The sequence below is a fragment of the Salminus brasiliensis genome, chromosome 1, assembly GCF_030463535.1.
Source record: "Salminus brasiliensis chromosome 1, fSalBra1.hap2, whole genome shotgun sequence".
Classification (NCBI taxonomy): domain Eukaryota; kingdom Metazoa; phylum Chordata; class Actinopteri; order Characiformes; family Bryconidae; genus Salminus; species Salminus brasiliensis.
The window spans coordinates 17,296,227-17,363,643 of NC_132878.1; the positions used below are offsets into that span (position 1 = coordinate 17,296,227).

At 40.4% G+C, this 67,417-nt stretch overlaps 3 protein-coding genes across 4 annotated transcripts; all 3 read left to right on the plus strand.

Annotated features, from left to right (window-relative positions):
* The first annotated feature begins 14,674 nt into the window (after positions 1 to 14,674).
* On the plus strand, positions 14,675 to 27,438 carry stip1 (stress-induced phosphoprotein 1). The gene is made up of 14 exons (XM_072673578.1): positions 14,675 to 14,718; positions 18,049 to 18,258; positions 20,186 to 20,327; positions 21,764 to 21,905; positions 22,255 to 22,420; positions 22,829 to 22,955; positions 24,569 to 24,671; positions 24,798 to 24,918; positions 25,447 to 25,543; positions 25,729 to 25,853; positions 25,995 to 26,031; positions 26,118 to 26,221; positions 26,591 to 26,763; positions 27,149 to 27,438. The coding sequence occupies exons 1-14, from the start codon at positions 14,710 to 14,712 to the stop codon at positions 27,219 to 27,221; spliced, it is 1,629 nt and encodes a 542-aa protein (XP_072529679.1). The 5' UTR covers positions 14,675 to 14,709; the 3' UTR covers positions 27,222 to 27,438.
* Positions 27,439 to 33,132: 5,694 nt separating this feature from the next.
* Positions 33,133 to 46,950, plus strand: fermt3a (FERM domain containing kindlin 3a). 2 transcript variants are annotated; one of them, XM_072673589.1, is made up of 15 exons: positions 33,133 to 33,205; positions 36,434 to 36,558; positions 37,562 to 37,795; positions 40,186 to 40,302; positions 40,904 to 41,072; positions 41,740 to 41,842; positions 42,230 to 42,337; positions 42,782 to 42,910; positions 43,775 to 43,821; positions 43,913 to 44,037; positions 44,161 to 44,267; positions 44,837 to 45,052; positions 45,156 to 45,280; positions 46,113 to 46,254; positions 46,388 to 46,950. In XM_072673589.1, exons 2-15 carry the CDS (start codon positions 36,435 to 36,437, stop codon positions 46,565 to 46,567), a joined length of 1,926 nt encoding a protein of 641 aa, XP_072529690.1. In that variant the 5' UTR covers positions 33,133 to 33,205; position 36,434; the 3' UTR covers positions 46,568 to 46,950. The 2 variants fall into 2 exon arrangements, with proteins under 2 accessions (XP_072529690.1, XP_072529699.1); XM_072673598.1 differs by lacking the exon at positions 33,133 to 33,205 and adding an exon at positions 36,308 to 36,327.
* Positions 46,951 to 50,327: 3,377 nt separating this feature from the next.
* On the plus strand, positions 50,328 to 59,471 carry kat5b (K(lysine) acetyltransferase 5b). The gene is made up of 15 exons (XM_072673609.1): positions 50,328 to 50,349; positions 50,463 to 50,529; positions 51,289 to 51,357; positions 51,462 to 51,598; positions 51,875 to 51,943; positions 52,583 to 52,756; positions 52,866 to 52,937; positions 54,709 to 54,771; positions 55,238 to 55,486; positions 56,720 to 56,809; positions 56,978 to 57,118; positions 57,366 to 57,459; positions 57,582 to 57,741; positions 57,892 to 57,973; positions 58,606 to 59,471. The coding sequence occupies exons 1-15, from the start codon at positions 50,335 to 50,337 to the stop codon at positions 58,738 to 58,740; spliced, it is 1,617 nt and encodes a 538-aa protein (XP_072529710.1). The 5' UTR covers positions 50,328 to 50,334; the 3' UTR covers positions 58,741 to 59,471.
* The last annotated feature ends 7,946 nt before the right edge of the window (positions 59,472 to 67,417 follow it).

The following is a 67,417-nucleotide window of genomic DNA, read 5'->3' on the forward strand; positions in this document are numbered from 1 at the left end:
TCAGTCAGATTCATGTTGTTAGTCTTCTATAAAGAAATAAAGGCTTTTGAATGTAGGAAAATGTCTGCTTGAATTTGCCAAAGTTATAGCCAGTCCTAAACAGAACTACGGACTGAAATTGAAAAACCTTTTTTATTTTAATTTTAACTAATGGTAAACTAAAGTTATCAGAATGAACTGATGCTTCATTTGGCCTTTGGCTGAATCTCTAAATGTGTTTACATGTTTTTGATCATCTGACATGTTTTAGATCTCCACTGGATGAGCTGTGCCATCAGATTACATAGCTCGAGCAGCATTACTCTCAGCAAGCCCTTTAACTCCATTTGCTTTATACAGATTCGAAAAGCTAGGCCTCTTATTGTTTTCGGTTTCTCTCATTGTCCTTTTTCTGGCTCATTTGGCATAGTATGCTGTCGGAAGCAGAGATGTTCTGAGATGATGTATATTAAGCGTATACAGTCATTTTGAAAGGGATCCCCAACTTCAACTTCACTTGAAAGTCTTCATGTATGTTTAGTTAAATATCCTACATATTTGAGGTAAGTGCATTTGTCATTACAGTGTGAAAGGTTAATATTCATTAACAGAATAAGGCTAAAGGATAAAAGGATATAGTCGCAAAAACTCATTTGTGAGACTGGATGGAGTTGGTGTATGGTGTATGATAATTGGTGCTACCATGGTCATGTTGTTGGTTTTAGGCACCATATTGGATCAGAGATCGGCCAAAATCCAGCCAGTCAGATCATATTCGTGAGTTAAGGATGCCGTTTAATCGCTAGATGAAACTACGAAGCTCGGGCGTGGCTGCAGAACCCCATTAAAGCCAGTGTTGTACTGCCTCTGTGTGCTGGCTCCGTCAGTGACTTCTGACTCAAACAAACTTATTTGTAGAGTGTGTTCTGAGATGCTTTCCTGCTCGGCACAACTGTACAGAGTGCTAATCTGAGCTGCCAAAGTCTTTCAGTCAGCTTCATGGAAACTGGCATGAAAATGAATAGTTTTAATGTTGTGCTTTGATTCGTTAAAACGAACAGTTCAAAGGAACCCAAGAACCAGGATCTACCCACCATTACATAGTGGAGGAGGAGAACAAAGAGGTGGGTGGTTATGTCAAGGCATGGTGTTATGTAGAAGTTCACACACACACACACACACATTGACTCACACACACATACACCCTTTATTGATTATTCGGAGTGAGGCGGAGGTCACCAGTCATGCGTCTGACTTTTTCCCGCCCTTCTGTCTCCCTCCTTCCATTTGTCTCTGTCTCCATTCCTCCGTTACCCCACTTTTCCCCCTCTTTCCTCTCTCTCTCCCTCCATCCATCCATCCATTCACCCCTTTTCTCTCTCTTGCTACCTGCTCTTCCTCTCCCCTCGTCTGCCCATGTGTCCTTCATTTGACACTCATAAATCAATCAATCAATCCAATTTCTTTGCCTGGAGCTGCAGCCTGGAAAATAGAGAGAGAGGGGGGGGGGAGAGAGCGAAAGCATTGTGTTTAATCTCCATTCAAATCTTATTAAGATAAGGGATTGAATAATGAGGCGTTATTTCATTTGATTAGTGTTCCTCAAAGCCAGCGATTAGGTGTGGAGAAGCAGCATTAAGGCTGGGTAAAAAAGGTACAACCATAGCAGATAGTGTGCCGTCTTTGTGTGTCAGTGTGTGTATGCGTGTGTGTGTGCATGTGTGTATGAGCCTACATGATGGGCTCAGCAGCATTTTGCTGTGCTGTTCAGGGAGAGAATTAAAAAATCGAAGCGGTCGATGCTGCACCCAGTACAGGACAGAATGGCCACAAACAGGAAGCACAAGGAAATCCAAACACAGCCCTCGTCTCTCTCTCTCTCTCTCTCTCTCACACACACACACACAAACATACACATACATGCACATATATACACACTGATCTCTGGCTTTCTCTCTGTCACATGCACAAACCCATACTTCCACTCACTGGCCATCTTATTAGAAACACTACATTTGTGCATCCACCTACTGGGCGCATTATTAGAAACACCTGAATTGTACATATGCTCACTGGCCACATTATTAGAAACACCTGAATTGTACATATTTTCACTGACCACTTTATTAGAAACACTACATTTGTGCATACACCTACTGGCCACATTATTAGAAACACCTGGATTGTACATCCACTCGCTGGAATCTTTATTAGAAACACCTGACTTGTACATCCACCTACTGGCCGCTTTATTAGAAACACCTGAATTGTACATCCACCTACTGGCCACTTCATTAGAAACACTTGAATTGTACAGCTACTCACTGGCCGCCTAATTTAAATCACCTGATTTGTTAATCCCCTTCCCACTTTGTTAGAAACACCACACTTGTGCATCCACTCGCTGGCCACTTTATTAGAAACACCTAACTTGCACATCTACTGTACAGGGGATGTAGCTACAGGGACTGTAGCTCAGTGCATGGTCGAGTGCAGGCTTTGTGTGTGTATAGGGGCTAGGGATTGATCTGTTGTATGTTTACTATGCTGAAAGCCACAGAAGAGGATAGCAAGTGACTAAAAACACTTCTGAGACATGTGGAGTGGGTTTACAGAGAAATCTTTAATGCTGAGTAGCTTCTAGTTGCTGTTTTAATTCATTTTATGGCCGTATTTGGCATGGTAAGAGTGTGGCGAGAACACATTACTAAACGTAACGGCCCACGAAAATGTCCATTAATCAGCTGCAGCGCCTTCTGCCTGCTTACCGTCTAATATCACTGATATTCTCACCATCTAAAATCACTGATATATCTGTCACTGTGGATAGATAAGCAAGTAAATGATGAGCCATTTTCCAAAAGGCATAAAGATGACACATTACCCCACTATTTTACGCAAGGTTACTTTTCTACTTCCATTTTTCCAGTTTCAAAATAACAAAAATGCCCAAGACAAAAGTTTGGGCACCCTGTATAGTCAGCACATGCTAACACCACCTTTGCCCATTATCACAGCTTGTAGACAGTTTTCATAGTCAGCTAAGGCCCCATTTACACCTGGTCACTTCATGCATCCTGAGTATCAGGGTTATATCTAGATAAGGCCAGAATCAAAGTATAAACGCACCCAAGAGAGAGACCAATCCAATCTGACTAACCACAGACGCATTTGCCTAAGTCTAAATGCTTGTGGCTACAAGGATACAATCCAGATACTCTTCACATTGCGTGAAAGTATAACCGGGGTCTACGAGTCTTTCAGTTCTTGTTTGGGGGGATTTCCGCCTTTCTTCTGTGCAAAAGGCTTTGTGATTCTTGGGCCGTATTGAATGCATTGCTCTTTTGATCTCCAGCCATGGATTTTCAATGATGTACAGGTTTTTCCTTTAAACATATCTTTTTACTCATTATGGCCAAAAAACTCTAGTTTGACATTACCTGTCCACAGGGCTTGATTCCAGAATGCACCAGGTTTGTTTAGATGTTCCTTCTTCTGCTGAATTTCTGCTGAGAAATGGCTTTCTTCTGAAGACTCTTCCATTATGATCATTTTATTGCAGGTGTTGCTGCACAGTAGAACAGTGCACCACCACTCCAGAGTCTGCCTTATCTTCCGAAAGATCTTTTGGTTTGCCTTTCTAGAAATCACACAAGCAGTTCTCCCTGAACGTGTTCTTGGTCTTCCAGACCTCAACTCGACCTCCACAGCTCCTGTAAACTGCCAGTTCTTTATTACATTAAGAACTGTAGAGCCACCATGAAAAGACTTCCAGGAAAGAAACGCTTCTAGAAGTCCTTCACAACCAATTTCTCAAAGAACTCTCCGCAGGGAGCTGCACACCATGAACATATGGAGCAAAGTGCCATGCAAAAGGGTTTTGCTCACTTCTGCTCAACGAGAATGGGATTTCTGCCTCTGCTGGAGGACCCGCATGACTGTACGCCTCAACGCACCTCCTTTGGCACGCCCAAATGCAATCACTGCTTTAACTCCATTAACATCTGCTTTGCGACCCATTTCCCACACATCCAACGAGACATTCAGTGTACTGTACCACCTCTTCTACATCTATGAATCCCATCACACACCCCACAGGTATTTATAGCCCAATAATCCTTGTGCCACGCCATCTGCAGGAGCCTAAAGTTACTACAACCTCAAAGCTCATATTGCATGTAAATTTTTATGAGTGTGACGTAACACGTTTAATCCCTTGGTCCAGAGCTGTTGTAAGCTGTCCTAATGTTTGGTGTCGGTTTCCTCCAGCTGGACAGAAACCCGGCAGTGGTGTTGTGGTCAGAAGATCATCTTATCCCTTGTAGCCTCTGGTGGTAACAAGTTACGGTGATAACAGATTTCAGTGTGTAAAAAATGTACACACCTCAAGCGAGAGTAGACACGTTTACGATTACACTCTCTGTTGCCATTTCCATCAATCCCGAACATGCATGGAAACACGTGGATGGGCACAGAGCTGCTGTCACCCACATGTTATTGGGTGGTGGACTATTCTCAGCACAGCAGTGACACTCACATGGTGGTGGTAAGAGTGTGTGAGGTGCTGCTCTGAGTCTATCAGGTATAGCAGTGTTGCCAGGGGTATTGCACACCTCAGTGTCACTGCTAGGCTGCTAGGCTGTTAGGCTGAGAGTTGCCCACCGTCCATAAATAACCAGCCAAGAAGGGAAACGAGAGAAACGGACCACTGATGAAGAGCTGGAGGATGACTAACACAAACTGTGCATCAGACATCAGGAGCAGCAAAGGTGATGGAATAAGTGGAAACTGAATACTTACAAACACCAGGTCTCTCTCATATCTCACTCTGTCTCACACATACACACACACACACACCTCTCTCTCTTTCTCTCTTCTCCTCTACCACCCTTTTGCACACGTATACACAGACACACAAAAAACATGGAAGCTCACACACTTCTCTGCTTTCTGAAACCTATCAGACTTTTTCACATATAGCATTGACCCTTCAGTCCCCAGTGTACGAGTCAGTCTCTCTCTCTCTCTCTCTCTCTCTCTCTCTCTCTCTCATACACACACACACACACACACACACATGCACACATACACACACACACACACTTCTATGATTTACTGTTGACTCTTTCCCGGGTGCACACGGGCCATTCATTACACGAGCCACTGGCTTAATCCTCACACACTCCCCACACGGCCAGTGCTGTCCACTGATCGATGCAGCCGGAATAAATCAATCGATGGCCCCTGCAACACCAATGCTCTCTCTCTCTCTCTCTCTCTCTCTCTCTCTCTCTCTCTCTCTCTCTCTTTCTTCCCTTTTCTCTCTTCCCTTCTTGTCCACTGTAATCCCCCCTTTTCTCTTTCACCCTTTCTTCATCCTCTTTCTCTCTCTCTCCATATCATTCTTCTACCCCCTCCCTCTGTGTCTCTCTCTCTTCATATCCTACTTTTATCCCCCCTTTTTCGTTATCCTCTCGCTTGCTGTCAATCCCTATTTTTTCTTTCTTTTTCTATCTCTCTATTCTCTCTCTCCCTTCATACTCCTCTTTTACTCTTTTACTTTTGTAGCTGATTTCTCCTGTTTTCCTTTTGCTTATCCCTCCTTTTTTATTCCTTCATGACAACGCTTTTCTGCTCTCTTCATCTCCTTTTCAATTTTCATTTCTTCCTACCTTCCTTTCCATTCGTTCAGCCTTCCATACATTTTTGCTTTTATAATCCCTCTCTCAGCACTATACGTCCTCTCTTTCCCCCGTCTTTCCTCGTTTATCGCTCGCCTGCTCCACCCCTCTCCCCTACACTCATCTTTGTGTTGGTCTCTCTCTCTCTCCCTTTTTGGCACGGCCTCCCTCATTTTTCTCTTCGTGCTGTCGCTTCTTCTGCAGGCAATCTAGCTGTGCACTGGGCTGTGAAAGACACACACACACATCAGGGTGAATACACACTCGAATGCAAATGCACACACATCTTCTGTGAGTGCAGACCCCATACACAGACTGTCTGACTATCTCTCTCTCTCTCTCTCTCTCTCTGTCTCTCTCTCTCACACACACATATATATATATATATATATATACATATGTATGTGTGTGTGTGTGTGTGTGTGTGTATACTTTCTGTTCAAGTCAGCTTTATTGGCATGTTAAGTACAATAAGCATTAGACCAACTATAGCAACTACATTTACACACAGACATACAGTGTGTATGATAGATCAGTGGTGTAACAGTGTGAAGTGTATGATGGATCAGTGGTGTAACAGTGTGAAGTGTATGATGGATCAGTGGTGTAAGAGTGTGGAGTGTGTGATGGGTCAGTGGTGTAACAGTGTGGAGAGTATGATGGATCAGTGGTGTAACAGTGTGGAGAGTATCGTGGGTCAGTGGTTTAACAGTGTGGAGCGTATGATGGATCAGTGGTGTAACAGTGTGGAGTGTATGATGGATCAGTGGTGTAACAGTGTGGAGTGTATGATGGATCAATGGTGTAACAGTGTGGAGTGTATGATGGATCAGTGGTGTAACAGTGTGGAGTGTATGATGGATCAGTGGTGTAACAGTGTGGAGTGTATGATGGATCAGTGGTGTAACAGTGTGAAGTGTATGATGGATCAGTGGTGTAACAGTGTGGAGAGTATTGTGGGTCAGTGGTGTAACAGTGTAGAGAGTATTGTGGGTCAGTGGTGTAACAGTGTGAAGTGTATGATGGATCAGTGGTGTAACAGTGTGAAGTGTATGATGGATCAGTGGTGTAACAGTGTGGAGAGTATTGTGGGTCAGTGGTGTAACAGTGTAGAGAGTATTGTGGGTCGGTGGTGTAACAGTGTGGAAAGTGTTTCTCTCTGTTAAAACAGTGTGCAGTGTGTTACCCACTGTTTCACAGGTGGTGGTATGACATTTCTCTCTCTCTCTCTCTCTCTCTCTCTCATACACACACACACATACACACACTTTCTCTCTCTCTTACTCTTTACTCTCAGTCACACACATAGTCACACAGAGACATATACTCTGTCTCACTCTGTCTCTCGTGGAACAGCAGCTATTTTTTGCAGATGAATAAAGATTCTACTGCTCTGATGGAGAAATATGGGTTGCTACTGTCTCTTTCTCCTCTGTTAGGGCTCCACATTTATCCTCTCTACAGCAGCTATTATGCAAACCACAGCAGAGCAGCACACACACACACACCTGAATCATCCACAACACCCACTTTGTGACAAACAGCGGCTGCTCTTTGAGCTCAGTGGGTATTAGCAGTCTCAGCCTAGATGAAGTGTGTGAAACTGCAGAAACCTGTCACTCAGCATTACAACCATTCATTAACACACACCAGCAGCCCGGCAATGCTCTACGAACCCTGTCTATACACTTTCTGTCTATTAGTTCCACCTTTAACTACAGCAACACCACTGGATCTGATATGCTCATGCTAACACCACACACACACACACACTTCTGTGGCAGTGTAACTGCTGTGCTGAGAATGGTACACCATCCAAATAGTGACTGGTCAACACCAGACCTGTTGAAGCATGGGGTAGAGGGTGGCTTCAATGACCACTGATGAGACTCAGACTAATCCCAGACATAATACTTTGTTTAGGATTTTTTTTCCCAGACTAGTTATTTTTTAATTCCCATCGAGTAGCTTGGACTCTCCTAACTTTACTAGACATAGAGTTCAACACGGCTTGACCCGCACCAAAATAAGGAATAGACAGAAAAGAATGATTGCGATTCAGTTTATGCAGAATGCCCCAACTTGAGAAAAAGTGGGTAGACATGAGAGCATAAAGAGTGGTCTGAAATGGTACAAATGATCAAAATGAAATGATAAAAAATTGCATAAAACAGACACAATGTTTGTACATCAGGTTGAAGTGTTTTAGGCTGCTCCCATGTCTGTGTCACCTTCTGGCTCTCCCCCTTTAATTAGGCTGTTACAGTCAGACCTGCCAGATACCTGTTAGAAGGCTGACCGCTTAGCTTCCCTCTTCCTGCATCAGACCAGCCGCCACCCACCAGTCCGACCACCAGGCTCCCCCACCACCATGCCAGACCAGCTGCACACCCTCCTGCTACATGACTAATTGACCTTGTTAAAATCTACATGAATACTTATCTGCCACTAGTAATATTACCATCATTAACTATCATTACTCTTAATACTCCTACCATCACTGCCATGACTATATTAAGTTATACTACACCATGATTGTCATATAGACAATTTAAATTATACTACAGTACAACAGTATAGATGGTTTGGTAACTTTTATCAATAATTTATAAATAGTTCTGACCAGAGGAGGATGGGTCCCCCTTGTGAGTCTTGGTTCCTCCCAAGGTTTCTTCCTCCAGCTCTGAGGGAGGTTTTCCTTGCCACTGTGGTCTTTGACTTGCTCACCGAGGGTCTTAGGTTTCCTTATCTTCTTATGTTATTGATTTCTTTTCTTTTTACTGATTATTGATTCTGTAAAGCTGCTTTGTGTCAAGTGCTATACAAATAAATTTGATTGAAGAACTGTAGGACAGGAGCACATCAGGTATTTTCTGAGTTCAGATACTGTGAGACCGCTGTTTAGTTAGATAACGAACCTCAAGAGTAAGAGGGCATCATAAATATGAAGGAAGATCAGAGATCTAACACAGTTAGAACTAGCCAGTGTTCACAGTCTCTGTGATTGTAGTGGGCTGGTTTACACAAATCCCAGGGCTTATTTAGTTCCCAGTCCAGCCAGGTGTACGACTTAATGTAACAGGCAAGCTAATGGTAACAGCTTTCTGTTTAGCAATAGGTCACCTTTTCATGTTTCCATAGAAACGTGATCTGAATTTTGACTGCCTAGTAGAATCTCCCAAACATTTCTTAAGATTCATCCTTAACACTGTTTCTAACCGCCGAATGGAGGCTGAAAACGGATGCTTTTTGAACCGATTCGACTGTATCACTGTACATTTTTTCCTTCAGATGAATGAATGATGGGATGTTCAGAATGGTCACACTGATGATGTCATGATGGGCAGCTCTCCCACACACCAGCAGCCTTTCTCTCCGTTGCTCTCCAGTACTGTCTGTGCAAGGGGGAGCTTTTGGACCATCCATCTTCTGGGCAAAAGTTTTGGCATCCAACATTTTGGTCAGAAGTGTGAGGACACAGATCTATTAGCCAAACGTGTTTGCATTCCACCATTTAGCCAAATGTTTGTGGACTCATTTATACAGAAGTATAAGCATAAAGCATAGAAACACCTTAGCAGCCACTGTAGCAACAACCTAGGAACACCTTTCCAACCACCTAGCAACCACTTAGCAAAATTATAGTAACCAATAGCAAGCAACCCATTAGCATGGTACCAACCAAAAAACCTTAGCAGCCAACACATATATTATAGCAACACCATAGCAACCACCTAGCAACACGTTAGCAATCAACGCCTATACTGTAACAACACCTTAGCAACCACTTAGCAACCAACACCAATATTACAGCAACACTGCTAAGTTGCAAACAGACTGACAATGTCTGGTTCTTTTAGTTATTATTAATCATGTTAACAATAATGTTATTGTTGCTGTTATTAGTTCCATTCCATTGATAAAGTCAACATTTTAGAGTTACAATTAATTCTGAGCATGGCCTCAGTCCTCTGTTCCCTCAATACTGTGTTTCCTCACTTACTGTGTTTGTTCCTGTCATCCCTCACGCCACTACTTTCTCGTTCCCTTACTTTCTCGATCACTCATTCCTTCATAGACTGATTTTCTTGCTCCTTCATCCCCACTTTTCTCCTTTCTTTCTTTATTGCTGTCATACTTTGGTGACCTAAACAAATGAGCCAATTTGCTTATACACAGTATCTCAAAGAACATTGGGTAATAGGTCACTTCAGAGCCCACAAAGATGTGGTCGTGGCCCAAAGCCACAGTAAGGGTGCATAGAAGGTGCTTGTGAGTACCCCTTTGACCTGCAAGATTAGAAAAGGGACATCCTACAGTCTTTGCTAGCTTAGCTTGTTTCCTTCGTCCTATTTGATCCTACTATTCCTACATTTTCAAACCTAATCTCTTTCTTTTTTAGAAGTCTGATAAATGAGTTTGGGCTTGACAAATGCCAGGAAACATTATCTGCCTGACTGCTTTGTGCCAACTGTAAAGTTTGGTGGAGGAGGGATTATGCTATGAGGTTGTTTTCCAGGGGTTGGCCGATAGACCCCTTAGTTCCAGGGATTAATGCTTCAGCACACCAAGACATTTTGGACAATTGTATGATTTCAACTGTGGAAACAGTTTGCGGAAGGCCCTTTTCTGTTCTAGCATGACTGTGCCCCAGTGCACAAAGCCACAAAGGTGACCTTAACCCCATCCCAAAAACCTTTGAGATGAACTAGAACAGAGATTGTGAGCCAGGCCTTCTTGTTCAACGTCAGTTTCTGACCTCACAAATGCTTTTCTGGATGATTGGGCAAATATTCTCACTGATACACTCCAAAATGTCTTGTAGAAAGCCTTCCTTGAAGAGTGGAAGCTGATATAGCTGCAAAGGTGCTACCAACTCCATATTAAAGTCTATGGATTTCGAATGGAAGGTCATAAAAGCTCCTGTGGGTGTAATATATATGTGTCCCAATACCATGTTGGTGTGTTTTTTCCTCCTTTCTGCTCTTTTGAATACATGGATTATTATTGCCTGTCGTAATTGACTGTATGCTGCAGATGAGCCAGATAGAGATTAGGCTGAAAAACACTGCAGTGTTCCTTTAGCCGAAGCACAGGGATGTAGTTGACCAACTGCATGAGGATTTAAGGCCTGCAGGTGATAACTGTGCGTTGATAATTAATAATGTAGGTTGTAAGTGATTACAAAAGCAGAAAACAATGCTTTGTTTAAATTCTGTTTACTTGCAGAAGATTTTTTTAATCCATGAAATGGCTGAGGCATGACAAGCCATGAATATATACAGCCATACAGCTATACATTACATGCTACAAGCACTGCAGAGGTATACATCATAATGAAAGATATCAAGCCTTCTCTCTCTCTCTCTCCCTCTCTCTCTCTCACTCACTTACACACACACACACACACACACACACACACATTGTAACATCATTGAGGCAGACTAACATTGCCACCTGGTGTTTGTTAAAGGTAATAACGTGTTTATGTGCAAGTGGAAAAGATACATTATTATTCAATAAATTATTATTCATTAATCATTGAATCATTAATTAATAAATCAATGAATTCCTCTAATTTTTGGATAATTCATTAGGAGATATGTGTGTCAGTTAGTAGCTGTTTTATGCGTGCCTTTATTACAGTTAATTACAGTTAATTAAGTCCAATTCTTAAACATTACGTCCAAATATTTGTGGACACCCCTTCTAATGAATGCATTCAGCTACTTTAAGTTGTACCCATCCCATTGCTGACACACATGTGCAAGTGCACACACACATACACACAGCCTGTCTAGTCCCAGTAGAGAAGTACTGCCAATACAATAGGACTATCTGGAGCAGATAAAACTCGACCCAGTTTATGGTAATGTCAGGTGTGAGCTACAGGGGTATAAAGCCCCCCAGCATTGAGCTATGGAGCAGTGGATCTGTGCTCCCTGGAATGATGGTGCTCCATCCAAAACTTTTGGAATAAGCTGGAGAGTTGGGGATGAGGTAGTCCTAGTTCTTTACACAGTGCTGTACAAACACAGCCACAGCACACAGGGAGCTTCATCTCAAGCATGGGATAGAGAGACAGACTGAGTGACAGAGAGAGAATGAGGGAGACAGATAGACAGAGAAGGAGAGAGACAGATAGACAGAGAATGAAAGAGACAGCTAGCCAGAGAATGAGAGAGAGAGAATGAAAGAGAGAGAGGAGTATTGATTGCTGCCTCTTTAAGAGGAGGCTATTGCTGCTGCTGCTGCTGCTGTTGGGTGAAGAGCTTTTGAATGAGAGCTGCTCCTCAGACTAACAGCTGCAGTGGTGTGTGTCTGTGTGAGTGTGTGTGTGTGTATCAGGGTCTGGCTCAGAAACTCATCAGTGACGCCACAGATACTGAAGCAGCCTGTCGATGTGGCTGGAGCAGGGATTGTGAAAGTCTAGAAGATAAAACACACACACACTGCTGCTAAAATAAGACACCAATGTTGCCTCCTGGCATATAAATTTAAGACAGCTTATTGTGTCGTCCACACAAAGCATGAAATACTTTAACATTAACGTTTGTACGCAGTTTCTTTATTTACTACACATCCAGAAGACACCTACTCATCCAGCGTTTCTTCTGAATCCTCTCAAGGCCGTTAACCTGAAGTTTGTTCCCTTTGCTGCACTGACACCTTCTACTCCTCAGTAAAGATTTCACACTAGATGCTGCATTCACGTTGCAATCACCCCACATGCTGTGAGGATTTGATTGCATTCAAAAGCTCTAGTGAAGTCAGGAACTCATGTTGGATGATTAGGCCTGCATCCTAAATACTACTACAGCTTATCCAAAAGGTATTGATAAGAGCTCAGACACTAGAGTACACAGCTCAATTGCTCCACTGCCCAGTGCGGGGGGCTTTACATCCCTCTATCTGATGCTGAGCATACCAGTCTGTTGGCGGCGCTATATATAATTTGTTTGTGCATGTTTGAATGCCAGTCCAGGTTATAGTTGCCTTTAGAAACTGTATCATCTACAACCTTAACCCTGTACAGGCTGTGAAGAAATTACTGAACCCACCTACTTGGTTATTGTACTGTGTTTTTATTATTAGCAGCAAATGTGATGACTACTACTATTACAACTACCACTACTACTGTCACTACTACTACTATTACTAATGTTACTACTAATAATACTACTACTTCTACTACTACTATTACAACTACCGCTGCTGCCATCCCTGCTACTACTACTATCACAACTACCACTACTACTGTCACTACTACTATTATTACTAATGTTACTAATAATAATACTACTACTTCTACTAGTACTACTACCACTACTACTATTACAACTGTCACTACTACTACTATTACTAATGTTACTACTAATAATACTACTACTTCTACTAACACTACTACCACTACTACTGTTACAACTACTACTACTGTCACTACTATTACTAATGTTACTACTAATAATACTACTACTTCTACTAGTATTACTACTACTACCACTACTACTATTACAACTACCTCTATTACTGTCACTACTATTACTACTAATACTTCTGTTAGTATTACTACATCTATTACAACTATTACTACTATTTCTAGTGTTACTACTAATACTGCTACTTCTACTAGCATGACTACTACTACCACCACTACTATTATAACTACTATCACTATCACTACTAAAAATACTACTACAGCTACAACTAATAATACTACTACTTTTAATATTATTACTAATACTTCTATTACTACTAATACTAAAAGGTATTGAACGGAGCTCCGACACTCTAGAGTGTCTAAAGTGTCTAGATGGCTCAACTTAATCCACAGCCCAGTGCTTGGGGCTTTACCTGTCTATCTGATGCTTGATGCTTGGGACCTGGTAGCAGGGTGGCCTCATGTGTGGCCACTCTAGAGCATCCCAGTCTGTTAGTGTGTGAGTGTGTATATGAATGCCAGTCCAAATAATAGTTGCCTTTAGAAATTGTATCATCTATAATCTTAAACCTGAACCTGCTGTAAAGAACTGACTGCACCTACCTACTGTTATTGTACTCAGTGTGTTTTTAATCGCAGAGAGGATGAGGAGGAGTTTCTTTCTACAAGCAATTCGGTCTCTCAACCAGGACCGTAACTAGAATTACCCAACACACACATCGCATCACACACAGCGCAATTCATCTCTACATTATGGTTAATTCTTTTTTTTCTTTATTATGTAAATATAAAATATAGTCTAAATATATTTATGTAAATATATATTTGAGGTATAGTCGACTGCTTTGCTTTATCCTTACTTTTTAAATATTCTATCTTATCTATATCTTTTTCATGTGAGCGGGCAGCTGTCAAGGCATTTCATTGCTAGATGGACTGTGTATGACTTCGACTATGACTATGTGACAAATAAACTTTGATTTGAGAAAGTACTGGTACATTCTGTGTGTCTCCAGAGATCATCAACACCACAGCAGTTATTTACGCATGGTCCTCGAAAATGAACTCTCCAGAACTACCTAGAATACTTCTGTCGCTTATTCCTCCACGTTTCTCCCTTCACCTTCAGCGCACTGTCCTCTGATTGCTCCAATCCAATCCGTGCTTGGAGAAGCAGCCAATCAGCGAACAGAGCGCATCTGAAGCGATGAGAAAAGTCACCATACGCGAGCGCGGCACCTCGCTTTCCCATATAGAGCGGGTTGCCAAATGTTTGCGCACAAATAGGGGAACCGTAGATGGCAAAGAAACTTCTGGAGCTTTCTGTGTACATTAACCGAGCGTAAAATAAACTGCTAATTATTCCAAATAAATGTAATTATGCTTCTCATAATGAAATTCTGATCGACAATGTTAATAAAGCGTGTCAGATTTGTCGTGTGTTTATATATATATGAGCTATCGAAACAGACCTGCAAGCTATGCGAATAACGGGTGGTTATTTTTACAACCTGGCAACCCAGCTTTTAGGGTATAGTCATATTGTGCGGTGGGCGGCGCGTCTCCGCTGTCGTCTCACAGTAGTTTCTGGAACCTCATGGTTACACCATGGAGAAAGTAAGTACCACTTAACCCTGAGAATTAACCCTGTTTTACTGAGAAACGAAAACATTAAGGGGGCTCAGCTTAACAGAACACACTTACTACAATCTCCTACTGTTAGCTGAAAGGAAAATTGAGTCGTGGGATGATTGGGCTAGCCAGTAAACCCCCACCTAAGTTCGTTAGCTGGTACGCTAATATTAGCTAGCTAGCTAGCTGCTGTATGACAGGCGCTGCAGTGGTGCTCATTGTTAGCCGCGGTGCTACATTGGACAGATTAGCCGGTCAAATACAAGCCAGTTTGTTGAGTTATTCCGCTGTGGTGTGTTTGAGGGTGGTGTAGTTTATTCGTATAGCACCGCTGGACGGCTGGCCTGGCTGTCTAGCTCGTAAAAACAGCCGTAGCTAAGCACGTATAAGTAGCTAGCTTAGCTAGCTTAGCTGGGAGGCTTTGCAGAGCTGACACTGTAGCTGCATATAGACTGCGACAGTGTAAACGTGGGCTTTCCAGCTCAGGTACATAAGGTTGTAATATCATACAGCGCAAATTGACCTGCTCACGAAACACTTAACTAGAGGTAATCTCTTTAACGTATGTGCCAGAAGTTGGTCTGAAGTCATGAAGCTTCAGCAGTGTAATTAGCTCGCTAGCTCGCTAGCTAGCTTCTCCACCTTCCTCTCCTCCACTGGGTTGGTTTCTGTCTGCAGATGTCAAGTAGCTCACAAACCGTGACAGGCTACGAGTTGACAGTGGACTGATCACTGGTGATTTTTTTACCTAGCTAGCTTGCTTTTTTAGTTCTAGGATATATTCTTTTATTTTTATAGCTAATAGATATTATGGAGTTCTTCAACTTTGTCCATGCTCAGTACAGGTGCAAGGCATCGAAATGCAGTTAACATCTACTAGACTTGTTAATAGTAGCATTATGCAAAAAAAACAGAACAACGTGCAAGAGCAAAATCTAACTAAATATGTCTGTGTGTATATGTATATAGGCTTATATGCATGTCCAAATGTTTGTGGACACCACTTCTAATGAATGCATTCAGCTACTTCACGTTGTGGCCATTGCTGACCCAAATGTGCGAACGTACACACCAACATTTGTCCTGTTCCTGTAGGGAAGTATTGCCAGTAGTGCTGGAACAGACGGACATAACCTATTTGCACCATACCTAATGTCAGGCGTGGGTTAGATGGGTATCGAGCCCCCCAGCATTGAGCTGTGGAGCAGCGGAACTGTGTTCTCTGGACTGATGGTGCTCCATCCAATACTTTTGAGGTGGGGTAGGGTGGGTGGTGATTGTAACTTTTACATAGTAATATTTGGAGGTAACAACCAAAGGTAGTCGTTCTCATATGTTGTAAAGGCTATAGATGTCCACCTCCAGGCTGTAGATCAGCTGCTGAGACTGCTGTCAGTGATCGTCTGTCAGTGACAGGTGTGGTGCTGCAGCTGACCCTGAAAAGGAGTCTCTTTCTGAGTGTTTCTTCTGAAATCACAGGTATTAATAGGGAGTTTGTCATTCCTTTGCTGTAGTAGCGGCCTCGGTTATTCTGGGAAGAAATTTTACAGTAGATATTGAACATTGCTGTGAGGATTGGATTGCCACAATTAGTGAGGTCAGATACTCCTAGAACAGTTCCCCCTTAGAAAATGTGTATTCTACTATCTCCATCCTGTGCCTGATGTCAAGTTCTGTGCAGGTGTGCTGCTCTTTTTTTTTTGTGTGTGTGTGTGTGTGTGTGTACGTTTTGGTGGTACTTCATTATCTAATCACTGTTGTGCTACGTGAGTTGTTCTCGATTATTCGTAGGTAGCTCATCTCCGTTACATAACAATGAATGACTATACACTTTCTTTTCAAATCAAGAGTTTTAAAAGTATATTCTGCATTTGTTTGTGAAGGCTTTCTGCTAGATTTCTACTAGCAACAAGAACATGATTATTGCCACACACACTTCCACTTCTACACAGCTCAGTGCTGGGGGACTTTATACCCCTTTAGCCCACACCTGGCATGAGGCATGATGCCAGTAGGTTCATGTTTATCTGCTCCAGAGAGTCCTTTTCTACTGGCAGTACCTCTCTACGTGGACTAGACAAGTTTAAGCTTAAAGTAGCTGAATACATTCATTAGAAGGGGTGTCCACAGATATTTGGACATGTAGTGTAAGTACCTGGAAGGACTTCGAGTTCAGATATGTGTTGAGAAGAGTCCTAATATATCAAACTTAACCTTCCCCCTGTGTGTAAACTCATAAGGCATGTTTAGAGATTGGTGAAGAGTAGTGGGTAACAATGATGAGTACTTGGGTTCAGTTCCCTGATTGCACAGACGCACCACGCGACACCAATAAGTAAGTCATTGGGCAAGGCTCCTATCCAGATGTGGCTTATGTAAAGGGTTAAGGTAAAGTGGCTGAAATGCAAATGATTACTGAATCTTTTGAGGAGCACAGCTCTGGACTGTAAGCACTGTAAGGTCTACAGGCAGGTACTTCTGTGGCTGGCCTGTTTAAATTGCAGTGCAAGAGAATCTCCGCATCTTCCATTTGCTTCATGTTGTCTTTTACATGGGGTCCTGGTAGAGTGCGGGATAATCTATTTATTTATTGTGTGTACTTCATATACACTCTGTCTTTACACCAAAAAAATCTCCAAGAGCAGTACATTTGGCTGCTCACATTAGTAAATGTTTAGTAAATTCTTTTACTAATGTCTATAAAATTCAGCACCAATAAAGCAAGTTAATGCCATACACCAAAATCATTAATGTGAATAAATAAAGTTAATAAAGTCTTTATTTTTCTAACGTCAAATTTTGTTCAAAATATTGTGGGGAAATGTATATCGTGGGTTAAGAATTAGATTCATTTGAATCGTGGGTTGAGTAGATTGTTACATCTCTTCCTAAACTTTACAGATGTGGGACATTGAACTATGTAAAGAGTTACTGACCACAGAGTTGGACGGCACTAAAATCTGAGATACTCTGCTAGTAATTACATTACAGCACATCCCCAACTAGTCATGATACTGGATATTTTGATATTGGAGTATCATTATTTGAAACTGTTTTTGATATCATGGGGAGGGTACTCTCTAGTAACTGACCAAATTAAGGGTGAGGTTAGCCTAGGAGCATCAGAAATGTTTCTTGGTCCATCAACAACAGCTGTTTTAAAACAGCTATCAAGGAGAACCAAATACAATGATAGATGTTAATAGTTAACTACTATTAGTTATTTTAAATTGCATTAATGAATTCCTACCTTGTCTGTTCTAGTGTTTCATTTGATCATGCAAATTTGACCCATTATTATCTTCCCCCTCCCAGGTATCTCAGCTGAAAGACCAGGGCAATAAGGCGCTGAGCGCTGGAAACATTGATGAAGCAGTGCGCTGCTACACGGAAGCCGTGGCGTTAGACCCCTCCAACCATGTCCTCTTCAGCAACCGCTCTGCTGCTTACGCCAAAAAGGGTGACTATGATAACGCCCTGAAGGATGCCTGCCAGACCATTAAGATCAAGCCAGACTGGGGCAAGGTGAGTAATGGTATTACTGCTTTTTGGAGAGCAGTCTTTTTTTGGCTGGGTCAGCCATATGCTGAAATATTAATCTTAAGTGCTTCGTTTGTGAGCTTTTATAGCTAGGTTTCTGAATGGTCAGTTGCCTTTATGGCTTGCTTAACGTTTTAAGGGGGACTTAAAATTCAGAACAGTTAACAATTTGGAGATTCACAGCAGTCTTTGTCACGGTGTAGAATAGAGGATGTGAATATGCACAGTCCAGGACATTAATAAATAATGCACTTTCTGAGACAATAAATAGAACATTTATTTACTGATTACACTATTACATCCACAGGTATGTCTTTGACTGGTACAATTTCACACAGCTTTTCATTTACCAGACTAAGCAGATATATCATTTACACACACTCATTAATAACATGTGGCTTTTTTTTTTGCATATTTTATTTGTGTTTCAGTGAGGGATGCACTTTTTTCCCCTGTGAAGTAGGGTTGGGCAATTAATAGAAAATGAATGAAAACCAACATTTAGAACCTTCGTCTGAATTAATCTCAAACAACGAACCAGTTGAGCAACTCAAGCAGCTTATACTAAAGAAAAATGTCAGTGTCCATCGCTCATTAAAATAATTTAGTTTTAATCATAGTCAAAGGCAAATGTTCAATTAATCATGGTATTGATTTGAGGTCATATACCTATTGGAGGATGGAAGGAGCAGAAAAAAATAAGGGTAAAAAATGTTGACCAAAAATGGTGTATTTTTTTTTTTAGGGATGTTGGATAAGCAAATTGTAGTCACTGTAAATGCGTACAATAATTAATATTCTGAACGGATACAGCATTCAAGAACATGACTGTGGGTTGTTAAGGTTTTTTTGTTGTGTAGCCACAAGTTTTGAAATGCTGAAAAAGCTCAAGGTGCAGTATGTTTAAAAAAACAACAACAAACAAACAACAGTACAAACAGTCAACAGAACAGTACCTGCACCCTGTGGTAAACGATGTTGACCTCTTTTGTCCTGTGTTGATGATATTTATAGTGTCGAACTATGATTTTTGCTACATGTGAGCAACGCTGCTGCACACTGAACTGATGTGAACACTGGAAGACTCCACTAAATTCCCCAAACAAACCAGCAGACTCTGTCTGACTGGCAGTAGAGTACACTTTAATATTTTGACTAGTTAATGATCTTGCAATTCAGAGGGTGCAGTGGCATTTGGAAGAAAAACACACACAGGACCTATCAGGTTTTGGAAGGTTTTTGTTTTCAGAGATGGACACAACTTCAGCACATGACTTGACGTCAGTGTTTAGCTAGACTTCACAGTGGCAGCAGAGAAGAATACTCTCCTGTTCAGACAATGTAATTTTCTCTTCTGATTAGATCCGGCCAGCCAGTCAGTGTTTGACAAATGTTTAGTGCAAATCGTGGCATCGGCTTCAAAACGAACGACTCCCAAAACACATTGAGAAGTCCAGAATACAGTAGCAATAAAAACCATGATTTATTTAACATGTAGTCCCCATGTGCTCACTGAGAATGGATGCTTTTAACACAACCAGGAACTCAGAACTAGGGCTGGGTGATATAATAAATATATTATATCCCAATATTTAAGTCATTTTCATGATGCACAATATTGATTGCGATATACATGATCACACACAATGCATTGGTAGCAACAGATTTTTAAAAACTACTACTCAAATACTCTCCCATACTGAGTACACTGATTTTCCCTCAAAATGTGCTGTACTTCATCCAATTAAACCAGAGCAATTACACTGTTTGTAATGAAATGTGCAGTAGGTCGGTGTTCAAGTACTGACAATATCCTCGATATGCTTAGAAAAACTGAAAAATGTTTTGTACCACAGTAAAATATTGTCATATTGCCCAGTCCTACTCAGAATTAATTTTGTATTCATTTCAGGGTTACTCTCGAAAAGCTGCAGCCTTGGAGTTTCTGGGGAAATTTGAGGATGCCAAAGCAACCTATCATGAGGGTCTCAGACATGAGCCAACCAACCAGCAACTGAAGGAGGGGCTTCAAAACATTGAGGCACGGCTAGCGGGTATGCACTCTTTGTAGCAAGTTTATACCAGGGTGATAATCCAAATAATCAAAATGATCAATTCTGTAGTTTGGAATATCTAAGCACCTAAGAATGCTAATTAAATGTCTGTTAATTACCACATAAGTCCAGAGATTTGTTCTCCATCACTTTACCAAATTTCCCTTCAGCAGCTGGTTTAAATGACTTAAATCTGATCTTGCTGGAAGTTTTAATGAAGCGGCAGCAGCAACTCTACAATAAGAAAAGCAATAAAAAGACTATAAAAGAAAATAGTCTGTCACGATCCATAAAAGACTTTCCATGTATCTCTGTTTGGACACAGACAAAATGCGCTAATAGTATCTGACTCTTTGTGCCCTGATTTCATGTTAAAAAGTGCAGCAGTATGCTGATTTAAAGAGGAATAGTTGTATATTTGGTACATGCAGTTGATATCTACAGTACGCTCCAAAAACACTATGTTTTTTGTTTTCAAAATGTAATGAAAGTCAGTGTGTATAAAGATAGTAGAAATATGTAATATGCAGTTATGAAAAAAAAAACGCCCCAATTGTTGTTTTATGATCTGCCCATTCTTGTTTGTTAAAATTGGTTCCTTCCATGCCCTCAAGCATTCAAACATGTTGAGCATTTCCCTTGCTTCTGTGTCCTGCTAGTATTTGCTGGTTTCCCAGATGCTGTGATAACAATTTAGAGATGTGGTTAAATAAAAAAAAAAATAAAATAAAAAAAAGTAATACTATAATATTCAACATGTTATTGTGGACAAAACATTTTAAAATGCCATCACACCATTCCAGTAAAAAAAAAAACGTTTCATCTTCTTTTCATATATAGATGGGTATACATATATAAACCTATCTAACTACACTGTCACATTGTGGTCCCATGCTTTATTTGACCTTAATACAGTTGTTTAATACAATGCGTTTACAACTTACTGTAAAGGGCACCCTTCTGTCCTTTTATATTTAGTGTTCTATCTAAATTAAGGCTTGGCCACCTGTAGGAGAAGCCAAAGACATGCTTTTGGCTCATTTTGTTCTCATTTCTTCATTCTTTAATGAAGCAAAAGGAATCCAATTTAATCCAAAAAAAAAAAAAAAAAAAAAGCAGAAATGTCATGATTCTGAGTAAAGGAACAGTGGGATCTGTAGACTGCAGTGCTTTTTGAGTATTAATACAGTATTTTATATATCCCCCCCCCGTAAATATTATGTATGTTATATGCACACACACACAATATTATTTATTATAATCTTTTTCTTTTCTCTATGAAGAGTCTGACTGTGCTTTGTGCATGTGTTTGTAATGCTGCAGAAGGTTAACGCTCCTGGTCTGAAATGGGCTTGATTATGAATGACTTCATATGCACAACAAAGCCTGTTTGCTTCCCTCACTAAATGTTTACTTTTTATGCTTTCCTACTCTAGAGAAGAAGATGATGAACCCATTTGCGATGCCCAACTTGTATGAGAAATTGGAGGCAGACTCTCGGACACGGGCACTGCTGGCTGACCCCAGCTACAGAGAGCTGCTGGAGCAGCTGCGCACCAAGCCATCTGAACTCGGCACGTAAGTGCTGTCCATTTCGAAGCCTTTCTCTCTAGCTGTGCAGGCTAGGCAAAAAAGAGACAACCCTTTCTATCTGTCCTTTCACTCCCATCTCATTTTGTGTCTCTTGTGCTCCTTGCTGTCTGCCTGCCTGTCTGCCTGTCAAACCCGCAAGCCTATGCTTTAGTACTACTCTACTTATGTGCTGTGTCTTTCCTTTCTACACCTCCAGACTGAAAGACCCTCTGGCTTCCTATTTATCTATTCCATTCCCACCCAAACCTTTTATTCTTCTCCAGCACTTCATCCCCTTTTCCCCCTCTCCTGTCTCTGTGTTTGACAAAATCACTTTGTCTCTCGTTCTGTGTAGGAGGTTGCAGGACCCACGGGTGATGACTACTCTCTCAGTGTTACTGGGGCTGGACCTCGCTGCCATGGAGGAAGATGAAGAGCCAACTCCACCCCCTCCCCCTAAACCCAAAGAGACAGCTCCGCCCCCTCCCAAAGAGGAAGACTTGCCAGAGAACAAGAGATTGGTACAGACTCTACTCTAAATATTTGAAAAATTAGAAAATTTTAATGATTGAATATTGAATGAATGTCAAAGTTGCTCAAACGTTATGCCACAAACGTTTTTACCTTCTTCAGCAAGCAGTACAGACTGAACATTCCTCATGAATAAATTAGCATGCTAATCTGTGACAGACTTTGTTCCTTGGATATTAAATGGTATAGTTTTTGGTAAAATCCTGATGTTACATGCTTATATACTCATTTCTAAAACAAATTAGGAGGAATTAGGTTTTTTGTGATACTGAGCCTTTAATTAAAATGAATCAAATCATTTTTAATGCAGGTATTTCACATTAAATCTCAATTTGCTAAACTGCCTCATTTGTTGTATATATGATACATGGCTGACCGAGCTCTTGTTTCGCTTGCAGGCGTTAAAGGAGAAGGAGCTTGGTAATGCAGCGTACAAAAAGAAGGACTTTGCCACTGCCCTCAAACACTATGAGGAGGCATGCAAGCATGACCCCACCAACATGACCTATCTGTCTAATCAGGCTGGTATGCACACACACCTTTTACACTCAAACTAAGGGTTTAACGGTACACAAAAGCCGAGGTTTGGACCTCAAGGTTCAGCACGAGTACAGTACAGCAGAGGGGTTGACAGCTTAAGGTTTCTGGGTGGCACGAGCATGTGAAGTTAACATATTTACCGTAATCATGTATTTTCCATGCAGCTGTGTGCATCACACCATGGTCCCTGTATCGTGATGGTTTAGTACAATTTGTTCCATTTTACCCCTACCTGATAATGTCTTTTGCCTTCTCTTCCTTGAATACATACGCACGCGCACACCATATGTTTCGGAAGCTGTTTAAGTGTCGCAGAAGTCTTTCCCTCAGCCCCCTCAAGCTGCTTGTTATTGCAGTTCCACGGTCAGACAAACTGCCTGTTTTTCCATCACAGCAGGGGAAGCATAAATATTTCATTATGTAACCTTCCTAATTGAAGTGTTTAACCAAATGTCTGAGTTCTATGCAGTACACTGCTTTCAAACAACAGCTTGTGTTGTGTACATTTATTTGATTATGTATTAGTAATAGAAAGCACCTTGCAGCTTTTTGATACCTGGCACTAATTAGCAGTGTGTACACCCAGCTTTAGTGAGATCTTAGGGCCTTGTTTAGCCCATGGAAGCATATGGTGCTTTCAACTTGCAAACATTAATTTTGTTTACCATTTTCTGGGGGGTGGGGGGTTTAGGGTTAGGGTTGGGGTGGGGGGTTTAGGGTTGGGGTGGGGTGGGGAGGGCGTCTTTATGTCCTTGCATGCACTCTCATTTGGCTCTGCCTACTGTCATGAGGGCTGAGTGGTTCTAGCCACAAATCTATTCATTCAGTTTTAATACTTAGTAATTTCTATATGCAATTTTGTAACTTAAGGATCTATTGTGGTGTCCAACTGTACTAATGTACAGAAATAGGTACCAAGATGGTATATCAAATCTATTTTTGAGAATACTAGCCTTTAACAGGTTCTTAAATTCCATACTTTGCATTAAGAAAACCAGGAATACAAATATATAGAACATTGCTGCCATACCTGTGGCTGTTTTTGCCCCGTTTCCTCTTGTTAGACATTGTCCTTAAACATGCCACAAGACTTTAATTTTCATTTATCAATGTGGAAGCTACCTTTTAAAACTAACTTCTCCAGAACTAACTGTGCCGTGCTGTTACGAGTGAATAGCTATGCTTCTCTTATCACAACTTGTAGCAAGTAAAAGATGCACAGCAATGCCTAATGAACTAAAGTAGCAGTTGGTCAAGTTTAGCTAATATCATCATTATCAGGCTATTACCCAGGCCTAAAAACACATCCAGTATCACTGTCCAGTTTGCCATAATCCTGTAACACTTCATCCTGTAACACTTAGGTTTGCAGTTTAGCTACATTCAGACTTTTCACAAGTTCTTTGTAAACTGGTCTAACAAAGAGCGATGCTTTTACTGAAGTTTAGAGCCGTAAACATGATTGTTACTGAGCTCAGTGTCTTTTACAGCAAAAGGCTATGCATTTTAATGAAGTGTGTCCTTGAAGTCTACGAGGCCTTTGTGATTACTTGGTTTAATGAATGATGTCTGACATGGTGTGTTTTTGTCATTTTTAGCTGTGTTCTTTGAGAAGGGAGAGTTTGACAAGTGTAGAGAGTTTTGCGAGAAAGCCATTGAGGTGGGCCGTGAGAATCGTGAGGACTACAGGCAAATTGCCAAGTAAGTGTGTGTGTTTTAATGTTTTAATGAAAGTGTATATACAGGTGTTCCTCTCCTACCTGATAGCCACAGTTTGTGGGAGCACAATGGGAACTGTGGTTTAATTTATTCTTTTCTGTCTCTCAGAGCCTACGCCAGGATCGGCAACTCCTACTTCAAGCAGGAGAGCTATAAGGAAGCCATTCAGTTCTTTAACAAAAGTCTGACAGAGCACCGCACTCCTGAGGTGCTGAAGAAGTGCCAGCAGGTAGGCTTTTTTGTGGAGGAGTTTGCGGAGGCGACATCCAGCTCATTACGTTTTAAAAAGAACTTATCAAGAACCTTTGATGAAATTACCACTTGTGCACATAATAGATGTAATTAATTATTAATAAAAGTCAATTATTTAATAATTATAGCTATAATCATTTTATCAGCTTTATCTGCTATATAGTCACAAAATATTACATATAAAAAAAATACTATCTGAAGTGCTTCATAACACAATAACATAAACAATAAACAAACACTAAATTAAGTTGTCATGGCAATGCAGAATTAACCCATTTTTAGACTTTTATGCTCACTGCACTTTGTATATATAAGGTGTTTATTATAGGCTATATCAGATCAATCAAAAATATATCTGTCCTGTTACTTCTGTTTTTGATGCAACATATGAATGCTATGGTTTATATGGGACCAGTATTGGGAATCACTGTACTAGACCTAGAAACTTGAGGTTTCTCCAGTCATGCAGTACAAGATCTGATGAATGTGTGTTGCCCCCTTACAGGCAGAGAAGATTGTCAAGGAGCAGGAAAAAATGGCCTATATCAACCCAGACCTGGCACTGGAGGAGAAAAACAAAGGCAATGAGGCCTTCCAGAAAGGTAAGGGTGATAAGACAGGGTCTTTCCAGTCTCATACGCCACCACTCCAGTTCCACATCAAGCAGTTTGAAATTGTGAAACAATGCCTTTCTTTATACTGTGTGTGTGTGTGTGTGTGTGTGTGTGTGTGTGTGTGTGTGTGTGTGTGTGTGTGTGTGTGTGTGTGTGTGTGTGTGTGTGTATAGGTGACTACCCTCTGGCTATGAAGCACTACACAGAGGCCATAAAGAGGAACCCTAACGATGCCAAGCTCTTTAGCAACAGAGCGGCCTGCTACACCAAACTACTGGAGTTTCAACTGGCTCTTAAGGTACTGAGAATCACAGTCATGCTCAGCTCTTTCTCCACCACTGAATCACGCACAGCACTGCCCTCCGTTAGCTTTTCAGATATGCTTTTGCACATATTCAAGGGAATGTTGTTGTTTTGTTTTTTTTAATGTCTTTTATAGGACTGTGAGGAGTGCATCAAACTAGACCCCGCATTCAGTAAGTACTCAGCAGTGTTTTGGTGCTCTTAAGGCTGTTTAATCTGTCAAGGTCCCTTTACTTACCTTTCAATGATTCATATGTAGTTAAAGGATACACTCGCAAGGCAGCAGCACTGGAGGCAATGAAGGACTTCTCAAAAGCCATGGATGTCTACCAGAAAGCTCTGGAGCTGGATTCCAACTCCAAGGTACAGATTAGAGAAGAACAGTATTGTCAAACCTTCATGCTTCTGTAATTTCACAGATTTATTGGGCTGGGTAACTGTAACGGAGGTACCTTTTATATGCTTTTCTGGGTTATTAAAGTCCATGTGTGGTCAGTTTCATGTTATCATTATACAATATGTTTTGGATTAGATCATGAGTATCAGCAGTGCTTCTAGAACAGATTTTAGACCTGTAGTAGAGAGCAACAGCCAGCGTATAACTAACTGCATTAAGTGCACAGTAATGAGTAGCTGATTTAATGGTAGTTATGCCATGATCTTCGTTTATTAATTTGTATTAAAGTTATTAATTCCAAAATGTTCTCACCCCCAATGTCTGCGTGTTTACAGGAGGCCACAGAGGGTATGCAGCGCTGCATGGTGAGTCAGGCAGTGCGGAACGACAGCCCTGAGGATGTGAAACGGAGGGCCATGGCTGATCCAGAGGTGCAACAGATCATGACCGACCCTGCCATGCGCATGATCCTGGAGCAGATGCAGAAAGACCCGCAGGCCCTCAGCGAGTAAGACACACACACACACACACACACACACACTCCTCTGGCTCATGTTTGTATTTTAATTTTTTCACTCAGTATTTTAATTTTTTTTTTTTTTTAAGCTCTCTGACGAGGCAAAAGTCTGGCTTATTGAACTAATTGAACATTTACTTTCTGGACTAGCTTAGTCATTCAGCTGACAGCTGAATTGGTTTCATTTCATATATCATTCCCAAAGGTTACTAAAACAAGCACCTGCCCACAGCCCTGATTTGTGGCTTTAGTAGTCGACTTGCCTGTGTAACGCCTAGTACATAGGAATGTACATGAAAATGCATATGCTGAGTTTCTGTGGTCAAGTGCTTCGGTGTACTAAGCTGTGTACCTCCTGTCTTCTCCCTCTCCACAGTCACCTGAAGAACCCAGTAATTGCTCAGAAGATTCAGAAACTGATAGATGTTGGCCTCATAGCTATCCGGTAATCACAGGGAGGGCAGAGGAGAACCAGGGCTACCACCATCCAGATCAACACCGCCACAAGACCAGAGGGAAGATGATGCCATTCCAAACAAACTCTAGCTCACTGAAATGTACACCCATCTCTGTACTCCCCATCTTTATGTGATAGGGTTTTTGTTTTTTATTTCAATGTAAGGCCTTAATTAGACATTCATTAAACATGTTATATTAAACATGTAACCTGCAATACTAGGTTTTATTCTTAGAATACTCCAGCATCGATGATTCATGACTCGTGAAGCATTTCCGTTTCGGTTGAGAACCTGTGGACGATCAAGTTTGTTACAGTGTTGTATCACAAATATAAGCACTGGAGAGAGGCTCGATAGCGTAGTACCAGATTTGATACCCAGCCAGCCTCGGTTTTGACCCTCTGACTCTCTCAGTTCACATCTCACTCAGTATTGCGTGTTGCAGAGGCACTCCCAGATGCGTTATGAATTACTCAACTATTTCGAAGCGCTTGTTGCTATCTTTTAATGTGTGACATCCGATCTGATTTCTGAGTTTGGTTGCCTGTGGGGGATCGGTAGTGTTCCATAAAGCTGGTTGCCACTTTTTTCACAGAATTTCAGGGCTTCAGTCTATCAGACATCTCAGGGTAAGAGTGCGTATCTGCGGTCAGTTCCTTGCTGTCAGTCTAATCATATTCATGTGGAAATGACCAAGATGTGGAGTCGGGATCAGGTACAGACTCGCTGTGGAATTGAACAGAGGAAGTCTGATTGCTTTCACCCTTCGTGCTCAGCTGAGAAACTCTTGACTCATAGCAAATCCACCAGCTCCAGCTCCAGCTCCAGCCTATCTGCAGGCATTCAATTCCCAGAGGGAAATAACTCGAAGAATAATTCTGATATGGTCAAGCACCATTAAGCTGGACACAGATGCTAAGAGATCTAAAGATGAAAAGTGATCCTAGATCAGCACTCTTAATTTGAGAAGTCAGATGTGTGTGTATGTGACTCCCCCCAAAGTCCTTCATACAATGTTATACAGTTCTTATTGAAAACTGTCTGTTTCAGCATTGCAGTGTACAAGTGGTTATCTAAATGCTTAACATGGGGGTGGGTGGCTTGTGTGGCTTAATGTGCTAAAACAGTGATTATAGAACACCAAATGTCCTCTCTGTCTCAGTGGTAATGTACCCTGTCTACTGCCAAGAGAACACAGCTGTAATCTAAAAAAACATGGGAATGGAATCTTTGCAAAATGCGCAGTTTAATAATGCAATTTCTGCATAACTAAACCAGTAGGAAATAAACATGTACGGTATTTAGAGTGTTCTAGTGAAACCCACAGTCAGAACTGTTCAGTGTTTTTATGTCTGAAGACATAATACCTCCAGACAAACCTGTACAAAATGTCATTAGTATTTGAGGCACTTCTTTACAATAGGTTTTGCCTTAATATGCTTTTGTATATTGCATGGTAAGCTAAAGTGCTTCCTAAGTGTAAACACACCCAATCTGCATTAACAGACATCTGCTCTTTTTTTAAACCACTTCAGGAGGTGATCTGAGATATATTTGAGCCACATGTTATAGCAGTATAAACACATCTCTCTCCAAGACCCATTCGACAACTACACTACCTCCCAGTGCAACCAAAGCCACCAGTAATAATTGCAGTGCAGTGAGGGAATTTGCACATTCTTCTTCACACAGCTTGTCACAGATTTCAGTCTGACTAAACGGAGATGCATTTGACTGTCAAGTGTGGTTAAAATCTTAGCATGATATAATCCAGACATTAGTCACAAGAAGTGACCAGGTGTGAATAAGGTCTTGGTGGCTGAATTGAGCTTTAACTGTTTCCAGTTGTATATTTGTTGTCATTGTCATCCTTTACAATCAAATTTACATTTTTTTTTAAATTTTATTTTATAAATTTACATTTCATTTTTATTACATTTTTTTTTTAAGACTCGATAGTCATGTGACCAAAAGCCATTGATGTTTTACTAATATCATTTGATCAGCTTGACACAGTTCTTTAGATTTGTGCTCAGACAAGGTCAGAACATGGAACGTTTGCCGATGTTACATTATTGGACAAGCAATAATGTAACATTCAAACACATTATAAACAAAGCAGTCTAATATAGATTGACTCGGAAACTGGGAATACTAGCTCTGTTCTCAAAAGCAGTTAAGTAAGAAGAAAACGTTTAAGGTGTTACAAGGTCGTTTGGGTACATTAAGCAATGCCAAGCCTTCTCCATGTTAAGCATTTCGGAAGACCCCTACAAAGCACTCTATACTGGCCTTCACTGCTGGAAGGGCATCTTCAAGAATTCAAAAATGTGGCATTGGTTTACAGGATGCCTTCGAGTAGCACAGACTGGGGGCCAGCCTTCAATTACCGCTGATTCCAAGAGTTCCCAGTGTCTTGAAGACAGGCTCACCGCCTGTGCGACTTGAAAGCTCCCCTCGCCTGTCTGTCTCGTTTTTTGTCTTCAGTACGAAGAGCAGGATGAGACTTTAGCCATGTGAATGTCTTTGGCTGCTGTCATGCTCCATGTCTTTTCACTTCAATAAACTCTTTGACTGACATCCATGCCAGGGCATCAAGATTGCGTCCAGTCGAGTTGCTCCTCACAATCGCGGTTTGCTCTGAGATGCCAGGCCAAAAATAACTGCCCCTCAACTTGTTGCCTGGGGTCACTTCTTCAAATAGGCCATGGGCTCCTGCATTATAGAAGAAGCTTACTGTAAATAGTTTTAGGATGTGGCAGATAGGAAACCCATCAAAAAAGTCTGTTCTATTACAGAGCTGCTTGGACATGGAGTCAATGAGAGCTGAAAATAAAGATGACCTGAAATGGACGAGCAGTTGCAGTGTTACCAGTTGTGGAAGAGACAGGGCTTAAACTGGAGACCTGTTAACAAAATGTATCACTGACTTCCACTTAACATCAAGGGTTATTCCTTCAACTGTAAAGTTGCTATTTTGGAGATGCAATCGTTGCTGTCCAATGAAAAACCATCGCCATTTTTGCGTTTTTAGTTTTCTCCATGGTTTAAAGCCTCTAGCTCCTCTGTACACAGTGTAAATGATATCAATAGCCCAATAGAAATGCTCTAAATAACTGAATTAACATTTATTTTACATTAACAATTATATATATTTATATGTGTGTGTATTTCTAATTAACATTGCTTAAATTCTGGCACATTAACAAATCCAGTTACACTGTATTAAAATAAGTCATTTTGTTTCATGTATATTAAAATAACAGCAGTAATAACATTAAGCCTCATTCCCCTTCATTTATTTAATTAATAAAACAAAAAAAAAGTCATTTAGATTTTTCACTATCATAAATCCTCAAAAACTAAATAAAGTATGAGATAGAGCTGGGCAATATGACAATATTTTATTGTATCATATCTAAGCATATGCAGGAGACTATTAGTGCCTTATAAACACTGATCAGCTGCAGGGCTCATTACTAACAGTGTAATTAAACTGGTTTCATTGGATACTGATGTTCTTAGTCTGCAATCACATATATTGTCTTTGAATATTGTGATATAGTATTTTTACCATATCGCCCAGCCCTAGTATGAGATCATGATTGTCATTCAAGGCTGAGCGAGGGACGAGCAGGAGTCCCCATTGCCTCTTCGCTCCTGTTCCCTATGGGCTGCTTGCACTCCTCTTATGAAATACTTGCCAGTGGAATTCTCACACACACCTGAGATGCTGGTGCACCTATAAAAACACACCAGTGAAACTCTCACACAGCCCTACTAAAACACTCGCCCACCTGTACAAGGTTCGTGCACTTCAGTTCTCTGCTGAGCAGAACCAGCGTAAGGCTAATGCTAATGTACATGAGCATAAAAAATGAATAAAAGGAAAGCGTCATGTGTAAATGTGCATGTGAAAGTGCAAGCAGGCCCGGAGGTCCTGCCTTTGCAATAAGCACACTGAGTGCAAGCAATCTCAGTGCGTGGGCTCCCTTGCTGTCTCGCTCTATTTTGGGGCATCTCTCCCCCTCTCTCTCTCTTTCTTTCTCTCGTTCTCCCAATTCTAACCCATTGTTTCATTGTTTCTCTCTCTCTCTAATTCTCTCTCCCCCATTTCTTTCTCTCTCTCTCTCTCTCTCTCTCTCCCTCTCTCTCTCTCTCTCTCTAATTCTCTCTCTCCCCATTTCTTTCTTTCTCTCTCTCTCTAATTCTCTCTCTCACCCATTTCTTTCTTTCTCTCTCTCCCTCTCTCTCTCCCTCCCTCTCTCTCTCTCTCTCTCTCTCTCTCTCTCTCTCTCTCTAATTCTCTCTCTCCCCATTTCTTTCTTTCTCTCACTCTCTCTAATTCTCTTTCTCACCCATTTCTTTCTTTCTCTCTCTCTCTCTCTCTCTCTCTCTAATTCTCTCTCTCTGCCACTTCTCTCTCTCTCTCTCTCTCTCTCTCTCTCTCTCTGTAATTCTCTCTCTCCCCCATTTCTTTCTTTTTCTTTTTTTATTCTTTCCTTTTTTCTTCCTTCCTTTCTCTAATTCTCTCTCTCTCTCTCTCTCTCTCTCTCTCTCTCTCTCTCTCTCTCTCATCATCATCATCATCATCATCTCTCAGATTCAGGTGCGAGGCTGCTGTCTTAAAGCAACATTATGTAGCAATTTTACCTTAAAATAGCAGGACTGAAACACTGCTACTGCACGGTGGAACTGGTGGAGCTGCAAATGACCTCTTGTGAGAACTGTGTAACCCATATTTGTGTAAGATCAGCCAAACACAACAGTTCTCTCATAATGCTGCTCTAAAGACTCAATACTTCAGGTTTAACACAACAGCAGACGAGTAGTGCCAGCAGTCATCCCACCTCTCCTTGAAGCTGCAGGAGTCTGAAAATGATAGATAATCTCCCGGGAAATTGAGAGGGAGAGAAAGAGGGAGAGAGAAACAGGTGTAGCGAGAAGGTAACAGTAAGTCCTCATTGGTCTGTTTTTGTGTGAAGTAGACCTAGCAGTTGTCTCTGTGGGCAGGATCTACAGTCGACTCTTTCTTTATCAATGTCCATCAGTTCAGTTTAGTGTCCTGCAGCTCCATGCTTCAAAACAGAGAATATTAAAAGACACTTCAGACTCTGCTACTCTTTTGCAGTAAAAAAAACAACAAAAAAAAAACCCCCAGGAAGAATATATAATATAATACAACATAAAATAACACTTGATACAATACAATATATATTGTATAATATAATATAATTACATTTAATATAATATAATATAATACAACATAAAATAACACAATATGATATAATATAACATAACATAAACATAATATGACATTTTATAATAATGTATATTGGACAAATGACTGCAGACACACCATGCACTGTGCTTTGTTTTGTAGTTACTTACACTCTCCAGCAGAGGTCACTGTGTCCTTTGCTCATTGCAATATTGCAGTCGTTCATTTCATCCTATTCACTGCAGGGTTTGACAGCAGCTCACCCAGTACCTGCTTCATCCCCCTGTTAGGTTACATTATTTCCAGGTAAATCCCACCAGTAAATCAGTGGGTAACAGAGTAACAGCAGTGCGAGTACGGTTTTGACCCTCATTAATAGTGTTGTCCACCATGATGACATTTTTGTCAGTTCTCTTGCTGTGTGTGGAGAACAGTCAATCCTGAGCCCCTAGTCCATTTTATTTGTTTATTTGTTTGTTTGTTTTTAAAGCTGATCACAAACGCAAAACAGGATGCCTCTCAGCAAGAGGAAAAGAAACCTGTTGTGTGCACAGTCAAAGGGCTTAAGAAACAAGCCTAGAAAAGAGGAACAGTCGCTTCACAGGCCGAGCGAAACTTCAAGGGGGTGAGACAGAGAGAGAGAGAGACTAGAGGAAGTGAGCAGAGTCACAAGCTGTGGAAGAGAGAGAGAGACAGAGTGGCACAGACTCAGGGCGTAGTCTGTTAAACTTGATTCTTGACTACCACAGACAAGGTAAGAAAGAGAAAAAAGAGAGTGCTGAAAGGGAGGGAGAGGCTGTTGTGTGTGTTTGTGTGTGTGTGTGTGTGTGTGTGTGTGTGTGTGTGTGTGTTGCTTATAGTTGTGAGGAGCGGGAAACTAGTTAGGGTAAGGCCTCGACCTCAACCTCATGGACAAGGCCTGCTCTCTCGGTTGACTCCTGTAGCTGAGCTGGTAGATCCGAGGGCAGAGGATGACGCTGGTGTAAAAGCCTTGTATGCAGTCTTGATTTTGGTGGTAACAGTAATGTAATTTAGTGTAATTTAGACTTTTTTTGTGAAGACTAGCCAAAGATTTTTGGGTAACATGCCTCTCGGATGACGTCTGAGATGCTTGCGGCTGAATGATTCAATAAGCTTAACCCCTCATGTATCATTACTGTACGTGTGAAAACTGTTCTGACAGATAGGGGTGGGCGATAAGAGCGAAATGCAGTATCACGGTGCATTGCTCTTTGTGTATCACGATACTGCATTTCAGTCTTATTGCCCACCCTGATCTGTTGGTACAGTTTTTTGGTGGTACTACATTTTGGATACACACACTGTATGGACAAAACTATTGGGACACATGCTCCTTCACTATTTCCTCTGAAATCAATGAATGATGAACTGTCTCTACTGTCCAGGGAATGCTTTCTAAAAGATGTTGGAGCATTGCTGTGAGGATTTGATATTTGACTGCATTCAGCGACCAGAGCTTGCATTAGTGAGGTCTGGATGTTGAATGATCACCAATCCACCTCATCCCCAACTCCTTCTTTACTCATCCCAAAAGTACTTGCACTGCTCCACAGCAGCTGAAGGGGTGGGGGCAATGCTAGCCTATACCTGGCATTAGGCATGGTGCCAATAGGTTCATGTTTATCTGCTACATAGGGTCCTAATCTAATGGCATTACTTCTCTAAAGGGAATAGACAAGCTGTGCGTGTGCATTTGCACAGCTGTATGAGTGCAACATACATTCATTATCACAAATATTTGGACAAATTATTTTTACAATGTTGGAGCTGTTGCGATACCAGAATTTTGATTTTGATGGAGATACCTTGTAACAGCATTATTATATATATATATATTATTTTATTATATATTAGCACATTTCTCAATCCCAACATCATTTTATGCAGTTTGCAATACAGCATAAGCAGGTAGGGTGTGAAGAAAGGGGAGAAGTGGAGGACTGTAGCTACATGAGTAGGTAAGGATTTCCAAAGTTTAGGGACTACAGTAGGGGACAGTGAGTGAGTAGCCTACTGTCCAAACACCTGAGGACACGAAGGTGGCTGTATGGATGGAGGAGCTTCAGAAGATATCTGAGGGTCAGACCATGACGGACTTTGAAGGGAGTGAGCAGTGTATTATATTTACTATATTTACTGAGAGATGATGTTATCGGTAGCGATCATGACAAAATGCAGTTTGCGCTAAGATTTCTAGCTACTACTAAAGGCCAGACTCACTCATCTGTCATTAGTAAAGTTGGACTAATTAATGCTTATTTTATTATGACAAATATACAACATCTCGATGCCAGATGGTGTCATAGCCATCCATGGGTGGATAGTCTGGCCTTCCTCTACATTTACATTTATGACATTTGACCAGTGCTCTTATCCAGAGCGACTTACACTTGAGTCATGTTACCCAGCTAGGTGAATAGTGGAAGGACCCTAGTTTACCACAGTAAGAACAGTGTTATTACCCACTACACTACACCAGCCCTCCTCCCTTATCACCCTCCCTCATGTGAGGCTAGCCAGTGTGAGTGTGGGTTAGCTGATGTAACAGAATTGACTGTTAGTGCTCTCCTCCAAGCGTGTTGAGCTGTCCAATGACATTGCACTAGTGATATTTTAAAAAGAAACAGCTGGCTAGCCTCACATGGAGGAGGAAGCATGTACTAGCCCTTACCCTCCTAACACTGCTAGCATTGTGTGTTAGGGGGGTCCTGGCAAGTGGGTGGCAATAGTGGTGTGGATAGAGATTTTGGCCCCATGAAAAAATATTACATCGGACACAACAACTCTCCCCACCCCTCATATGGCACCCATGGGTGGGTAGTGACAGTGAAATATAGATCCAGTAGGTGATTTGGATAGATATTTTTCCAGATATATATTTGTACACAATTACTTTTATTAGAACTGTGTTTAATCACTGAGTTATGTCTACAAATCACAAAATACGCATAAATATATACATTAATATATACAATATATACATATATACATAAATATTGCTTACTACCTCCCTCGTGACTGTAATAGAGCTAGCCAGGCTAAAGTACAGCCTCCACACTACGGGGTTAGTTTTAACTCAGGGTTACGATTAAACCTTCCAAAGAGACAATGAGTGACATCCAAATTGAGAATTGTTAGGTGTTTGTTAGTGTTTATGCATATGATTCATCAGAAATGTACCACAGATGTCATGGAAATAGAATATATTTACTGGTATTAGCTCCTCTCCTTTGCGTTCAAGACTTTGTCTTGCTCAAAATATGGTAGGCTGTGGTAGACCTACGCTCCCCTTTGGTGGTGTATACTATTTGAAGGCATATGAGTCTAAACAGTAAGCATTCTCTTTAACTGGTGTAGAACATTTGCTTTGGTGTGCCTCACATTCACACTTTTCACACATTCATCTCCTTTACATTGAGCCATGCAGATTCTTTAGCAAAGCAAAATGGATTTTAATGGCATCACTCTTAAGAATCTTACGTTTTGGCATCTTTATTTTGAAGACTTTGGCTAGAACACAGTGTCAGCCTGGTGTCAGTGATTCTGCTCTCTCTCGTGCAATTGGTCAGTGTTCCTTAATGTTCTTAGTGTTCTAAGCAGGAGTTAGGACGCCTCTAAGCTGACACAGGCCCAAAATGTAATAATTGAGTCTTTTGCAGAATTGTGGGGCCCAGTGTAATACCTTTACTTGGGGTCCAAAATCCCTGGCAGCTTCCTTGGTTCTTAGTATCCATTAAAGGAAAGTCAAATTGTCCCACTGTTAAAGAAAATCACACTGCCCACCTCTACTAACTAACACACTATAGGACAGTGACTCTATATAATATACACTATAGGACAGTGTTGTGAATGCAGGTGAGTGACCCGACATCACCAATAACTATGTCAAATCTAAACTTCTGAAAGTAAAAGTATCCTCTGCCCTTGCTTCTGTGTGTGTGTGTGTGTGTGTGTGTTTCAGCATGGCAGTGTGGGACCTCTCCGTCAGCGTAGAGGAACTGGGAGCAGAGGCTCCGCCTCTCAAAATCAGCGTCACCTCTGACCTCCACATTGGAGGCGTGATTCTCAAAGTCGTGGAAAAAACACGTAAGAGCTCAGCTAAATTTAGAACTGCATGCACATAGAACAGATGATTATACTGTCTACATATTAATACATTTGTTTCTGTTTCTTGTTTGACAGTTGGAAAATTATAGTTTAATTAATTAATTATTATTAATGTATGTGTTGTTGTTGTTGTTATTATTATTATTATTATCATTATCAATGGGTTACCTTTTCCAAAGATATTAAACAATCCTAGATTAAACAGCCTAGAGTTATTAGTGTTTTGCTATACACCTCACAGGGCTCTATGAGCGATGCCATTGCAGAACTACTTTTCCATTCTAGAAAGAAGCATTTTTGTAAAGACGTGTGTGTGTGTGTGTGTTTGTGTGTGTATAGAACCTTGTAAATGAAGTGGACGTAAAAGACATTTGTGTTGTTGCCAATTGTCCCCCACTAGTTTGGACAGTGCTCAATGACTTTTTTTTATGAAATAGCATGTAAGTTCTGTGGGTTATGATTAATGGAACTTATTTTATTAGAAGGCTGCTCCTGCCAAACAAATCTGAGCCGAACCAATGAGTGTATATAATTAACAAATATAATACTGGAAATCACACCAAATCTTGATCTTACAATGAAAAATTGTGAGTGTATTATAAGTGCATCATTACAGACCTCTCAACTACTTCCAAACTAGTATGTAGGTGATGTATAGTGTTGCGGATTAACAGTGCAAATATTGTAAATATAGATAGATAGATAGATAGATAGATCACTTTATTTATCCCACGGGGAAAGTCCGTTTTTACAGCAGCAAAATCAAACAAGAGAGCAGCATAATAAAGGCACTTAATTATATATGTGTTTGATATTACAAAATAGTTCATTCTTAGAAGTTCAGAATTACAGTCATTTCTACCATTTTGCTATTTAACTATTTAAGTGTAATAAGTAATGAAGTAATTATTCATTGAGTTGTTATAGCCAGTTGTTACAGCCTGTGACTGCAAACTCCAGATGTACTGTGTCTATGCTGCAGAGATTAAGAAGGACTGGTCTGACCATGCTCTGTGGTGGGAGCAGAAGCAGCAGTGGCTGCTGAAGCCGTCGTGGACGCTGGATAAATGTGGAATCCATGCGGACGCTCGTCTCTACCTCACCCCCCAGCATAAGCCTCTGCGCCTAGGCTTGCCCAACGGGGTCGCCATCAAGCTCCGCGTGTGTTTCTCCAGCCCCATGTTCCGTACCGTCATGGGCATCTGCAAGCTCCTTGGTGAGTACAGTCATGTAGAGCTAGTGTTTGTCTCATGACCCACCAAACATTTTGTGTGGTAACATACTGTAATAAAATAATGAAACCTGCAGAGGCCTACACTGTTACACACTTAGCGGGACTGTGGAATAAAACCAATAATACAAATAATAATTAATGTCACACTAATCAGTCCTGTATTTAATTTTAAACACATTCATAATTAGCTTTCATTTTGTTTTTTTTTGTTCTGTACTCACATCCGAAGATGTTCTAAGGATATAGTCAAAAAGTATATAGTATATTTGAGTATAGTAGTAAAATGCAAAGACCTTGTATTTACAAACTTTATAGGCAAACTTTACAGAAGAAAAAAAAAAAGCTTTCTTAACTTTTCATGAAACTCAAAGATTTGATTTATTAAGTCATTTTGAAGTGTTTCTATTTGTCCATTCATCATGAACAACAAACTTTAAATTATATAAAAAAATCTAATAAAATCAATCCATAAAACATTGATTTTAAGTGAATAATCACAAAAATGGAGATGCAAGCGATAATATGCACTTGTTCCAAAAAATCAGAGAAGCTGTGAGCTCGGCGACCGCTTGCTGCAGTTGTAACGATGGCAAAATTATACATATTTTATACATTTTGACTATGATTATAACCCAGGAGTGCTTAGCAGGCATGGAGGGGTTACCACTTCTGATCTAAAACACGCTGCATTAAACTCTGCACATTGATACAGCTTCTTTACAACCCAGTCCTTCCAGGACTCCAGGACAGACCTTCCCTGCTGAAACATCCAGCTCAAGTCCAGCTTTTGCTGGTAGTCGCAAAAAAGGTCAAGGTGGTTAAAAAACCTGATCATCCAAACGAAAACATACCCTATGCTGGTAAGGTAGCTTGTTAACTAGCTGTTGACCAGCATAGTGTATGTTGCATGTGATTTTCGTCCTGCTCATCCTGCTGGTCGAACAATATATGGCGATCAAGATCTAAGCTGGTCAACCAACTTAACCAATATGACCAGCCTAAGCTGACCAGGCTGTCTTGTTCAGCAGGGTAGACCTTCTTGCTGTTGTCTCTGTTCAAGACTTGCATCCAATTATTTGAAGCCTGATTTAGAATTTTATAATAAATATAGCATGGACAATCAGACATTCATCTGTAGGAATGTTCTAGTTGTAATCAAGCATCTGACTTACATCTAATGCTGCCTTCTCAGGCTGTATTCTGAAGAAGATATCCAGTCATATCTGAATCATGCTTGTAGAAAATGCTGTCTAAAAAGGTTCCTCTTTTTTGGCTATTTTTGGAAGACATCATAGATGTGTCCGTTGCTATTTTACATTTCCCTTAACCTTGTGTGCCAATACTGGCATTAAGAGAACAAAAAGACAGAAAGCACCACATCAGCACAGTGGAGGAAAACAAAAACGTTATTTGTCATAATTTTGCAAAAAATATATATTTTTGACAAGAGATAGAACAATATAGCAGTTAGAGCCTCTTTCCATTAAGTGCTATTAATTTTTCATTCATTTATGTGAATAAATACCACATTCTACTTATAAAAAAGAGAACCATCCAATTTTTAAGCCACATTTTATTGGATGAAAAATGCTAACAGCTAACACTAAATCAGCTAACTGCTAACAGTTAGCAAGGAACTTTTGGTCTCTTGGTAAGATTGTGACTTAGGACTGCATATGAAGTAATTTCAAACCTTCATACCTTCATCACTACATTGGCTTCTAATGCACTGCTAAGACTTATTATCAGGGTTAGCAGGGCATCCTCAATAGAAGATGATTCTGGGCCAAATGTGAGCCTGTCAGGGCAAGTATCATGTAACTTTCATTAGACCCACATACTGCCGTGGAATGATGGTGATGACTTTGTCCAAATGGGTGCTGGAACACAGGCACAAGTGGCTGTAATCGAAAATGCTGTACAAATATTTCACATGTGGGCCAAGTGTCAAATGAAAATGTAGCAGGGTCACCAAGGCATAAAGGGGCCAAATATGGCCCAGTGAGACACATACGAGTCAGTTATGGAAACAGCAAGGGTAATGTGGGCCAAAACTTGCCCAGCTGTAGCAGCAACATTTCAAGTTTGTCATGGCATTTGAAGATTGGCCCAGCTGTAGCCACAACCATTCATAGGAAGTCTTCACCGTCATTCAGTAGCAGTGTAATAAGTGAGCTGGATGTAAGTATACGTGGGCCAGCACTGGGCTGTGGTTCATTTGCTATCTGGGATCAAAGCAGCTGAGAATGGACACAGCCGTTATCATGATCTTGCTTTAAAAGAAGATGTGTAATACATAGGGCTGATAGTGGAGTTTTTTGATTTCACGTTGGGGACTTCTCTTGATTACTCACTTTCTCTCTCTCTCTCAGATCTTCGTCACCCAGAAGAGCTGTCACTTCTCAGGCCAGTGGAAGAGAAGAAGAAAAAGAAGCAGAAGGATGATGAGGAGGAGGTGTATGACATTACTTGTGCACCACTACCAACAGGTACGTTGTTTTCTGTAAAGGTCGAGTTGTTTTCCACTGAGTAAGGTCCACCACCATTCCACAACCACTCACCTTTGTTCTGGAACTGTACCCAGACACCCACTCTTATTAATGAATTCTACTACTTCAACTACGGTGCACCCACTTCCAAAACACCGTCAGTGTAACCTCAGTAAAAAAGCATTGCCAACGGAAGGTGACGGTGAATTCACCATTCTCAGCACCGACTCTCATCATGTGAGGGGTATAAAGCCCCAGCACTGGGCTGTGGACCACTTGAGTGATTGAGCTCCATCCAAAACTTGACATTAATAGCCTGCATAGTTAACAGCATGGTGGTGAACATACATGCATTCACAATACAGGATATTAGAAACCCCCACCTCTGCTGCTTGCCTCTGTAGGTGCACTGCTTGTGTCATCATGTTCTAGGTGTTCACTTACGATCAGTTTATGACCACAGGTCCGCTTTTGGCTGGATATATTTGGCTTTGCATCTGCTCTAAACCTAGCACTGACACTGACATGTGTTCTGACTCCAGTAATGCTGCTGAGTAATTCATGCCACGACTTTACATTACTGTATGATTTGTGACTCCAGGTTCCATCATCAAGCTGGCCAATGGCATGCCTGCATTCTTCGCTGAGTCTCCCGAGATGGAGGCTGTGTACAAAATGCTGTCAGTTAGCCAGCCAGCCCCGCCCCCGGAGACCATCGCTAAAATGTACAGACCGATCAGCAAGGTGGACAAAGCACAACTGAACAGCAGGTTGGCAAAAACAGAAAAGACTCAGGACAATTAGTTTCACCACTACTTTCTAGAGTAGACTAAAAGTGCTGGTGTATGAATTTACTACTATGAAATGGGCATATCTTTGCCTCATGAATGAAGCATTTTACATGATGTTTTACTGTATAATTGATCATTGCTTTTGGCAACTGCTTTTGTGGAAAATGATGCTCATATGATTTAAGGAAATTAAGTACATCAGTGGTTCCATTTGTTATAGTAGTACAATTTGATATATATAAAATTACTTTTTTATACAGTTAGTTCACCGATTTGTGTAATATGAAAGCAATTAGACAGATCTCGATTTAACATAATTAATGCCAATAGTGCTCAAAAGCCTTACTTTGAGGAACAGAAGAATCACATATCTAACACCAAAGGGTGAGATTCATTTAATGCACTGATAGATTTACATTACAGATTACAGATGACATTTTGACAAAAAGAGGAAATAGCATCATGCTAAAACATAAACTAGGACTACCCGTCTGTATCTGTCAGTAACCCTGCCCCCCCGCTATCCTGCCAAACACACTACTTGAATCAGTAAAATCAGGAATTCAGCCCGTTTTAAACCTTAGCCTTGTTGTAAACATGTTGTTAGTGAACACGTTGTGCACTTATCCTGTTCCTGTGTCCTCAGGTGGCTCGACTCCTCTCGTTCTCTTCTGCAGCAGGGAGTGAAAGAAAATGATAAACTCATTTTGCGCTTCAAATACTACAGCTTCCACGACCTCGCGCCTCAGGTAATTTGACAAGTGATTAAAGGGCCCATTTAATGCAGAGCTAATATAGTATGAAGAGCATAAGAGTATAAAGCCCTCCAGCATTGAGCTGTGGAGTAGTGGAATTCTCTGGACAGATGGCACGCTATACAATACCTATGGGATGAGTTGGGGAGCATCCTGACCTCCAGCAATGCTTCAAATGCCTTACCTGGACAGTGGAACCTGGACAGTTCCTATAACAGAAGCAGGACAAACTTTCTTTAATATCCTTGATTTCAGAAGAATAATGAATGAGCAGGTGTCCCAATACTTTTATCCTTAGAAAATCTTTTGTCTTTAAACCATTTATGCTCTCCTCGGGCTGTCTGTATAGCTCTTAATCCTGTCCTGTTTCTGTGTGTGCAGTATGATGCTGTGCGTTTGACCCAGTTGTACGAGCAGGCCAAATGGGCCATCCTGCTGGAGGAGATTGACTGCACAGAAGAAGAGATGATGCTCTTTGCTGCCCTCCAGGTAAACACAGCAGTGTACAAAAGATCTGCCAGTAGTGTGTATGTTCCTGCTTTTGAAGAACTTGGTCTTCTGCATGACACCCAAACAGCTCACTCTAGAATGTGTCCTGTGGTATGTGATGCCTTTACTTTAGCAGATGATCAATACGTCCCACCAGTAAGGAGCCCAGATAACCTTCTTTCATTGACTACTGTCAGTAGATACTCCTAACTGCTAACCGGGAGCCCTCTTCGAGCCTTGCCATTTCTGAGATGCTCTGACCCAGTTGTCTGGCCAGTGTCTAACATATACCCTAGACCTTGACAGGAAGATCATCTACTTCATTAACTTCATCTGTGATCATAATGTTTTGGCTCATTGGTGTAGTATATCTTCAGAATGCCTACAGGATGTGTGCATTGAATCTCACTTGCAATTATTCTCTAATTACCAAACGTCTTTAAGTACCACATAGGGAAAGTTTCCACGACCGAGCAACTGGTGGCTTCCTGTCCAGCCATGGATGACCTGGACTCTGCCTTACAGTGTCTGGAGGTCAAGATGGAGGGGGAGACCAGTGCAGATGAGATGCTGGTGAGTATAGACAACAACAAGGAATTTACGCAGTGGTGGACAATAACTAAGAATGTGTATTTCAATAGTTTTTTCAGTGATTTGCCTTATTGTTTGAAAAATATTTCATAAACATTTTGAACCAATTCAGCTGAAAATGTTCTAACTTCTAATGCTCTAATGCGCTGCCACTACGGCCCTGGGATTTGTTAGTTTGAATCCCGAGCAATGCTGCTTTGCCATCAGCAGTCAGAGTCTGAGAGAGCACAGTTGACCGTGCTCGCTACAGCTGAGTAGAGGGCACTCTCTCCCCTCACCACCCTTGAAATGACGTTGGCTGGCACAGGGATCTGTTAGCTAATGGTGGCTGGCTTTGCATGTATTGGAGAACACGTGTTAAGTCCTTACTCTCTTCGTGTTGGGAGCATTGCTAGTGCTAGGGGGAGCTACGAACGGGTGGTTTAATTGGCAGCACCGGTGTTCATTTTGTTACACCTTTATTATAGTTTTAGACAAAAGTGCTTTTTTGAACCCCTTACAAGCCTATGACAAGAAAGTGTTATTATAAACGTCTTCTACCAAAGAAAAGCCCCACCAGTCTGTACAGAAGTCTCTGTAAATTACAGATGGACACACTTGGCCATATGACATATTTAGTCTTTTTTTAATCTGAGAAGTAATAAGCTCTGAATTCTCTGAAGCTAATCAAACATACAGCACAGTATTTTCATCAAGGTAAAACGCACGCATTTGCCCCCCCTTTAGTATAAGCAGGGGTGTGCATGCAACACCTGCACCATTATTCAGGCGCCTATGTACAGGAGTCTGGGACAGAAGTGGGACGATCTGAGCTTTTCTGTTGTGTAATGTTCATGTTTGTCGCAGGAAACAATGACCGCGCCAGAGCTGCATGACTATCTGAAGATTTTCAGGTAAGATACAGGAGAATAACCACACAAAGGCAAAAGTACACATATGATGCAGGGAACTTGAGTCTGTGATACAATGTTCATATCTCCACAGGCCGAAAAAACAAACGCTGAAGAAATATAAGCAGTTCTGGTTCACCTTCAAGGACACGTCCATTTCCTACTATAAGAGTAAAGAAGAAAGCTGCAAGGAGCCTATACAGCAGATGAACCTCAAAGGTAGTTATGTGAACGTTAATGTAGGTATTGCAAAACAGAGCACACAAACATCCCCACACACACACATTTACCACACAGTCACATTTATGTGTCTGGACTTACTGTATGTGCACGTGCCCACAGGCTGTGAGGTGGCTCCTGATGTGAGTGTGGCTGCCCAGAAATATTGTATCAGGCTGCTGATTCCTGAGCCTGAGGGCATGAACGAGGTGTATCTGCGCTGTGACAATGTGAGTGCCATTTAGAAATTCCATGTTTTATGTATTTAAATATTGTGCCACTACTTGCCAAGACCAAAGGGGTGTTTGCTAGTACTCACTGGATAGACCAACACACAGCGCCATGGGAAAGTCCAAGAAGCTCAGTGCAGACCTGAGAAGGATGATTGCAGATTTACACAACTCAGTAATGTCTCTTGGAGCTGTTGTTGGGAGGTGTAGCCACTTAGCTGCTTCCAAGTTCTTGAAAAAGACCCAAACTGTCCCCCTCAACTGAAAAAAATTGGATGGTCAGAACAACCATAGAACCAACAAGGCACAGGTCTGCCATGACCTGGAAGCTGCTGGAACCCCAATACCACGGTCTACAGTTGTGCTTCACTCTCCTCAACTTTTTCTAAAATTATCTGTTGTTTTTTTCTTGTTTTTACTCCCAAGCTTTGCTGGATTCTCACGTGCAGTTGCTTTGAGTGGTTCTTCTAAATATGTGCCATTTAATGGAACCCAGTTAAGGACATTTTGCTCTCAAGATGCAATGCATGAATGTATAAACCCTTTTTTTCTTCTGTATCTCTGTGCAGGAGCAGCAGTATAGTAAATGGATGGCTGCGTGCCGCTTGGCCTCTAAGGGAAAGACTTTGGCTGATTCCTCTTTCTCCAGCGAGGTCCAGAGTATTCAGTCCTTCCTGGCCATGCAGAGGACCACGCCAGGCAATAAGGCAGTCCAAAACGATGAGAGCATCAACACACATAGCCTTGTCTCTCCCCGCTACCAGAAGAAGTACAAGCCCAAACAGGTAGCACCAAAACTCAGCTGTTGTTCTGAGTCAGCTGCTCCTCCAGTTGGACATTTTAAATAAGACGTTAAATCATTTGGTTTTTAATTTTTTTCTCTCCTAGCTGACCCCTCGCATTCTAGAGGCCTATCAGAATGTGGCGCAGCTTTCGCTAACAGATGCTATCCTGAAGTTCCTCCAGATATGGCAAGCTCTGCCCGACTTTGGCCTTTCCTATTTTGTGGTCAGGTAAGCCCACTACACAGCTGATGATGTCCACACTTGTGTTTTTTCCACCATCCTGAATCTTCCATTAGGGCTGTAGTCAAGACCACCCTTATCAAGGCCAAGGCAAGTCCAAGACTATGTCGAGACCAAGTCATCGAGCCAAGTCCAAACGAGAGCAAGACACCAAGCCTTAACTATTTGATAATCAAGAGATCTTCATCTTATTCAGTCCATTACTTGGCGTAATCATTTATGTGTGCTAATTATTCCCCCAACAGATTCACTAACATGATTGAACTCTTAGTGATAATTTACAATTTCATAGGTCATTACACAATTACATACATTTGTTTTGATGTCACCTAAAAACTAAACAAAACAAAATTACATTTGACCCATTTATTTAACCCAACCCTTGAGACAAGTTCAAGTACAAATACTATCAAGACCAACACAAGTCAGAGGAAACAGAAATGGGAAAGTCCACAAAGCTCAGTGCAGATATGAGAAGAATGATCCTAGATTTCCTAGAAGTCAGGAATGTCTCTTCTAGCCATTGCTGAACTGTAGATTCCAAGATCATCTTGACAATTGTGCAAGTTACTGGGAGGTCGAGAAAAAACATTACAGAGACCAGGAGAAGTCCAAGTATAAATACTAATGAGACCAAGACAAGTCAGAGAAAACAGAAAAGGCAACTTCAGACCAAATCAGAGTTTTTCCATACTAGCTAATTAAGCTAAAGCTGTGATTTCTTTGATAACTTCTGAACAAAGATTAGTAATGTAAGGGTTTCGACCTCTGGGAATGTAATATGTACTACCTCCTATTGTCTCTCTCTCCTTGTGACCAGGTTTAAAGGGTGCCGTAAGGATGAGGTGCTAGGCATTGCCAATAACCGCTTAATTCGCATCGACCTGAGTGTAGAAGATGTTGTGAAGACATGGAGATACAACACGATGAGGCAGTGGAACGTCAACTGGGACATTAAACAGGTGTGCCGATCATGCCTGGCTGTACATCAGTCTTTTGATCAGAGCAAGTGGAAGCTTGCTTCATCAGAAAACTAGTCTTTCTCTTTAGGTTATTCTTTTTGGACCTTTGGCAGACTTCTGCTTTGCTTTCCAGGTTGCCATTGAGTTCAACGGAAACATCAACATCGCCTTCAGCTGCGTGACAGCGGACTGTAAGATTGTGCACGAGTACATCGGCGGCTACATCTTTATGTCCACCCGGAGCCGCGAGCAAAACGACACACTGAATGAGGAGCTCTTCCACAAACTGACAGGAGGCCACGAGGCTCTCTGAGAAAAGTTCTGTATGAGAGAGAATGGTGAGAGACTAGAAAAACATCAGCCAGACAGCTTTCCTGTCCTGAAAAAGATCCCAGTGTGCCCGCCGGAGGAGTTGATGATCCTGAATCTCATAGAGACAATCCACAATTAAGAAATTTTGTTAATAACAGCTGAGGAAAAACACAGTTCAAGAGGAACAGCACATATACTGTGCCCAAAAGGTTGATCATTTTTGGGCGGCCCCAAAATAATAATCAAACACTATTGATTATCCTTTGGATAGTCTTTTGTGGAGTAATCTTTGGTGTTTAGTGTTTCAGCTGTGTTGTTACTTTTAGGCCGCAAACATGGAAGTGTTGTTAGCTTGCAAACATGAATAAAACCCGTAAAGCACTGGGATAAGGGCCAGTGTAAAGCTGCCCTGTGTTTGTCTCTGTGTCGTAAGATAGACATCTCTGCCGTTCAGCAAGTTCTCATCTAAACTAAAGATCTGTCCCAGATTTACAATGAACAGCATGGTAATCCCAATAATATTATACACCAATGGGCCAAAACATTATAAATGAAGTAAATAACTGTAGGTCTGGAGCATACAGTATGCTAGACGGTTAGTGAACTGCCAGTTTGGATCTGGGAGAAATGGGCAGCATAAAGACATGCGCGATTTCAATAAGGGCCGAATCTTTATTGCCAGATAACTGGTTTGGAGCATCTCAGAAATGGCAGGACTTGCATGGTGCTCTCAGTCAGCAGTGGTGAGTACCTTCCGACAGTAGTCAGAGAAGGGACAAACCACAAACATGTGGTATGGTGTTGGACGCCCATCTTGCACATTCTCATCCGATCCAAACCGAAGGAAGGGCTAGTCACTGAAATGTGTCTACTGTTGAATGTGCCTGCAGTGAAGTGTTGGAACTGGATCATGGAGCAGTGGTAGAAGCTCAGTAGGCAGTGGTTGTAATGGTTTGTCTCTTTGGTATATATGATATTACAATAATAATGGTGTGTGTGAGGCACCTCAAACATTAATAAGTCATGCAAGGAGTCCAAGCAAGTGATGACAATTGGTTATTATCAGTCTTGTAAAAGCTTCAGCACAGTTGCAGTGTTGATCAGCCTGCAACCCGCTTAGAAGCTACAACAGTAAACGGAATATCTTGTGGTTCTGCACAGGAAAACCACAATTTTCAGCAGTATATCCAGGTGCAAAGAAATTGACTGCGCCCTCATGTGTGCATTTTATGCATAGCCATCATAGCTATATTTCACAATGCGAACAATTCAGTGCCCATTCCGAATGAATCCAACCAATGCCAGTTCTGAATGAATCCGACCAGCGTCTACTAGGAATGAATCCAGCCAATACCCGCTGTGAACCAGCAAACCGTTCCAAACAAAACAGATGCCATCCATCTGACATCAAGAACCCCTTATGTCCTTTAAGCTGTAGGCTTGGATCGACTGCTCCTGTTTTTGAAAGACTGGTGGTACATATGTAGTTTATATTAAAAATGTGTGAAACAGTTTACCTCTGAGCAACACTGTACTGCCAAATTTTCAATTCCATCCAGTCAGATATGAAAATATACTTCTAAAATGACTGAAAACCTCCTATACTGTGCCTAATATACTGTAGCTAACCAATATGATTCTGATTACCAACTATGACTGCTAGCTTTTTTTACTTTTTACATAATGTGAATCTGACAGTTGGTTCTTTACATTGTGTCCAGATTAAACAATGAATGGACCAAGAGAAAATACCTAAATACCTAGAATCTGTTCACATTGTCTTCCACCGTAAAGTTAAAGCGTGTCCCTTCTTCTGTACAGTTGTCTTTTTGGACATACAATGGTTTCTATGTCACGGCGATGATGTTGTAACAACCACCTCCGTTGTATCTGGCTTAGCAAACTCGGTTAGATTTCTCTGCTTTAGACAACATTACATCTACCTTCGCTTAAACAAGATAAATAATAGCAGATCATCTTCTATAATCACCTATTTAGTAATAAAATGAAGCTACACTATATAGACAAAAGTATTGGGACACATTATACCTACAGGAGCTTTTATGACATTCCACTCTAAATTGGTCCCCCTTTGCAGCTCTAACAGCAGGTTTGAAGCTCTGCGGTTATTGAGTCAGCAGAGCGCTGGTCACTATGCACTTCAGTGCATGCACCTTTATGTGGTCTGATGCTTTGTGGCTGAGTTGCTTTTCTTCTTCAAAGCTTTCACTTTTCAACAATATCATTAACAGCTATAATATCTAGGAGGGAAACAGCTTCACCAACAAACTCGCTGCATTGGTGGAGATCTATTACAGTACCATGGTAGACTTCACTGAGCTCGTTAGAGACTACTAAACATACTTGCACTAATGTTGTAAAGGCAAACTGCATTATCAGGTGCTTGATTTTACACCTGTGGAAACAGGAATGCATGAAACACCTGAATTCAGTGATTAAGAGGTGTGTCTAAATACTTTTGCCCATCTAGTAAATTTAGTAAACCATCATAAAATAGCAGGAGGGAAGGTGTAACTGTTTTCACAAAGATGGTGTTTGAAAGGGGTTTGTATTTTCAGCAGATCACAGTACAGGAAGCTATGATTTGCTGAAAATACAACTGTGGCAAGACATCCGATCTGCTACTGACTACAAGAAGACAAATCATCTAGCCTTCATCAATGATGCTGCCCTCTCAGATGCTCTTAACAACTTCTATGCTTGTTTAGACGCATCCTATACAAAGGCAACAGTGAGGATCTCGCCTGCTCTTGGTGAGCAGGTGCTGTCTGTACTGTCCCCCACCCCATTTGCCCAGTGTCTCATCACTGCCGTCCTATGCATATTGTGTATTATACAGCAGACTTTACTGCATAAATTAAACCACCCAGAGCTCTTGGGGTCGGTTTCAATGAGTTAAAATCTGCATACATAGCGCTGTGTAGTCCAGGATTGGACTGAATATCATTGTTGTTGCATATTTGCATTTTGTTCACTTTTACGGCATGCTGTGAATCTGTCAGTTGGGTCTTTCCATTGTGTGCAGATTTCATGATGAACAGTTCCACAAATCCTTGGAATAAAATCTGTTGATATTATCTTCCATTGCAAAGTTAAAGCTTGTTCCTTGTCCTGTACAGTTGCCCTTTTGGGGCCTTTTTCTTCCACACTCTCACTTTTCACTACTAATTTTCTTTCACTTTTACTAAGTTCTGTTTAATAAAATGTTGATATTCAATTTTAATAGTTGGTACTTTGGAAGCTGCAAAGGCATCCAGCAGTCTTTTAAAAAATATGGCTGTTGGTTCCTGGATTTTAGCCTTAAAATTAAAAAAAAAAAAAAAAAAAAAAAAACAACCAGTGGTATTTCTTTACTTACCAGTTTAGACAGACAGATAGTCAAATTTTGGCCTTTTTTGCTAATTGGACTTAATTAATTAATACCTTAAAGAATTAATGTAGAAAAATAATATTTATTGATTAAAAACTTTCTCTCGGTTTAATATAACGCAGCTCGTGACTGAGGGGACAATTTATTAAATGAAAAGAACGGACTGAGGGGAAAAATAACAATTTATAAAAACCGAGGGAACGTTTTATGTCCCTACATATTATTTTCCCACTTTGACACTTTATGGGCTGCGTAAATTCGTAGTTTCTGAACAGCTTCAAATCCCTTTAACAGATCGCTCCATCTTCCACCTCTCCTCGACATCCCCAATCTCGCGGCCCGCAGTCTTCTCGCGAGAGCGTGCACTGAAGACCAAAATGGCGGACACGTCGGTGAGTGGTTCATAGACGCTCGAGTTGTATTTTCCCCTAAAATAACGTTTACGTTACAAATACATGATCACACTGAGTCTGGATAAATGCCCTAATACCTTATATATCCACAGGTTGAAATCGTGGAGGGCTGCCGTCTTCCCGTTCTTCGGAAAAATCAAGAAAACGAGGACGAGTGGCGTAAGTGCTCTCCGCTAGCAGCCGCTGCTAACGCGCTGTCATGGCGGAGCAGCATGTAAACAAAGAGCGGCTCCATCACCCGTTCAGCTGTAAACCTGAAAATAACGCAGATAATCGCACTACTGCTCGTATGAGGCAGTGTATATTGTACACGGAGTAGAATAGTTTTTTCCATTAGGGCTGTCATGCAGTGTGAATGTTCTTTTCATTTCCCAAAACTGATGGAAAGGTGTCCTGAGGGTGTTTACAAAACAGGACCTCCCATAAAACTGGATGCTTTCAGCCAAACATGTGGACTGTCTAGTAATATCGGCCTTTATCCTTTATTCTCCCATTGAACAGGCCTAATTTTAAAAATATGGGATTCCTTTATGGAATATTTCCTTGAGTGTTTACAAAACAGGATGAATGTGTTGGACCCATGGTGAGGGTTATCCAATTAGACAATACCTTCAGGGCCTAAATGTAAAATTCATGCATTAAAGTCATTTAGAGTAATCAAATGTGAAATTAGGGGAAATATATTGTCTCAAAATATTCATTAAAGAAGACCTTTTAGACATATAAAGCAATTTTTCAGGTGACAGACAACGTTATAATAACAGTTTTTGAAACCCCTTTTTACAGGGGAAAAACTGCCCATGCTGATCTTACAGTTGCTGTTGGAGTAGCTCCTCTTCAACCATATTACTTGATTATGAGGCTCATGCAACTACTTTACATTTGTCAGCAGTTTCTGGTATTTCTTATCTCCTCTAGCGCTGGCTGAAATTCTCAGTGTCAAAGATACACTTGGGAGGAAGCTCTACTATGTTCACTACATTGACTGTAAGTACATTTTAGCATGTAACTGCTTGGCTTGTGTATTGGTTTCTCATAGTTATTAGTTTATTAAACTGGTAAGGTGACCTACATTACTCATGTGTTTGTAGTCAACAAGCGTCTGGATGAATGGGTCACTCCAGACCGGCTGGACATGAAAAAGCTCCAGTTTCCAAAGAAGGAGGCAAAGACGCCCACAAAAAATGGACTGCCTGGGTCTCGGCCCAGTTCACCAGATAGAGACGTGGTAAGAGAGTCAGTTACCTTGTTGCCTACATTCCATATTCTGAAGTCCCAATTATTTGGGGTCAGTTTTGGGACTAAAGTACAAAATGTGTGACTATAAAACAGTGATAAAACAAAATTCATATTTTTTGTGATCCCAGAAAATTGTTAGATTTTTTTTCTTTTTCAGTTGAAACTAAAAATAAATTAAAAGCTTGCCAGACAAACTATTACCATACACAGGTGTTAATGATTTGTACCCTTTAACTCTCTTCTCTTCCTTTCTGTTCAAATTCAGAGGAAGAGTCTAGATCTCAACGTTCAATCTGCTTCAGCTCCTTCCAGAGGCAAAACCCTCCCCACACCGGTACAGATAACCCTTGCCCATTCCACACAAAAAAAAACACCATTTTGAGTCACTGCAAGAAAGTTGTATGAATGGGCTTACAATAACATGCTGCTTAAAAGGCCCTAATTGGATCCTCTCTGACACTTGCCATAAAGTGGGAGGGATATACTTAAAGCAACTTTTGCCTCATTTCTATTTTCTCTCTTTGATAATACTGTTGCACCAGTAAATTGCTGGTGTTTATAAGCCCTAGATGATGACAAGCTTTAAATGTTGGTTTGAGCAAGTAGAGCTGCCATTGATTGAAGATGTTGCTTTACAATGAAGATTAAGAAGGGTAAGAAAACTTGAACATGCTTTTCAGTGAGTGAACATGAATGGGCCATAGATCCATAATGACATAATAAAAAAGTAATTATATACATTGATTTCCATTGAAAGTTAAGAAGTTCTTTCCCTTTGAAGTTGTCTTTTTGAAGATAAAAGGTTTTTTGCATGACATTGCATGCATACATACACGTGTGTGTGTGTGTATGTGTACTGCAGCAAATGAGTGAAGGATCATATATTGAAGAGGTAACAGGACATGTTTGGATATTTTCTGTTTGGTTCCTTTTGGAAAAAGTAGCTTTGGTCTTCTTTCTGTTTGGCTTACAGAAGAGAAAAGCAGAGTCTGTCTCCTTGGCATCTCAAGTTTCTCCGGCAACATCAGTGCCTTCGCTCCCCAGCTCAGCAGAGGCCACGCAGGCGTCTGTGTACCCAGCAGCTCGAGAAACTTTCACCACCAAATCCAGAGAAGAGGAACAGATCACCTCCATCACTACAGTGACAGTCTGTTTAAACTCTCTTTCTCTCTCTTACACAGGCCCTTCATTTGATCATGGTTTAGTTGCCTATATAGATTGTGAGATGCTTATGTTTGTTTTCGCTCCTCTGGCAGAATGGAACAGCTCGCCGCGTTCTCCCACCGTCTCAGCCTGGCAGGAAGAGAAAGACTTGTGGCACAGATGAGGTAAGAACTCATCAGATCAGAGTCAGATGCTTGTCACTTGTCGTCCGGTACATTATCACACCATGTTAAATTCCCCACCTTAAGGACCGGTTCACCAGATTTACTCAATTTTGTACACCACTATAGCTGATCAGTCAAGACTTATTGAGGTTTGCTTCTTTAGTTTTGGAGCTATAAGATTGGTGTAGCTAAAATGAAATAGATGCCTGTGTTTCCCAAAGTCATTTCAGTCACAGTTTTTATACTTTAGACTCCTTTAATAAAAGCTCTTTGCTGATCAGCTATGTTTGCGGTTAGCATTTTTGCACAAATATTCAAAAAAGTTTTGAGAATTGGTTGATCAGTGAATCATTCCTTTAAGTTACATTTCAGACCACACATTCAGACTCCATATTCATTTGATTCGAAATCATTTCACATTTGGGCTGTATGCTTTGAGTATCAGCCCATTATAAGGAATGCCCCATTCATTATTATTATTTTTTAATTATTGCATATCTGAGTCCTGAACTGATTTGTAATTTTATAGATACTTCAGCTGTACACGTGTGAGTGTTTGATTTCAGTTTACTGTGAGTACTTTAAAGTCCATCCAGTGTAGGTCATATATGCTATGCTGCCGGTTTCTTTAAATTGCTACAGTGAAGTCATTTAATGAAACAGTGTGCATGGAATGTATTGTTGTAAACAGTATTGTTTTGGTTTTAATATATAATGAAAATGATCCCTGGTAACATTCCATTCCATTAAATAGTGTTTCTTTGAAATAATAAGAGAAGAGCACATAACAGTACAGTCTTTTCAAAATAAGACATTTCAGGGCATGTCAGATTACTTTAACATGCCACAAGTGAAGATTTTTACCAATACTACATAGAAAAAAAAAACTATAGTGTGTTACAATTATATTATACCCAGTTGCTCTCTACTTCAGTCTTTCTATGAAAGTGATATACACCAATGTTATTCAGAGCTTGAGGCAGTGAGGCACATTTTCAGAAGTTCGCAAATGGTTTCAATATCTGCACTTTAAAACTCTTTTAAAAGAGGAAAATGAAGCCAGCCAGAGTTCTGACCATGGTTAGGCTCCTTTCATCAAAAATGCTTAAATTAGTTATTTTCTATGTGAAAAGCAGAGAAAAGAAGTAGATAACCTGGCGGCTTGAAATGCAAAATGATGACACTATAAAAAGTCAATTATGTATAAGTAGTATAGAAAAACAAAGGATGTCAACCACCATGTACACTTACCAAACATGTGCTTTTACTGCAGCGTTAGGTAACTGGCAGCCAATTCAAAAGTAAAGAATCAGTCACCATTAACACAAATAAATGGGAATTGGATTGAGCCTAAAGTACATACGTTTGAATCTGATTGGGACATTCCAACTCCTTACACAAGAACACCCATCATCCCTCTGACCATAATCAGTGTTTACATTATCTGTATAATCTGTAGAGAATTTAGTTGGGATTAGTATACTAGCGGTGGCATTGCTGGAGAGCCTCACACACGCCTACTAAAAGTGCTGTTAACATTTTCCTCTAACACCTGAGAATAGGTACTTCTGCCTAGGACTCCTAACTCAAACTGTACATATCTACACAGGCTTATTAATGAACAGGAAAACAGAGTAAAGAGCAAGCCTGACTTTACCAAACTCTCACCTTGTTTTTAAAAATTCAAATCTGTTATGCTGTAACTTTTCTTGCTCCCCTCTCAAGTCAAAATGTCCCAAAGCTTTTGCAACCCCTTGTGTTTTTCTGATAGATGATAAAGGTATTCCAGTATAACAGCCCTCGCACCGCCAGTGGCTGTCTGCCGCCAGGAGAGGTCCGTTTCATTTCTTTACCTGTTTGCTGTGTCTTTCCGAGGATAGAGAGCAGTGGCCACTTAGTGGTATTAGGACAGAAAGGGATGCCTGACTGTAGTTCAGCATCTGCTCTGAGCTATTCTAAATCTTTTAGATCATGTAGTAAAATGTGACAGATCCGCTAACATTATTGGACAGAGTGTCTTTTTTTGTGTTTCGCAGTTAAAACATTCATCGTTTTAGGATTATTGTGTCGGACCACATATGTTAAACTAGTAAATGAACCGATTATTGGGCAGGGATGGCAGGAAAGCTTAGTCAATTTATTTTACTTCTAGATTAATTTTTTCACACATTTAGCAATTGGAATGAAATCTTAAACCTCTCAGCACCATTTAACACACTGGATGTGGAGGTACTTTTTTTCTTGTTAATGTGTGATTTGAGGTCTCTCTTTGGTGATTGGTCCTCTCCCCCTGGCCTTAGGACTCACAGGACAGCTCAGACGGAATCCCCACAGCACCCCGCATGACCGGCAGCTTGGTGTCAGACCGCAGCCACGACGACATCGTCACTCGCATGAAGAACATCGACTGTATAGAGCTGGGCCGCCACCGCCTCAAGCCCTGGTACTTCTCACCATACCCACAGGAGCTAACCAGCCTGCCCATCCTCTACCTCTGCGAGTTCTGCCTCAAGTACCTCAAGAGCCTCAAGTGTCTGCAGAGGCACCTGGTGAGAGAAACATCCTGTATTCCACATAGTTCATATGATTGCAGGGCTTTGTGCACGGAGCATGGCTTAGCCAGTTGACTTTAAGGGTTCACAATGCTTTAAAAAAAAAAGGGAGAATCTCATTTTAGACCAGAAGCGGAAACCACATGGCTGCTTGCGATATGCTTCTGCGTTAAAGCCACAGGCACTCAAAACACAATTTTACACTTTGAGTCTATTTTTGTTGGAATGTACAAAATTCATGCTATACAGTGCAGGCTAAATGAATAACCACAACAGAACTGCATTCTCATAGCATTATAGCAGCAATAGTTATAGAGGCTTCACAAACTGTCTTTCAAACATTTAACAGCTGTACATGTGGAAATATAAAGCATTTTGGGTAAGACTATAGTCATACCTTACTTTTGGCTGGTGCTTTATACACGGATGGTTAATTGGATTTTCATTCCATCCTAGTTTAAAGTACACTGATGCTTTAAACCAATTAAAACTAATTTGGTGGCCTATATATTGTACAATAGAGGATTGTGTATGTGATGCTGAACTGATGGATCCATTTTAATAATGTTACTGTATTTGTAACCCTGTAGACATGTTTTTTTTGTTGCATGGGCAGATTCATGTACATGGAAAAAATTGGTATCAGCTCACAGTTTCCCAGATCAATGCATCCCTACTTTGTAGAATATTCTTTAGCCTCTGCACTCATAAATCTAGTGATGCGCTGCTACCCTACGCTAGACTCAACTGTTCTGCAATCAGATACCAACCAGTGTTGACCCGTCCATATCTGGTCCTGTTCCTAGGGTAGATTTAGTTTCTAGAGTAATATATTTGGGAAGGAATACGCAGACCTATAATGCAGAGCCCTGTGTATTTACAAGAACCTGGCAGTGTGATGCATGTCACAGTACAGGGGTTTACAATTCAGTATATTGTGATCCTGTAAGCAAGGCAGTGTTGCAAGTGATAATTCTGTTTAATTTTTTTTTACATTTTAGGAGTATAACCACACCACCATGTGCATATATGCATAGCCTGTACTATCTATTTTAATTTCTGTGTATTGAAGCAACAGAACAGTAGTGCCTTAATTGGGCACTGGTAATGAATAAGTAATCTGTATCAACAGATACCTTGAATTCAAATATCAGATTGTGATCAGTGATATTACTATGCTATTATAACTACTCACAGTGTAAAGTCTCTGTGTATCTCTATTGTGAACAGACAAAGTGCAACCTCCGGCATCCTCCAGGAAATGAAATCTACCGCAAAGGGACCATCTCCTTCTTTGAAATTGACGGCCGAAAAAACAAGGTGATTATATTTCATTTGCTGCGTTGTTCTAGTATCAGCCCATGCTGATGTATGTGGCATACGGGCTGCATAAAAGTTTCTGTCAGTGAACTTTAAGTATTTTTGACCCAAATCTGTCATAAGTAGACATTTACCACATGTTACTTACCCTTGTTTTTTGCTTTGCAGACATACTCCCAGAACTTGTGTTTATTGGCAAAATGCTTCCTGGACCATAAAACCCTGTACTATGACACAGACCCTTTCCTCTTCTATGTTATGACTGAGTACGACTGCAAAGGCTTTCACATAGTCGGCTACTTCTCTAAGGTAAAGATAGACGCTCTTAAAAGACCCCGGTCTTCCTCCATATGTCACATTCTGAATAGCTGATTTGAGTCTGGAAACTTTTGTTGGAATTATGTTCAGAATTATCTGGATTAAAAAATTAAGAGACTGGTTGACCTATAAGATTTGCTGCAGTCTTTGTCCACGAGCTTGGTACGCTGTACAATTGTCAGTCCTGTTTTGACTCAGTCTTGACCATGCTTTTATGTTGTGTGTTACTCTTTTAAAGGAAAAAGAGTCAACAGAAGATTATAACGTGGCCTGTATTCTGACATTACCGCCATATCAGAGGAGAGGATATGGCAAACTGCTAATTGAGTTCAGTAAGTATCTCATCTGGAAATCTGGAAGATCTGTTTGTCCAATTTTTTTGTTTTATTTACTGCACAGTATGCAAGTGTCTGTTATGTGTCCAGCACATGTATTTTGCCTGGTATTCTCTCAGGTTATGAGTTGTCTAAAGTTGAGGGCAAGACGGGTACCCCGGAAAAGCCTCTGTCAGATCTGGGCCTGCTGTCTTATCGCTCCTACTGGTCTCAAACTATTCTGGAAATCCTCATGGACCTCAAATCAGACAACGGAGAACGACCGCAAATCACCATCAAGTATGCCCTCTCTTTAATACACTAGAATGAAATACTGTTTAAAATGTATTCTGTGTTTTAGGCTACCAAAGCTAGAATATTCTACCCTTGCAAAACAGACTTGGAATTGTATGAAGACTACTAATACAGCATTGTCTGTGTTGTTTGCAGTGAAATTAGTGAGATAACCAGTGTAAAAAAAGAGGACGTTATATCAACCTTACAGTACCTCAACCTCATCAACTACTACAAGGTAATTATTACTGCTCAGTATTTCATATAAACTCAAGGTCACCTTACGAATGGGTATTTTCTTTCCTGATAAATAAATGCCATTGCATTTTCTGAATGTTCAGGAAGTTGCATATATGGCCAAACCAGAAGGCAAAACCAACCAGTACCTCTAGCCTTGCACTATTCCAGCACACCAGATGGGGGCTCAGGGGAATCATAAGACTAGTTTTGTCAGTCTTTGTCAGTGGATAACAGGGTGGAAAAAAAAATCTGCACTATGTATGTACAGCTCTCTTAAGAGAAACAATATTCCCACACATTTCCCCTCGCCATGCTTGATGGAGCCTCTTCTCACTTTTTTAAAAATATTAATAATAAAATTATATTTTGTGTAGCTATGATAATTAAGCAGACTTTTTAGTAATTTGTGGGGCGAGTTATTACATTTGCACTCACTTTAGTACTGTTCTGTTGTTCATAAACAGATAAATAAACACTGGGAAAAAATTCATTAGCAGCATTGATGTGCTGGTTGTATAAAACTATTCCTTGAGCTGCTCAAATATTTTATTTGGCCCCTCATCTGCCACTTGCCTTCATGTTGGAAATGTAAGAGATAATATAGGCATGTTTCTTTAATCTCTTCCTCAGGGCCAATATATCCTCACTCTCTCTGAGGACATTGTAGACGGCCATGAACGTGCCATGCAGAAGCGACACCTACGTATCGACCCCAAATGTCTGCATTTCACCCCAAAAGACTGGAGCAAAAGGGGCAAGTGGTAGAGAACATGACGCAATGCACTGATGGACACTTAGCTTGGAGAGCTGCTGAAAACCTGGACAACCAAGTCGGAGTGGCGATGGATAGAGCCTTGACTAGAAGACTAAAGAAAAGGGTGGGGGGTGGGGGTGGGGGTGGGAAGCAGTATTTTCCCATTTTTCTTTAGGGATGATGCTCATGTTTGTCACCAGCAGTCATAATCCCATTTGTCTTCATGTTCCCCCTTTTTACTTAAAGATCAGTGGAATAAATGTTTATCATACTTCGTCTTCAAAGTTGCTTCTGCAAAGGTGCTTCAGTTCATCTTCAGTTTTTTTTTTTTTTTTGTCTTTCTTTCCTCGTTGCTCCTTTCGTTCATCCATTTCCAAGTCTTAACAAATTTGGTTAATTAATAGTTTATAAGTTATAGTTTTAAGGATCACTTCTTTTGCTGTCACAATGTGAAAGTGTCAAATCAAGTGGCTCTCAGCTGCAGTGTCTGGTCATCCAAGGCGTTTTCTACCAGCACAGCATCCTGTGGATCCTACGCACAAGCTAACTTGAGCTCTAATCATTAGTAACTGTACATAATGTACATTGTTTTCACCTTTGTTTTAGTTTGTGAAGTTTTTAACTGCATCTCTTGTGTGTGGATATTCAAAATGTTCATAAGCCATGTTGAACTGTTGCAAGAATGTAAATTGAGATGCCTGTACAGCTGTCAGTCATAAAAAAAAGAATGTTAACCATCTAACACTGGTGTCGGATCTTTTCTTTTAAGCAGAAACGATTGAACTTTCATTAATATGCTGTATGTCCAAAAGTTTGTAGACACCTTTGCCCAACATTTTCTCAAATCAAGGATAGTGCCCCTTTTCCGTTTTTGCTGAAGTAACATCCTTTTTTCCTTTGGGAAGGCTTTACACCAGATGTTGGGACATTGCTGTGAGGATTTGCTTTTTTGTTTTTTTTTAGTCCAGGTACCGATGTGGGGTGATGGAATAGTTCTGCATTACAAAAGCCACTCCAAGTCATCCCAGAGGTACTGAATGCAGCTCCATTTGTCTAGAAATGACTTATTTCCCTGATTGCATTATTTTCTAAAGCAGTGTGTCTGGAGAGTCACTAGAATGTATACATTATAGCAAAATGCATTTATAGATAGAGCACAACTTTGTGAGATGAGTAGCTGCTTCCATAGTGTGTAAGACTCATCAGTATCTTCTCTATCATTTGTCTGGAGAAAGCAGTTTTCACCTTCTTACTATCTAATGCAATACTAAACAGGTATACTGACACTGACAAAGCTCAGAGCCTGGTTGCTTGTATGGATTGCTGTAAAACATTCCTTAAAGCTGACAATGTTGCAGAAAGCCTTCACTATTACAGATCAGAGGGAAACAGTCATATAACCTTAGATTTTCCGTTAAGCTTTCCTTAAAAATGGTTAAGTGTATAAAAACTTCCTTCCTAACCACTAAAACCTCTTAGTCTTTCTAAAATAAGATGTGACATCTGTTAGCCGCATCTCATCTCCTTACATTAATACGTATCCCACTAAAGTGAATCCCAAAAACTTTACACATTTTGCACAAGGTCTTGTCTACTGGTGGTGCCGTTTTGCCGAGTGCACACAACCCAGCCTGCCACTTGAAGAAGAACTGAGCAAACAGCAGAGCCCCTGCATTCTGCTCTTCTCTGTTATGGAGCTCCTGCAGGAACGGTCAGTATTTTACATTCGGCTAGGGTTAGGGTTCGCTCATATTTACGTTATGGTTACTGTTAGGTTACATTTACCCTTTGTTTAGCTCAGAATTAGGTTTAGGTTAAGTTAAGGTTAGATTTGGTTTAACTTAAGTTTAGATCTAGTAGGCTAAGGTCAGGTTTAGGTTAAGGGTAGAATTAGGTTGAGGTTATAATTAGGTTTAAGTTTAGGTTAAGGTTAGTATTAGATTTAGGTGTAGTAGGTTAAGGTTGGTATTAGGTTTAGGTCTCGTAGGTTAAGTTCAGGTTTAGGTTATAATTAGGTTCAGGTCTAGTAGGTTAAGTTCAGGTTTAGGTTATAATTAGGTTTAGGTCTAGTATGATAAGTTCAGGTTTAGGTTATAATTAGGTTTAGGATATAATTAGGTTTTGGTCTAGTAGGTTAAGTTCAGGTTTAGGTTATAATTAGGTTTAGAATATAATTAGGTTTAGGTCTAGTAGGTTAAGTTCAGGTTTAGGTTATAATTAGGTTTAGGATATAATTAGGTTTTGGTCTAGTAGGTTAAGTTCAGGTTTAGGTTATAATTAGGTTTAGGATATAACTAGGTTTAGGTCTAGTAGGTTAAGTTTAGGTTAGGTTAAGGCTAGAATTGGGTTTAGATGTAGTTGTAATTGTAAAAAGGCCTTTTTTATTTAAACTATAATTATAGTTCAGTAGGTTGATAGATCACCTTTACATACATAAATCCCTGCTCTGAATGTATTTGATTAGCGCAATTGCTGATATTCTAACAGCTAGATAACTTCAATTCACTAATGAAACTAATGCTTCTGAACTTGAATTGAACACATGGACAGCAAAACAGGTGTTAAATGTCTCATCTATTTACTATGATCAACTGTATAAAGCCAGGTCTCCAGGCTACTGATATCCATGTATACCCTGGAGTGTTTTTTTTTTTTGTTTGTTTGTTTTAAGTAATTCCATAGAGCTGCCAGGCACATATTACCCCAAAGGGTTTTGCATGGTGAATTGTGAATAAAGTAATAGTACAACTTTTTCAGAGACACATAAAGATATCATCACTGAGTTAGTCTTTATACAATAGGTCTAAATCATATGAATGGATTTTTTTCATGACAGGTTATGATGTAGCTGTGTTTGGCCCACAGCTGCCCCACTAATCAAGAACATCTAAAAGTATTTCAGCACACTGTGGCAAACCAGTAAGAAAAAATATTACCCTAAATAATACCCAGATAGTCAAGTCAAGTCAAGAGGCTATAGCAAACGAGTCATGCCCAGTTCCAGACTGTGCTTACACTGTAATCCAGGCCCATGAACTGGCGTGGAACTGTCCACAGCTGGTTGCTAGATCACATCCACAACTGGCTACAGTTGATCCAGTATTGGCCCAAAACAGAAAAGCTGAAAATGCAGAAACTTGCTTGACGAACCTTAAATGGGGCAGCTATAGCAGGGATACTTTTGGCCCACATTACACTTGCCATCGCCATAAATTTTAAGGAGTGGCTGAAAGTGGGCCTTACATTAATGTATTAATGTTTCCAGCTTCTTTTTTGTTGTTGAATATCCTACATTAAAAAGTCTTTCTCTCAGTATTTCTGCTTTATAATACTATACTATAATGTGAGCATGTGAGCCAGAATTCTCAGCAACTTCTAAAGGAGCCCCTCACTGCAGGACATTTACAGGACCAGGGTTTACATTACCACATTTACATTATCAGAGACTGTACACACCCTCAACACAGCCTCTTCACACTCCTACCATCGGGAGGACGGTACAGGAGCGTGAAGTCCAGGACAGCCAGACTGACAAACAGTTATCCACAAGCCGTCAGGCATGTAAACACTTCCTCCCCCTTTCCAACTCTGACATGCCCCCTACATATATCGCTGTTACCGTTTTACAATACTGTTTCTGTTTACTTTTTGTACAATGGACTTTACACATACTTTTACTTTCCGTTACTTTCTATACTTAGTGTTTTTCTTTTACTTAACTTAACTTTTGTGTACTTAGTATATATATCACTATAAATATCACTATAAATATCACTATAAAAAGAGACAAACAGAATAAGTATAATACTATATATATATATATATATATATATAGTATTATACTTATTCTGTTTGTCTCTTTTTATAGTGATATTTATGAGATTGTCGGTAAATGGAGGAACTGCAAAGTAAGAATTTCATTGTACAGTGCATCTACTTGTTTCTTCTGTGCACATGACAAAACAAAAATTCTAATGAACTCAATTGATCATTATCATGCAATGTGCTTAGATTCAGCTTAATATGGCTTTGTTCAACTAATTTATACAGAAGAATCAACATAAGCTTACAGTTTTATGTTGGGTTTACATAATTTACCTAAGTTATAGAACTTATCAAGCAGCATATACCCATACTAACTCACTCTTACAACCAATGGGCCTCACTCACCAATATCAATTGGTTCTGAAGGACGGTTGGTGAATGCGGCCCATTGAGAGCACACTCAATAGAAAAGAAAACATGAAGATTTGTATATTGCATTGAATTTTACTTAATAAGGTTGCATTGACCAAGCACCAAATACATAATTCTCAAATGTGTCAGCTCACTGTAATTCATGTCATTGCAATATTTATTCAGTTACATTTAGTTACATGCAGTTATATGCAGTAACATACTTTGATTCATACTTTTAGTCATTTCAGATAATCAACAGAGGCCTTGTCATATTCTAGGAAAAATGATCTTCAGGATGTGAGCAGGTTTTTTTTATCCTCACTTTGTCGTGTGTTTGTAACTAATGTGTTCACTAAGACTCTACTATCCATTTTTTACTGTCAAACTTTCAAACAGTTTCAGGCCGTGATCCTAAGCCAATGCCAAGAAAAGCTTATTACCGCTCGTTTACATGACTGAAATCTGGCATTTTTCAAGACAGTTCTGACTGGACTTCTGGCTTCTGGACTGCATCACTTTCTAAAATTTGCCTGTCAGTGATTTAGATGATAAGCTCCTGAAAAACCTTAGAAACAAAAGTGTTTGTGTCACAAAACCGCTGTACTAACAAATCAAAGTGGAAAAGTTGACTTTTATCTCTGCAGCCTGATCAGTCTCAGCTCAACTCTAGCTCACCCCCCCATCGAACACTGCATATGACACTGAGGGACCTAACTAATGCATTAAAAGGTAGAACCTGTTAAGCTATTCACACCATAAAGTCTCAGGCAGCTCATTTGCATGTTGAAAAAGGAAGAATTGAAAAGACCAGTCAGGTACAAGTCAGGAGGCCTTTAAAAGCCTTGAGAGGTGGACAGTCTTCTGGATCATGGTAAGGAGCAGATGAGAAGACTAGTAAAACAGTACAACACTATAAGTCACTGTGACACAATGTTCTTTTCCCAGGAAAAGAAAGAAGGCTTACTTAAGCTACTCTAAATATACTATTGTACAGGCTGTTCTCCACCCCTGCGGTATTGCAGTGCTTTCAGGTGAGGTTATTTAAAACGGGGATGCCCAGAAATTTAAAATCACGCTGCTACAGTGACTACTGCTGTGTAAGGCTTCCTGCTGCAACAAAGAACTCCAGGACAAATGCTTGCTGTGCTCGACCCCAACAGACGCACATCGTCTACTCACTCTGCTTGGCAGGATAGGAGAGGTTTCTATAAATGTATGTCTGAATTTCAGGTGTGCTCAAGGTTTTTATTACTGAATCGACCACACCAAAAAAATCATTCTGAATATATTGGTCTAATGTATTGCATCATGCATTGCATGGACAGCAAAAACTCTCGCTTTAGTGGGTACTAACATATTGAGTTTCAAGGTAAAAACAGCATGCTCTGAATCTAGCATCAAAGTACTGTTCATATTGAACCTCTTTTAGCTTAGCCTTACTGCTGCAGAAAGGACCCTTTGACCCTTAGATTCAGATTTCCTTGTCACAAATTTTAGATAATAGTTTCCAAATGAACATATTTTATATATTATATATAATATATACTCTACCCTATATACTAATATTAATAGGAAAGGTTTGTCAGGTTACTATGCAAAATATGAACATACTAACCCGTTTCTCAACTGACACTTTTATCTATACTACAGACTGCATACTTAAATATATCTAATAATAATATACACTCTATAATATATCTACTATATATTTTATATTTTGTAACATTGCATGCTTTCCAAAATGCACTCAACACAGAACTCCAGCTTAAACCACATGTGTTTCATAACAGAAATTCAAAATAGGCAGCTTACACTAAACTTGGGACTCCCTAATTACGTACAGTACTCTGATAATATGAGGCAAAACCTATATACTAATATTAATAGGGAGGGTTTGTCAGATTAGTACGCAAAATGTGAACATACTGACCTGTTTCTACTAAAAAGTTGAAGTGTTAAAGTGTTTCTATGCCAACATACATCACCATACATTCCCCAGATGCCGTTGCTGCTGTGCTTGCAGATGTCTCCGGCATTTGTAGCTCACTTTCCCTTTCTGTTTCGCATTTCATTGTGGGATGATAGTGTCCATCATAACCACACTTAAAAAAAACAGACTGCGTACATAATTAGACACGCCCTTGGTACACTCTGTCATTAGAACCCATTTCATTAATTAGGTGAAAAAAAACCTTGCAAATGTTAAATGTTCTAAGTATGTATAAACATATAGTGTGTAACTGAATAAAGTCTTGCGTAGACGTTTTGGGCGCCCGTAGTCAAATTACTTATGGGGAATTTACAGGTGAAAAATACAAGGAACAAAATTACAGATGCTATAATAAGAAACCCCCCTCTGCTGTAATTATTTACTGCAGTTGCATTTTTTAGCTGAATTTTACATATTGAGAAAAAAACAAAGCAAAGACAAATTGTGCTCTAAAAATGTCACAAAAATGTCATATTTATATTTGTTACATTTTTCAATGTACACACTTTACACTGCACGTTTTACTGATACACTGATATCTTTACTGTTACACCTTCTGTGCTAAATTGCTGGGAGGGAGTCTGTGACCTCGTTTGTGTGGCTGATTTACTAATATAGTTATTGATTACAGCTCCCTACAATTAAGCCTGTAGCTGCATTCACAAACGAACACTGACCCAGTAACATACCATACAGAGGCACACTTGATCAGAGCTGGCCGAAAGAACAGAACAGAGCAGGGACCCGCAGACCTCACAGTAACTCTTGGGCTCTTCCCGTGCTTGAATTTATTTTACTGCCGGCAGATTCCGACCTCAGGATGTATACATAGAGACGACAAACAAAGTAAGTGGCATTTTCTACTGTATATGTGCGTCTCACAGTGTATATGTGTGTAGTGTTGCAAAGCCAGTGCACCATCTCACACCATACATTAAACAACACACACATACAGACAGCCTACTGCATTGTTGAGCACATGTACAGTATGTGCCTTCTTTACAGTGATGGGCACTCGCTGCCTCACCACTAAGCATGTACACACTCTTTAGCTCAGCGAAGAAGTTTGGAATAGAAATAAGAAGTTCACAAAACTGGAGCATCCATGCTAATATGCCATTGCTGTCTTCAAAATCTTGTACCTCTAAAGTGGCAGAATGTATTCTATCTATGTATATTACTATGTTTTATGCAAAATTTGTTCAAACTTCAGCTGTTTGAAATAAAACAATAAAACAAAAACAGTTTAAAGAACTCAACACAACTAATAGAACAAGAGCTTTCTCCAAATTCAACACAAAATACCACTTTTAATGACAACTGCAGTCTTAGAATGATTCAACCCCTTCATGACAAGCGTCTCCAATACTAGTACTAGTAGGTCTTTTCTACCCATTTTCTTGATTGCACAAAGCCCGGTTTCTAACATGCCATCAAAATGCCACAGTCAACAAACCCTAGCAAGTCCAGATATTTTATGTGTTTTATTTAAGCACACATTATGCAGCTAAGAAAGTCCTTGATTTTCCATCTGAATTGCGAATATGTGCTCTTATGAGGGATTATTAATATTTGATTATTTGATTATTGCTGTAATAACGGTTACAGTACTAGGTTTATTAATGAAATAAAAAGAACAATATTTTATAGGTACTGTGATTAAATGTACAGTATGTACATCGTGAAATGTACTACAGCAACATACTAGCTAATTGCTGCCAGCAAGTTAGTGTACATTTTACAGTGTAGCGGTGTGTCAGCGAAATGCCGTAAATGTGTGTCTTTCTGTAGTGTGGTGGACCCTCTCTCATCCCTACGCCAGTAAATCTCTAGCTGTACAGCCAGAGGGGCAAGTCAAGTTGATATCCAGTAGGCCACTGTCCATGTTCTGTGGCTTAGCTTTTCTCATCACTTCATGTAGTGGAAACATTCTAGAAAGCATCAGGAAACAAATTTGTAATGAATGTGATGTTAAGTCCACATGCTGAAGAAAATAAGGTGATTAAATAGTAGCCAGAGGCGATACAAACTGTATTGATAACGAGGGCAGTTAAAGGTTGCGCTCAGACAGATGTTCTACATAGATATTATTTAGTCATTGTCGAAAAGCATCTGATGTTCATACTGATCTGTGCCCAGTTTCCTAAAAGCTTCATAGATCATTTTAACAGATAAAGACAGTGTTTAGTGTAACTCTCACTTTGCTATCCCTGTCACTTGCCCGTTTTTAATTGTGAGAAAAACACATTACAAACAGCCTACCTGGCAATGTAGCAATCTCACGATATCAAAACCAATGCTTAGACAGTTGCACACTTAGGCCTCGCCCACACATTTTTGTCTGTATTTTGGCCTCCACATGAAAACTAAACCTTTGGTCACTGTAAACTGAGCTTTTTTTTTTCAGAAACGTCATAAATTGTTTACAGAGCACAGTCAAATATTAATATATATATAAAAATATTATACTGGATATTCAGATGTCTTATTGGTATGGCTATACACACTGCACTATCATC

What these genes read in the sequence shown, in the direction of transcription:
- stip1 (XM_072673578.1), top strand. An exon ending in AAGCCATCTGAACTCGGCAC is followed by an intron (nt 21,906 to 22,254) that starts GTAAGTGCTGTC and finishes CGTTCTGTGTAG; the next exon opens with GAGGTTGCAGGACCCACGGG. An exon ending in CTATCTGTCTAATCAGGCTG is followed by an intron (nt 22,956 to 24,568) that starts GTATGCACACAC and finishes TGTCATTTTTAG; the next exon opens with CTGTGTTCTTTGAGAAGGGA.
- kat5b (XM_072673609.1), top strand. An exon ending in GCAAAACCCTCCCCACACCG is followed by an intron (nt 51,944 to 52,582) that starts GTACAGATAACC and finishes TTTGGCTTACAG; the next exon opens with AAGAGAAAAGCAGAGTCTGT. An exon ending in TAGTCGGCTACTTCTCTAAG is followed by an intron (nt 57,119 to 57,365) that starts GTAAAGATAGAC and finishes ACTCTTTTAAAG; the next exon opens with GAAAAAGAGTCAACAGAAGA.
- fermt3a (XM_072673589.1), top strand. Translation starts at nt 36,435, where the DNA reads ATGGCAGTGTGGGACCTCTCCGTCAGCGTAGAGGAACTGGGAGCAGAG. An exon ending in TCCACGACCTCGCGCCTCAG is followed by an intron (nt 41,843 to 42,229) that starts GTAATTTGACAA and finishes CTGTGTGTGCAG; the next exon opens with TATGATGCTGTGCGTTTGAC. An exon ending in AGAAGTACAAGCCCAAACAG is followed by an intron (nt 45,053 to 45,155) that starts GTAGCACCAAAA and finishes TTTCTCTCCTAG; the next exon opens with CTGACCCCTCGCATTCTAGA.